Raw genomic sequence first — 72089 nt, 5'->3', positions numbered from 1 at the left:
ACTTACTATAAATAAAATAAAGTAGTACTCCCTCTGTAAAGAAATATAAGAGTCTTTAGATTACTACTTTAGTGATCTAAACGCTCTTATATTTGTTTACGGAGGGAGTACTTACTAAAAATAAACTACTTCTATATATAGTAAAATAAAGTAGTTTATTAATTAATCAACTAGTTCAACTAAAAATAAACTAACTTTAAATGCACTAACAGTAGAACTAATAACCTAAAATGCACTAAATCAAATAACCTTAAATGTAACTTTTGCAACACAATTTTTTCCTCTCCTCTTCTAACCATAAACATTGAACAAAAATAAAACTATACAGCCTAAAAATGCTATGAAAAAAACTATGAACACATACACATACATCCATCCATATACATGCATATCCATCCATCCATACATACATACATCCATATACATGCATACATACAAAAACAGGGGCGGCAGCGCGGCGCAGGGGGCGGCGGCAGCCGCGGCAGCGCACGGATCGGGATGGGAAGGGGCTCACTGGGGGCTCGAGGTAGGACGGCGACGAGGCCGGTGACGAGGACGACGACGAGGCCGGCGACGAGGACGGCGGGCTCATGGGGGAGGGGTTACGCGCGCGGCGAGGGCTCGGGGAGGAGCGGCGAGGGGACGGCGACGGCGACGGCGAGGACGACGTCGACGGCGGGTCAGGGGCGGGGCGACGGCATCGGGGCAGGGGCTCGGGGCGGCAACGGCGACGACGACGAGGAACGGCCTGGCGGCGTCGGGGGGAATGGGAGCAGTTGGCGAAATTTCACAAGTGCTACCTTATATAGCAAAACCAATGGTACCGGTTCGTGGCACCAACCGGTACCAATGCCCACCTATGGTCCCGGTTCGTGCCACCAACCAGGTCCAAAGGTCTCTTTTCGGCAGCCCAAAGGGTGGGAAACTGAGGCCTATGGTCCCGGTTGGTGGCACGAACCGGGACCATAGGTGGGCATTGGTACCGGTTGGTGCCACGAACCGGTACGAATGCCCACCTATGGTCCCGGTTGGTGGCATGAACCGGGACCATAGGCCTTGTGCTGGCACGGTGCGGTGGGAAGTTTAGTCCCACCTCGCTAGTTGGGAGGGGCTCGGAGTGGTTTATAAGCTTTGGTGCCGCCACCCTCTCGAGCTCCTCTCTATTGCAGGCTTACGGGCCTAATCTCTACTTTGCCATGCCTGTTCGGCCTATTGGGCCTACTGCGGGCCTGAATCCTGGCCCATTGTAGGGTTTCTAGTCGTATTCAGGCCGTGGAGGTCCAGTAGCTGGCATTTTTTCCTTTTTTCTTTTTATTTTTTATTTCTACTTAAAACTAAATACTTATAGTTTTTTAGTGATTTCTTTTTGCTTTTAGTGATTTCTTTTATGAATAAATTTACTATAAAAATAGATTTTTGAGTGATTCCATTTCCTGCTATTTAATATTAATATGTTTTATCATTATACTCAATTTGGTAATTTTTAGGTTATTTTTTTGCTATTAAATTCTTTTTGCTATTAATGTTTTGAACAAAAAATACTTTGTTAATATAAGTTGCATAAATTTTATATAATTTTATTTCAAAAATACTAGAGGTTTATATAAGCTTTTTAGTTGATTCCTTTTGCTATTATAGTTTTATAAAAGCTTTTTAGTTGATTCTTTTTGCTATTGAAGAATATTATAGTTTTATTTTAGTTCATCATAACAGAATATTTTAATTGATTTTAGTTTTTTAGTTGATCATAACAAATATTATAGTTTTATGCATTTTATTATTTTTCATGCATTTACTGCTTTTTTGAGCTATAAGACCCGGAAATTGGAAAGCATTTCAAATGAACTTCGAAAAGGTTGAAAATTGGCATGGTATCATCATTTCACCCACATAGCATGTGCAAGAAAGTTGAGAGGGTTACGGCAAAAACTAGGTGCACTTCATGTACAAAACGGACAATCTCTTTCGAAGTATCAGGGTTTCGGACGAAATCTCATCTGTTACAAAGGGATTTCATTTTTTTGAACTTATTTGAACTCCAGACTTCGTGTGTGTTCAAAATGCACCATTCAAAGCCACATCATCAATTTTCAACCCTTTCTGACTTCAGTTGTTATTTTCCATGCATTTATTGATTATTTTGAGCTATAAGACAATGAAATTGAAAAGCACTACAAATGAACTCTGAAAAGGTTGAAAGTTGGCATGGTATCATCATTTCACCCACATAGCATGTGCAAGAAAGTAGAGAGGGTTATGGCAAAAACTGGATGCACTTCGTGTACAAAACGGACAATCTGTTTTGAAGTATCAGGATTTCATACGGAAACTCGTCTGTTACAACAGGCATTTCAAATGAACTACGAAAAGGTTGAAAGTTGGCATGGTATCATCATAATAGTTGTGGAGAGAAAGTCTTCACTTTTTTTCGCTTGTGTGCTTTGCTTATTGCGCCGTAACCATGGATAATCTTCATCGTTTATCAGGATGCTTGGGTCAGCCTTGACTTTGAAGGGAGAAATTTCATGAAACTTTTCATAATCTTCAGACATGTCTGTCTTGCCCTCCACTCCCACGATGTCCCTTTTTCCTGAAAGAACTATGTGGCGCTTTGGCTCATCATGTATTCACTTCCTTACCTTATCTTTTTCTCGGTTTGGTAGACATGTCCTTCACATAGATAACCTGTGCCACATCATTGGCTAGGACGAACGGTTCATCAGTGTACCCAAGATTGTTCAGATCCACTGTTGTCATTCCGTACTGTGGGTCTACCTGTACCCCGCCTCCTGACGGATTGACCCATTTGCACTTAAACAAAGGGACCTTAAAATCATGTCCGTAGTCAAGTTCCCATATGTCCACTATGTAACCATAATATGTGTCTTTTCCCCTCTCGGTTGCTACATCAAAGCGGACACCGCTGTTTTGGTTGGTGCTCTTTTGATCTTGGGCGATCGTGTAAAATGTATTCCCATTTATTTCGTATCCTTTGTAAGTCAATACAGTCGAAGATGGTCCCCTGGACAACGAGTACAGCTCATCACAAACAGTGTTGTCACCTCCGAGACGTGTTTCCAACCAACTGCTGAAAGTCCTGATGTGTTCACATGTAATCCAGTCGTCACACTGCTCCGGGTGTTTGGAGCGCAGACTGTTCTTGTGTTCATCGACATACGGGGTCACCAAGGTAGAGTTCTGTAGAACTGTGTAGTGTGCTTGAGACCAAGAATGCCCGTCCCTGCATATTATTGAGTCCGCTCCTAGCGTGCCTTTTCCAGTGAGTCTCCCATCATACCGCGATTTAGGGAGGCCTATCTTCTTAAGGCCAGGAATGAAGTCAACACAAAACCCAATGACATCCTCTGTTTGATGGCCCATGGAGATGCTTCCTTCTGGCCTAGCACGGTTACGGACATATTTCTTTAGGACTCCCATGAACCTCTCAAAGGGGAACATATTGTGTAGAAATACGGGGCCCAGAATGACAATCTCGTCGACTAGATGAACTAGGACGTGCGTCATGATATTGAAGAAGGATGGTGGGAACACCAGCTAAAAACTGACAAGACATTGCGCCACATCACTCCTTAGCCTTGGTATGATATCTGGGTCGATCACCTTCTGAGAGATTGCATTGAGGAATGCACATAGCTTCACAATGGCTAATCGGACGTTTTCCGGTAGAAGCCCCCTCAATGCAACCGGAAGCAGTTGCGTCATAATCACGTGGCAGTCATGAGACTTTAGGTTCTGGAACTTTTTCTCTGGAATATTTATTACTCCCTTTATATTCGACGAGAAGCCAGTCGGGACCTTCATACTGAGCAGGCATTCAAAAAAGATTTCCTTCTCTTCTTTGGTAAGAGCGTAGCTGGCAGGACCTTCATACTGCTTTGGAGGCATGCCGTCTTTTTCGTGCAAACGTTGCAGGTCCTCCCGTGCCTCAGGTGTACCTTTTGTCTTCCCATACACGCCCAAGAAGCCTAACAGGTTCACGCAAAGGTTCTTCGTCACATGCATCACGTCGATTGAAGAGCGTACCTCTAGCTCTTTCCAGTAGGGTAGGTCCCAAAATATAGATTTCTTCTTCCACATGGGTGCGCGTCCCTCAGCGTCATTCGGAACAGCTAGTCCGCCGGGACCCTTTCCAAATATTATGTGTAAATCAGAGACCATAGCAAGTACGTGATCACCGGTACGCATGGCGGGCTTCTTCCGGTGATCTGCCTCGCCTTTGAAATGCTTGCCTTTCTTTCGACATTGATGGTTAGTCGGGAGAAATCGACGATGGCCTAGGTACACATTCTTCATGCATCTGTCCAGGTATATACTTTCGGTGTCAGCTAAGCAGTGCATGCATGCGTGGTATCCCTTGTTTGTCTGTCCTGAAAGGTTACTGAGAGCGGGCCAATCATTGATGGTCACGAACAGCAATGCCTTTTGGTCAAATTCTTCCCCCATGTGCTCATCCCACGCAAATACACCTGTTCCATTCCACAGCTGTAAGAGTTCTTCAACTAATGGCCTTAGGTACACATCAATGTCGTTGCCGGGTTGCTTAGGGCCTTGGATGAGAATTGGCATCATAATGAACTTCTGCTTCATGCACATCCAAGGAGGAAGGTTATACATACATAGAGTCATGGGCCAGGTGCTGTGATTGCTGCTCTGCTCCCCGAAAGGATTAATGCCATCCGCGCTTAAAGCAAACCATACGTTCCTTGGGTCACTTGCAAACTGAGCCCAGTACTTTCTCTCAATTTTTCTCCACTGCGACCCGTCAGCGAGTGCTCTCAACTTACCGTCTTTCTTACGGTCCTCACTGTGCCATCGCATCAACTTGGCATGCTCTTTGTTTCTGAACAGTCGTTTCAACCGTGGTATTATAGGAGCATACCACATCACCTTCACAGGAACCCTCTTCTTGTGGGGCTCGCCCTCAACATCACCAGGGTCATCTCGTCTGATCTTATACCGCAATGCACCGCATACCGGGCATGCGTTCAAATCCTTGTACGCACCGCGGTAGAGGATGCAGTCATTAGGGCATGCATGTATCTTCTCCACCTCCAATCCTAGAGGGCATACGACCTTCTTTGCTGCGTACGTACTGTCGGGCAATTCATTATCCTTTGGAAGCTTCTTCTTCAATATTTTCAGTAGCTTCTCAAATCCTTTGTCAGGCACCACATTCTTTGCCTTCCACTACAGCAATTCTAGTATGGTACCGAGCTTTGTGTTGCCATCTTCGCAATTGGGGTACAACCCTTTTTTGTGATCCTCTAACATGCGATCGAACTTTAGCTTCTCCTTTTCACTTTCGCACTTTTCCCTTGCATCAACAATGACCCGGCGGAGATCATCATCGGGCACATCGTCTGGTTCCACTTGATCTTCAGCTTCCTCTTGATCTTCAGCTTCCCCCGTTGCAGCATCACCGTATTCAGGGGGCACATAGTTGTCATCGTCCTCTTCTTCTTCGCTGTCTTCCATCATAACCCCTATTTCTCTGTGCTTCGTCCAAACATTATAGTGTGGCATGAAACCCTTATAAAGGAGGTGGGTGTGAAGGATTTTCTTGTCAGAGTAAGACCTCGTATTCCCACAATTAGGACATGGACAACACATAAAACCATTCTGCTTGTTTGCCTCAGCCACTTCGAGAAAATTATGCACGCCCTTAATGTACTCGGAGGTGTGTCTGTCACCGTACATCCATTGCCGGTTCATCTGCGTGGATTATATATAATTATGTGTGTCAAAAGTAAGAAAATTAGACAAGTATCTATCTAAATTAAGATTTTTTTTCTTTCACAAAGAAGATAAGAACAAGAGGCTCACCACGGTGGTGCCGGCGACGAGATAGGCGCGGGCGATCGACGGCGGTGAAGACGAGGACTGTTGGGGAACGTAGCAATAATTCAAAATTTTCCTATGTGTCACCAAGAACAATCTAGGAGATACGAGCAACAAGAGAGAGGGAGTGCATCTTCATACCCTTGAAGATTGCTAAGCGGAAGCATTACAAGAACGCGGTTGATGGAGTCATACTCGCGGCAATTCAAATTGCGGAAGATCCGATCTAGCGCCAAACGGACGGCGCCTCCGCGTTCAACACATGTACAGCCCGGGGACATCTCCTCCTTCTTGATCCAGCAAGGGGAGAGGAGAAGTTGAGGGAGAGCTCCGGCAGCACGACGGCGTGGTGGTGGAGCTTGTGGTATTTCTGCAGGGCTTCGCCAAGCACTACGGAGGAGGAGGAAGAGTTGGAGGAGGGAGGGGCTGCGCCAGGGAAGGCGTGTGGCTGCCCTCTCTCTCCCTCACTATATATAGGGGGAAGGGGGGTGGAGGAGGCGCCCTAGGGTTCCCTAGGGGAGGGGCGGCGGCCACAGGGGAAACCCTACATGGGTTTGGGCGCCCCCACCCCTAGGAAACTTGCCCCCCAAGCCGGGAGGGGAGGCTGCCCTAGGGTAGGCGCCCCCACCTCTCCAGGTTACGTGAGAGGGGTTGGGAGGGGCGCACAGCCCCTTAGTGGGCTGGTGTGCCCCCTCCCCTTGGCCCATAAGGCCCCCAACGCTTGCCGGTGCCTCCGAAACACCTTTCGGTCACGCTGGTCGTCACCCGGTACTCCCAGAACAATTCCGGACTCCAATACCCTTCGTCCAATATATCGATCTTCACCTCCGGACTACTCCGGAGTTCCTCGTCACGTCCGGGATCTCATCCGGGACTCCGAACAACCTTCGGTAACCACATACTATTTCCCATAACAACTCTAGCGTCACCGAACCTTAAGTGTGTAGACCCTACGGGTCGGGAACCATGTAGAGATGACCGAGAAGTTCTTCGGCCAATAACCAACAGCGGGATCTGGATACCCATGTTGGCTCCCACATGTTCCACAATGATCTCATCGGATGAACCACGATGTCGGGGATTCAATCAATCCCGTATACAATTCCCTTTGTCTACCGGTATGTTACTTGCCCGAGATTCGATCGTCGGTATCCCAATACCTCGTCCAATCTCGTTACCGGCAAGTCTCTTTACTCGTTCCGTAACGCATGATCCCGTGGCTAACTCATTAGTCACATTGAGCTCATTATGATGGTGCATTACCGAGTGGGCCCAGAGATACCTCTCCATCATACGGAGTGACAAATCCCAGTCTCGATTCGTGCCAACCCAACAGACACTTTCGGAGATACCTGTAGTGCACCTTTATAGCCACCCAGTTATGTTGTGACGTTTGGTACACCCAAAGCATTCCTACGGTATCCAGGAGTTGCACAATCTCATGGTCTAAGGAAATGATACTTGACATTAGAAAAGCTCTTAGCAAACGAACTACACGATCTTGTGCTATGCTTAGGATTGGGTCTTGTCCATCACATCATTCTCCTAATGATGTGATCCCGTTATCAATGACATCCAATGTCCATGGTCAGGAAACGATAACCATCTATTGATCAACGAGCTAGTCAACTAGAGGCTTACTAGGGACATGTTGTGGTCTATGTATTCACACATGTATTATGGTTTCCAGTTAATACAATTATAGCATGAACAATAGACAATTATCATGAACAAGGAAATACAATAATAACCATTTTATTATTGCCTCTAGGGCATATTTCCAATAGCCTCCCACTTGCACTAGAGTCAATAATCTAGTTCACATCACTATGTGATTGTAATGAATCCAACACCCATGGGGTTTGTTCATATCTTGCTTGTGAGAGAGGTTATTAGTCAACGGGCCTGAACCTTTCAGATCCGTGTGTGCTTTACAAATCTCTATGTCATCTTGTAGATGCAGCTACCACGCGCTACTTGGAGCTATTCCAAATAACTGATCTACTATACGAATCCGGTTTACTACTTAGAGTCATCTTGATTAGTGTCAAAGTTTGCATCGACGTAACCCTTTACGACGAACTCTTTTACCACCTCCATAATCGAGAAAATTCCTTAGTCCACTAGTTACTAAGGATAAGTTCGACCGCAGTCATGTGATCCATTCCTGGATCACTCTTGTACCCCTTGACTGACACATGGCAAGGCACACTTCAGGTGCAGTACACATCATAGCATACTGTAGAGCCTATGTCTAAAGCATAGGGGACGACCTTCGTCCTTTCTCTCTCTTCTGCCGTGGTCATGTTTTGAGTCTTACTCAATACTCACACCTTGTAACACAGCCAAGAACTCCTTCTTTGCTGATCTATTTTGAACTCCTTCAAAATCTTGTCACGGTATGTATTCATTTGAAAGTACTATTAAGCGTTTTTGATCTATCCTTATAGATCTTGATGCTCAATGTTCAAGTAGCTTAATCCAGGTTTTCCATTGAAAAACACTTTTCAAATAACCCTGTATGCTTTCCAGAAATTCTACATCATTTCTGATCAACAATATGTTAACAACATATACTCATCAAAAGTTCTATAGTGCTCCCACTCACTTCTCATAAACTTTGTAAAAACCCAAAATCTTTGATCATCTCATCAAAGCGTACATTCCAACTCCGAGATGCTTACTCCGGTCCTTAGAAGGATTGCTGGAGCTTTGCATACTTGTTAGCATCTTTCAGGATTGATAAAACCTTCTGGTTGTATTACATACAACCTTTCCTCAAGAAAATCGTCGAGGAAACAATGTTTTTGACATCCTATCTGCAAGATTTCATAAATAATGCAGTAACTGCTAATATAATTCCAACAGACTCTTAGCATCGCTACGAGTGAGAAAGTCTCATCGTAGTCAACTCCTTGAACTTGTCAGAAAACATATTAACGACAAGTCGAGCTTTCTTAATGGTGACACTTACCATCATTGTCTGTCTTTCTTTTAAAATCCATCTGCACCCAACAGCCTTACGACCATCCAGTAGTTCTTCCAAAGTCTATACTTTGTTTTTATACCTGGATCCTCTCTCGGATTTTATGGCCTCGAGCCATTCATCGGAATCCGGGCCCACCATCGCTTCTCCATAGCTCGTAGGTTCATTGTTGTCTAGCAACATGACTTCCAAGACAGGATTACGTACCACTCCGAAGTAGTACGCATCCTTGTCGACCTACGAGGTTTGGTAGTGACTTGATCCGAAGTTTCATGATCACTATCATAAGCTTCCACTTCAATTGGTGTAGGTGCCATAGGAACAACTTCCTATGCCCTGCTACACACTAGTTGAAGTGACGGTTCAGTAACCTCATCAAGTCTCCACCATCCTCCCACTCAATTCTTTCGAGAGAAACTTTTCCTCGAGAAAGGAACCGATTCTAGAAACAATCCCTTTTGCTTCCGGATCTGAGACAGGAGGTATACCTAGCTTTTTTTAGGTGTCCTATGAAGATGCATTTATCCGTTTTGGGTTCGAGCTTATCAACCTGAAACTTTTTTTACATAAGCGTCGCAGCCCCAAACTTTTAAGAAACGACAACTTAGGTTTCTCTAAACCATAGTTCATACGGTGTCTTCTCAACGGAATTGCGTGGTGCCCTATTTAAAGTGAATGTGGTTGTCTCTAATGCCTAACCCGTAAACGATAGTGGTAATTCGATAAGAGACATCATGGTATGCACCATATCCAATAGGGTGCAGTTATGATGTTCGGACACACCATCACACTATGGTGTTCCAGTCGGTATTAGTTGTGAAACAATTTCCACAATGTCTTAATTGTGTGCCAAACTCGTAACTCAGATATTCATCTCTATGATAATATGATAGATATTTTATCCTCTTGTCACGACGATCTTCAACTTCACTCTGAAATTACTTAAACCTTTCAATAATTCAGACTTGTGTTTCATCAAGTAAATATACTCAGCATCTACTCAAATCATCTGTGAAGTAAGAACATAACGATATCCACTGCGTGCCTCAGCACTCATTGGACTGCACACATCAAAATGTATTACTTCCAACGAGTTGCTTTCTTGTTCCATCTTACTGAAAATGAGGCCTTTCAGTCATCTTGCCCATGTGGTATGATTTGCATGTCTCAAGTGATTCAAAATCAAGTGAGCAAACGATCCATCTGTATGGAGTTTCTTTATGCATATCTACCAATAGACATGGTTCACATGTCTCAATCTTTTCAAAAACGAGTGAGTCCAAAGATCCATCACCATGGAGCTTGTTCATGCGTTTTATACCAATATGACTCAAATGGCAGTGCCACAAGTATGTGGTACTATCATTATTATCTTATACCTTTTGGCATGAACATGTGTATCACTACGATCGAGATTCAATAAACCATTCATTTTAGGTGCAAGACAATTGAAGGTATTATTCAAATAAACAGAGTAACCCTTATTCTCCTTAAATGAATAACCGTATTACGATAAACATAATCCAATCATGTCTATGCTCAACGCAAACACCAAATAACAATTATTTAGGTTTAACACCAATCCCGATGGTAGAGGGAGCGTGCGATGTTTCATCACATCAACTTTGGAAACACTTCCAACACATATCGTCATCTCACCTTTAGCTAGTTTCCGTAGCCTTTTATTTCGAGTTACTAACACTTAGCAACCGAACCGGTATTTATTTCCCTGGTGCTACTAGGAGTACTAGTAAAGTACACAATAATATAACGTATATTCAAAATACTTCTGTCGACCTTGCCAGCCTTCTCATCTACCAAGTATCTAGGGTAGTTCTGCTTCAGTGACCATTCCCCTCATTACAGAAGCACTTTGTCTCGGGTTTGGGTTCAACCTTGGGTTTCTTCACTAGAGCAGCAACTGATTTGTCGTTTCATGAAGTATCCCTTCTTTCCCTTGCCCTTCTTGAAACTAGTGGTTTTACTAACCATCAACAATTGATGCTCCTACTTGATTTCTACTTTCGCGGTGTCAAACATCGCGAGTTGCTCAAGGATCATCATGTCTATCCCTGATATTTATAGTTCATCACGAAGCTCTAATAGCTTGGTGGCAGTGACTATGGAGAACCATCACTATCTCATCTAGAGGATTAACTCACACTCGATTCAAGCGATTGTACTACTCAGACAATCTGAGCACATGCTCAACGATTGAGCTTTTCTCCCTTAGTTTGCAGGCTTAAGAAACTTGTCAGAGGTCTCATACCTCTTGACGTGGACACTAGTCTGAAATCCCAATTTCAGTCTTTGGAACATCTCATATGTTCTGCGACGTTTCAAAAAAACATCTTTGGCGCCTCAATTCTAAACCGTTAGCATTACGCACTGAACTATCACGTAGTCATCAAAACGTGTATGTCAGATGTTCGCAACATCCACAGACGATGCTCGAGGTTCAGCACACCGAGCGGTGCATTAAGGGCATAAGCCTTCTGCGTAGCAATGAGGATAATCCTCAGTTTACGGACCCAGTCCGCATAATTTCTACTATCAACTTTCAACTAAGTTTTCTCTAGGAACATATCTTAAACAGTAGAACCAAAGCCTAAGCTACGACATAATTTGCAAAGACCTTTTGACTATGTTCATGATAATTAAGTTCATCTAACCAAATTATTTAATGAACTCCCACTCAGATAGACATCCCTCTAGTCATCTAAGTGATACATGATCCGAGTCAACTAGGCCGTGTCCGATCATCACGTGAGACAGACTAGTCATCATCGGTGAACATCTCCATGTTGATCGTATCTACTATACGACTCATGTTCGACCTTTCGGTCTCTTGTGTTCCGAGGCCATGTCTGTACATGCTAGGCTCGTCAAGTCAACCTAAGTGTTTCGCATGTGTAAATCCGGCTTACACCCGTTGTATGCGAACGTTAGAATCTATCACACCCGATCATCACGTGGTGCTTCAAAACAACGAACCTTCGCAACGGTGCACAATTAGGGGGAACACATCTCTTGAAATTTTAGTGAGGGATCATCTTATTTATGCTACCGTCGTTCTAAGCAAATAAGATGTAAACATGACAAACATCACATGCAAATCATAAAGTGACATGATATGGCCAATATCATCTTGCGCCTTTGATCTCCATCTTCGAGGCGCGGCATGATCACCTTCGTCACCGGCATGACACCATGATCATCATGATCTCCATCATCGTGTCTTCATGAAGTTGTCTCGCCAACTATTACTTCTACTACTATGGCTAACGGTTAGCAATAAAGTAAAGTAATTACATGGTGTTTTTCATTGACACGCAGGTCAAACAATAAATTAAGACAACTCCTATGGTTCCTGCCGGTTGTCATACTCATCGACATGCAAGTGGTGATTCCTATTACAAGAACATGATTAATCTCATACATCACACATATATATATATATATAATTCATCACATCCTTTTGGCCATATCACATCACATAGCATACCCTGCAAAAACAAGTTAGACGTCCTCTAATTGTTGTTGCATGTTTTACGTGGCTGCTATGGGTTTCTAGCAAGAACGTTTCTTACCTACGCAAAAGCCACAACGGTGATATGCCAATTGCTATTTACCCTTCATAAGGACCCTCTTCATCGAATCCGATCCGACTAAAGTGGGAGAGACAGACACCCGCTAGCCACCTTATGCATCAAGTGCATGTCAGTCGGTGGAACCTGTCTCACGTAAGTGTACGTGTAAGGTCGGTCCGGGCCGCTTCATCCCACAATGCCACCGAATCAAGATAAGACTAGTAACGGCAAGCAAATTGAACAAATCATCGCCCACAACTACTTTGTGTTCTACTCGTGCATAAAATCTATGCATAGACCTAGCTCATGATGCCACTGTTGGGGAACGTAGCAATAATTCAAAAATTTCCTACGTGTCACCAAGATCAATCTAGGAGATACTAGAAACGAGAGAGAGGGAGTGCATCTTCATACCCTTGAAGATCGCTAAGCGGAAGCGTTACAAGAACGCGGTTGATGGAGTCGTACTCGCGGCGATTCAAATCGCGGAAGATCCGATCTAGCGCCGAACGGACGGCGCCTCCGCGTTCAACACATGTACAGCCCGGGGACATCTCCTCCTTCTTGATCCAGCAAGGGGAGAGGAGAAGTTGAGGGAGAGCTCCGGCAGCACGACGGCGTGGTGGTGGAGCTTGTGGTATTTCTGCAGGGCTTCGCCAAGCACTACGGAGGAGGAGGAAGAGTTGGAGGAGGGAGGAACTGCGCCAGGGAAGGGATGTGGCTGCCCTCTCTCTCCCTCACTATATATAGGGGAAGGGGGTGGAGGAGGCGCCCTAGGGTTCCCTAGGGGAGAGGCGGTGGCCACAGGGGAAACCCTAGATGGGTTTGGGCGCCCCCACCCCTAGGAAACTTGCCCCCCAAGCCGGGAGGGGAGGCTGCCCTAGGGGAGGCGCCCCACCTCTCCAGGTTACGTGAGAGGGGTTGAGAGGGGCGCACAGCCCCTTAGTGGGCTGGTGTGCCCCCTCCCCTTGGCCCATAAGGCCCCCCAATGCTTGTCGGGGCCTCCGAAACACCTTTCGGTCACGCTGGTCGTCACCCGGTACTCCCAGAACAATTCCGGACTCCAATACCCTTCGTCCAATATATCGATCTTCACCTCTGGACTACTCCGGAGTTCCTCGTCACGTCTGGGATCTCATCCGGGACTCCGAACAACCTTCGGTAACCACATACTATTTCCCATAACAACTCTAGCGTCACCGAACCTTCAGTGTGTAGACCCTACGGGTTCGGGAACCATGTAGACATGACCGAGACGTTCTCCGGCCAATAACCAACAGCGGGATCTGGATACCCATGTTGGCTCCCACATGTTCCATGATGATTTCATCGGATGAACCACGATGTCGGGGATTCAATCAATCCCGTATACAATTCCCTTTGTCTACCGGTATGTTACTTGCCGAGATTCGATCGTCGGTATCCCAATACCTCGTTCAATCTTGTTACCGGCAAGTCTCTTTACTCGTTCCGTAACGCATGATCCCGTGGCTAACTCATTAGTCACATTGAGCTCATTATGATGGTGCATTATCGAGTGGGCCCAGAGATACCTCTCCGTCATACGGAGTGACAAATCCCAGTCTCGATTCGTGCCAACCCAACAGACACTTTCGGAGATACCTGTAGTGCACCTTTATAGCCACCCAGTTACGTTGTGACATTTGGTACACCCAAAGCATTCCTACGGTATCCGGGAGTTTCACAATCTCATGGTCTAAGGAAATGATACTTGACATTAGAAAAGCTCTTAGCAAACGAGCTACACGATCTTGTGCTATGCTTAGGATTGGGTCTTGTCCATGACATCATTCTCCTAATGATGTGATCCCGTTATCAATGACATCCAATGTCCATGGTCAGGAAACCATAACCATCTATTGATCAACGAGCTAGTCAACTAGAGGCTTACTAGGGACATGTTGTGGTCTATGTATTCACACATGTATTACGGTTTCCAGTTAATACAATTATAGCATGAACAATAGACAATTATCATGAACAAGGAAATACAATAATAACCATTTTATTATTGCCTCTAGGGCATATTTCCAACAAGGACGGGGTGTGACGGACCGCTAAACCTAGACAAATCTCAGAAAAAATGGAGCTCGGAGGTCGAGCTTCGAGAGGAGAAAGCTTAACTAGTGTGGCTCGGGCATTTCATCGAACACCTCACATGCATAAGAGGTGAGCTAGAGCACCCAAATGGCCTTCCTCGCCGGCCAGCAAAAAACAGAGCACTGTGGAGTGCTCTGCTCGCCGGCGATGGGGTATATATAGGCAACTCATTTGTCCCGGTTCGTGGCTGGAACCGGGACTAAAGGCCATCCTTCTGTCCCGGTTCCTGCCATGAACTGGGACCAATGGTTGTGGGCCAGGAGCGAGGCCCATTGGTCCCGGTTCGTGCCAAGAGCCGGGACAAATGGGCCCAGACGAACCGGGACCAATGCCCATGAGGCCCCGGCCGGCCCCCTGGGCTCACGAACCGGGACAAATGCCTCCATTGGTCCCGGTTCGTGGCAGAACCGGGACTAATGAGCTGGCCAGGCCCGAACGAAAGCCCCTTTTTCTACTAGTGTTAACCTTATGTAATAAAATAATCTCACCGAAGTTTAAACGAAACATATCTAGTTGGCCGGCATGTAGTAGGTAGCTAAATAGAAGTAGAAGGTCCGGTTTGATGACTTCCCAGAAGTTTTGATAGAACTCTGCGGGAAAACCATCCGGACCCGGGGATTTGTCGTGCTCCATTAGGAAAACCGCCTTTCTAACTTCCTCCTCAGAGTATGGGGCTGTTAGAAGGTTGTTCTCCTCATCAGAGACCTGGGGGGTGTCATCTGTTCGGGACTCATCCATCGAGAAGTTTTCTTCCTCTGGTGCTCCGAACAGATTTTTATAATAATTAGTTATATAAGTTTTAAGTTGCTCATGCCCCTCAATCGTACCCTCATCCTATTGTAGGGAATGAATAAGTTTCTTTTGGTGTCTGCCATTGGCTCCATGGAAATATCTAGTATTCGAACCACCTTTCAGGATAAATTGATAGTTAGAATGTTGGTACCATTTGAGTTCCTCTTCACACAACATGGTAGCTATATGTGCATTCGATTGACTCTTGATCTCGATTTCATGCTCAGATAGTGGTATAACTTCCGCCAAAGCTTCTAATTAATCATTGATAGATGAAAGACGAAGCTTATCCTTTTCGAGGCTACCCACTGTATGCCTAGCCCAACCACCAAGGAATTTACGTAATGCACACATTTTGTTATTCCATTGGTGTATTGGGGTATGCCCGGCAACCAGTTTCTCCCATACCTTCTTGACCATATCATGGAAGCCATCCCGATGCAACCAACCAAGTTCGAACTTGAACTTGCGTCTATGTTGTGGTCAGGGCAAACCAGTAGTTAGGAGAATGGGTGCGTGGTCTGATATGGCCTCGGTATGAGGAAGAGCACGAACAGACACCATAGGAAATTTAATTATATTCCCAGCCGGTATCCATTAAAACGCGATCTAATTTCTCATATGTCGGTTCTGAAAGACTGTTCGCCCAAGTGAATTGTCTTCCAATCATGGAAACCTCTCGCAGATCTAGACTGTCGATGACAGCGTTGAAAAGGAAAGGCCAATGATTATCAAACCTACCACGGCTTTTCTCATTTGAAATTCAAAGAAAATTGAAATCCCCTCCTATAAGAATAGGGTAGGGATTATCTTTTGCCAGATTAAAAAATTCACAGAGGAAATCGGCCTTGAACTCATCCTGGGCTGCCCCATACACGGCGACGAGGGTCCATGTTAAATTGTCGGTCTTGTCGAATATGGAGTTTAACGTGAAACTCACCATCCGAACTAGCCAACACATCCATAGTCCCTGTGTTTACGCCAAGTAAAATGCCCCCAGAACGACCTCTAGGCGGTCATGAGACCCAAGTGAAGTCTATCCCACCAAAAAGACGGTTAAGCAGACTTACTGTGAAATCACGTCTCCCCGTTTCAGAGATACCCAAAAAATCTAAATTGTATTCCCTATTACATTCTGCAAAATGAATAAATGTTTAGCCAAGTCTCAAGACCTCTGATATTAAATAGAATTCCATTCATGGAAAACAATAGGAGATTTAGAAGATTTCGCCCTTTATGGGACTTACTATCTTTTTCGAATGCGCGGTCTTTGATTTAAGTCTGGAGGCTGTAAGCTCAATCAATGAACTAAGCTCGGGTTCATCTAGACCCACGTCTGAAACTGTTCCTACTAAATGAGAGAGTAGCTGACCATCTAATGTGGCATGCAGCTCCTTCTCATCAGTATGGGAGGCAAAAGACTTGCTAGAAACACGTGGAATAAGTTTTAATCGGTCATATTCCAAATGTTTCAAAGCGTTTGTCGAAATAGAAATATCCTTCTCATTCTTTCCTAGACTAACACCGACATTATACAACTTAGTAACGATGGTAGTATTGGAAAAAGATAAAAAAGATTTTGGTGATGACATAATACCTTGGTTGTCGAGGTTTTGTGCTGACTGTATATCTGTAACATTTTTGTTAAATAATACAACGTCGACTTGCAACCAAGGCACTCAGCTAGAGTTTCTCCAGCCGCTGTCGGTCCACCTTGTCTCCCATGGTCTTTGGAGTTTGGATCATGGAGGCATGATGCATCCCGGCTCTTGTTGAGGGTTTATGCCATGCTAAAGAAGACAAGGCGGCGACGGCTTCCTGGAGATAAGATAAGGTTTCCCCGACCTAGCCCTTATCCTGGCGATGCTTCTAGCATTGTCAGAGGGCGTGTGGAGGTGTGTCTCCGGCGGATATCATGGGATTTGGTCGGCGTTTGTCTTTGGTGGATCTGTTTGGATTTGATCTTCGGTCGTCTACTTCTGTGTGCCTGCAGGTTGGATCCTTCTGATATACGCTTCTCTTCATCAGCGGCGGTTGTTGTTCTGGTGCGCTGGTCCTATAGGGCCTTGGCACAATGACTTTCTGACTGTTTACTACAACAATCACTACTAGGGAAAAGCCTAGTAGTAGCACGGATTTATAGCCTACTAGTAGCGCGTGTGGCCGCGCTACTAGTAAGGCGCTACAGCTATTCCTTAGGAGTAGCGCGTGCGACACACGCTACTGCTAAGACAAATAGCCGCAACGTGTGTTGTTTCTAGTGCTACTACTAATCTAACTAATAGTATCGTGTTTCCGGTCCAGCGCTACTAGTATACTGTTTATTTTTTTTATTTTTAGTGTATTTATACGTCGTTCTACAAATTTTGGTACAGTACCAATTATAAGGTTGTTATAACAGTGTGTAAAATTTAGGTGGATTAGGTTCAAGTGGAGGCAGCATGTGGTGTATCTCGAAACTATACTACTAATCCAAACTTGATCTAGTTTGGATTAGTAGTACTTTCGATGTGCACCACATGTTGCCTCCACTTTAATCTAATCCGCCAACACAAGCTATTTAATCATCATCATAGTCATTACCACCAACATTAGCTATTTAATCATCAAGTCATAGTGTAGCACATTATCATCTTCAAACTCATTCTAGCTAGCTAATGACCACCAACACTAGCTACGGTAGCTATCTAATCACCACCAACACTAGCTAATAATAACCATCATAGTCATTACCACCAACAATAGCTATTTAATCATCATAGTCATAGTGTAGCACATCATTATCTTCAAACTCATTCTAGCTAGCTAATCACTCTTGCTGCTCTCTCTTAGGTAAAATAGCATAAAACATGTGTAGCACTCCTGCTTCATCATATTGGAGCATGCAGATGAACTTGTCTCCTAATTGTGGGTTGCGCTTCTGATTGCTGCCCCCTAGTACTTCTCTGCGATCCTTCACAATTTTGCTCCAGTCTTTGACTATTAAGCATTCCTCGGTGTTAGAAATTCTGAATGCACTAAAGTGCAATGTAGGATGTCTTGGCCGTAAGCTAACCATGGACATGCGACCTTTAGTCTCAATCCAGTGAGGCACAACTATCATCGGGAGTCCCTGTTGAAGAACATCGTAGTAACATACTTAGCAATGAAGTTTAGCTTAAAAATAATGTATGCAAAAGATGCACTGAGGACAAATAGTAAAAATCTTACCATCTTTCCTAAATAGATGTGACCGTAGTTCAATACAAACACTATTGGTCGCACGTTTTGAGTACTAAGATTTTTAAGTCCAGGAAAATAATTTCTCTTGACAGCATCAAGATCCTCAAGCCATGAAACATAATGACTTATCTCCTCGCAGTTTAGTTCAGCCCCGGGACAGTGGACTGTCCTGTCTACCAAGCGCCGGACATGTTTGCTTGAATGGAGATAAGCTGTCAATAGAAATTAGTTGTCAACTATTTTTGAATAAACAATATCGAAGACATAAATATGGTTGAGAAACTCACATAATGGTAGAACTGGAGGCGTCTGCACATCGACCCAGATGTCGATATTACCTTCAATATCATCTTCCGGACGAATATCAAAGGTGATAACCATATCAGGCTCAAATGCATAAGCCTTGCATAGTGCTTGCCAAGTTTTGCATTCAAAATAGGTGTAGGTGTCTGCATTGTATAATTTTGCGGCGAAAGTATAACCATGCTCGGTCTTCAAGTTAACTCTCTTTACCTCCATATTTTTCATAGGACTGAAACCAATCTTATCCAAGACAAAATTTCTTGCATGGCATGGGGTACGCTAGTAGAATAGTAAAAAATTAAAATTATAAGTTGAAGCAAAAGAAGAAGTCATGCTTAATTACGAAAAAGACTTGTCATTGTGACTTACTGTATCCACTTCGAAGGTCTCATCCAGCTTGATGATGAAGCGCCTACCATCAACTAGGAAATTTCTGTCGCACAGGCCGCGCTCGTCTTCGCAGTATTCGCATGTACCGAAATCCTATTCGTCGTCAGACATTTCCTATGTTCATAGTTGAAACATTAATTGAAAATCGATCATTTGATTCTCTTACTAGCAAATCCGGGGCACTCGATATTTCCTCCATATTCTAGCACAAGTCATGCTTAAATTCACGGAAAAATCCGGCATGACCTTTGCTAAAATAGGACATATCGAGCGCCTGAAATTTGCCGGAACGGAAATGAATCAACACTCCGGCAAAACATAGGCCACTCGGAGGCACATTGCAAACAAGAACACCAAGACATCCTCTATATTCAAAATGCATCATCATCGACATCAATGACATGGCAACTATATGGCACTAGCATTTTCATCATCGACATTTACAACACATTATCATTTGGCTATTCTCACCTAGAGGTCTTAAGGGGTCGACGATGGGACGACTGCGGGGATGAGGCAGGGACAAACTTGATTTCTACATAAACAAAATATAAACAAAATATATTAACCACTTACTATAAATAAACTAATTCTATTAACCACTTACTATAAATAAACTAATTCTATTAAGCACTTACTATATATAAACTAGTTCAATTAAGCACTTGTTATAAATAAACTAGTTGTATTAAGCACTTACTATAAATAACCTAGTTAGTTAACCTAGATAATTAACCTAATTAAACTAGTAAACCTAGCTAGCCAGCCTAGTTAACCTAGCTAGTTTGAATTTTTACTAATTTACTAAAAAAATCTACTCTCTGCAAGAACAGAGTTAGAAGAGATGAGGGAGGGAGGAGGGAGCAGGGGGTGGGGGAGGGAGGAGAGAGGAGGAGGGGGGAAGGAGGGAGGAGGAGGAGGGAGGAGAGAGGAGGAGGGGGAGGACGGCGGTGGGAGAAGGGGGCGGCTGGAGGAGGAGGTGGGAGGAGGGGGCGGCCGGAGGAGGAGGGAGGAGGGCGCGCTGGGAGGAGGAGGGAGAGGAGGGCATACCGAAGACGGCGGCGGCAATGCGGTGGCGGCGGAGGAGTGAGGCAGTGGGGAGTGAGGGGAGGAAGAAGATGGGGCGCGGGGGGTGGAGGGAAATTTGGGGATAAGTCCCGCATAGCAGCAGCGCGTTCCAAGGAAAAGCGCTACTGCTAAGACCAATAGCAGTAGCGCTATCTGTGTACCAGCGCTACTACTATACCTAGCCTGCCGGAAACGGTGTGGCAGTTATAGTAGTAGCGCTTTTCGCGTGGAACGCGCTACTGCTACTTACATAGTAGTAGCGGTCTTGCACGCAACGCGCTACTGGTACATAGCAGTAGCGCATGTTTTTAACCATCGATACTGGTAAGATTATGTGTATAAGGTTTTCCCTAGTAGTGAATGTTTGTCCAGCTCCAGTGAGGGAGGAGGGGGGTGATACGTCTCCAACGTATCTATAATTTTTTATTGTTCCATGCTATATTATATTCTGTTTTGGACATTATTGGGCTTTATTATACACTTTTATATTATTTTTGGGACTAACCTATTAACCGGAGGCCTAGCCCAGAATTGCTGTTTTTTGCCTATTTCAGAGTTTCGCAGAAAAAGAATATCAAACGAAGTCCAAACGGAATGAAACCTTCGGGAACGTGATTTTCGGAACGAACGTGATCCAGAGGACTTGGACCCTACGTCAAGACATCAACCAGGAGGGCACAAGGTAGGGGGCGCGCCCTCCACCCTCATGGGCCCCACGTTGCTCCACCGACGTACTTCTTCCTCCTATATATACCTACGTACCCCCAAACTACCAGATACGGAGCCAAAAAACTAATTCCACCGTCGCAACCTTCTGTACCCACGAGATCCCATCTTGGGGCCTTTTCTGGAGCTCCACCGGAGGGGGCATCGATCACGGATGGCTTCTACATCGACACCATAGCCTCTCTGATGATGTGTGAGTAGTTTACCTCAGACCTTCGGGTCCATATTTATTAGCTAGATGGCTTCTTCTCTCTTTTTGGATCTCAATACAATGTTCTCCCCCTCTCATGTGGAGATCTATTCGATGTAATCTTCTTTTGCGGTGTGTTTGTTGAGACCAATGAATTGTGGGTTTATGATCAAGTTTATCTATGAACAATATTTGAATCCTCTCTGAATTCTTTTATGTATGATTAGTTATCTTTGCAAGTCTCTTCAAATTATCAGTTTGGTTTGGCCTACTAGATTGATCTTTCTTGCAATGGGAGAAGTGCTTAGCTTTGGGGTCAATCTTGCAGTGTCCTTTCTCAATGACAGTAGGGGCAGCAAGGCACGTATTGTATTGTTGCCATCGAGGATAACATGATGGGGTTTATATCATATTGCATGAGTTTATCCCTCTACATCATGTCATCTTGCTTAAAGCGTTACTCTGTTCTTATGAACTTAATACTCTAGATGCATGCTGGATAGTGGTCGATGTGTGGAGTAATAGTAGTAGATGCAGGCAGGAGTCGGTCTACTTGTCTCGGACGTGATGCCTATATACATGATCATACCTAGTTATTCTCATAACTATGCTCAATTCTGTCAATTGCTCAACAGTAATTTGTTCACCCACCGTAATACTTATGCTCTCGAGAGAAGCCTCTAGTGAAACCTATGGCCCCGGGGTCTATTTTCTATAATATTAATCTTCCAACACTTAGTTATTTTTATTGCCTTTTATTTTACTTTGCATCTTTATCATAAAAATACCAAAAATATTATCCTATCATATCTATCAGATCTCACTCTCGTATGTGACCGTGAAGGGATTGACAACCCCTTTATTGCGTTGGTTGCAAGGATTTATTTGTTTGTGTAGGTGCGAGGGACTCGTGCGTGGCCTCCTACTGGATTGATACCTTGGTTCTCAAAAACTGAGGGAAATACTAACGCTACTTTACTGCATCACCCTTTCCTCTTCAAGGGAAAACCAACACAGTGCTCAAGAGGTAGCGGGGAGCGATGACGGGGACACGTCTTTGGCTCGCTCCAGTGCTTGTAATTGTAGATAGATAGTATACAAACCTGGATATAATTTCTACATTAGGTGTTATTTGTAATACTTTGACAGTCGATGAATAGATCAGAAGTTTTCTTGAAAAAAAATACAATGTTGACTTGTAGGCTATACAGAAAGAAACAAATTAGTACTTAGCTCTAATAAAAAGAATTGTTTCAATTTATCCAAGTCTTTTTCTTTGTTGACTTGTTGGGTACTCTACAAACAAAAGAGATATATTGATGAAAATCCACACATATATGCTACATATCTATAAGGTGTGTGTACATTTTTTGTTCGGAGTTGCTTTAGGTCTCAACATAATGTTTGTGTTCTTTAAGAAAATAAAAACCTCCCTGCAGCTGGAGATCCATTTCGCTTTTAAATAAAAATATAATGCTCATTACACTTTTTTTCTTGAAACGGCAACCTAAGTTGCCCAACATTTCCACTAGGATTGGTGGGCAAAGCAAGTCATTAGGGCTCATTTGATTGCAGGGTTTCCCCGGGGATCCCGACCCAATCCACAGAGCGGGCCTGCCTAAACCCTCCTCTTTCCCCAGGTAGAAGTTCAACACCCATGCACTCGTGAAAAATCTCCCCCTATCATCTCCCTCGCGACGCTGCGACTTGCAGCTCCTCCTCACGAAGCTGCGACTCCTCTCGCCTGGACCATACCCCACCCCCACCCTCCCTACTAGACCACCAAATGACCATCCAAAAGAGGAGAACTCCCCCGTGGAAGCCCATGTGTTGTTGAAATTTCCCTCTCGGGGTTTACTGCCCTGGGTTGTCTTCCCGTAGCCACAAAACAAAGCCTTACAAGCTGTTACAAGCTATCAATGGACGAAACTATCGGCAACCACAAGATCTGAACCTACTCCTTGCTATTGCCCGCCTTCTGCCTGACTTCCTCCCAAAAGGCAACCTCATCAGTAACTAAATTGGGCATGTGATTGAAAACCATCGAATTCTGCTTGAGCCGCAGCTTACGCATACCCTCCATTGCAACTGCCACCAACTCCTTTTTCTTTCTATGTGGTACTCTGCCAAAGAGGGAACACCACCATTCTCTTGCAATGTCATGGACGGAAATTCGCTGGGGCACGCATCTGCAAGTCCTGCTCGGTCGCTCTATTGCCTCGCGATTCATGAAGTAGTTGAATACCACATGAGGGCGGAGTAAGTTTTAAGTTTCAATCGTTGAAACTTACGATTTTGCATCTAAAAATTCTAACTTTCTCGCTTGCTTGTACCAAGTTTCAAAGATAAAAAATTTAAGCGATTTTTTATGTCGGACATACGCACAAAGTATGTGATTTTATTTGTCACTCGTAATAAGTTTCAACGGCTGAAACTTAACATAATTTTTTAAAAGTCATCAAAATATATTCAAAATGGACTGTAAAGCGGACACTCTTATATTATGGGACGGGGGGAGTATATGGGATCATGTCATCCTGGGGATGATTCCAAGGCTTGCAGGAAGTGGAAATATTACTGATCCATCACAACAACTTGTGTCAAGCAATGGTGCAGTGTTGGTAGGTGTATTTAATGTTTGTCTTGCGATGTGATGTAAATTAGGAATGATTTGAATGCCTTTTTATTTGCAGCCTATCACCAAGGAATTCTAACTTCTCGCAATAGGCACAACATACAACAGATTTCTTCAAACTTCATTGTAGACTATAAGTATCTTCTTTACACTAGTAGAAAACAGGGCTTTCGTTCGGGCATGGCCAGCCCATTAGTCCCGGTTCTGCAAGAACCGGGACCCATGGGGTGCATTAGTCCCAGTTCGTGAGCCCAGGGGGCCGGCCGGGGCCTCGTGGGCATCGGTCCCGGTTCGTTTCAACCCATTTGTCCCGGTTCTAGGCACGAACCGGGACCAATGAGCCTCGCTCCTGGCTCACCGCCATTGGTCCCGGTTCGTGGCTCGAACCGGGACGGAAGGGGGAGCTTTAGTCCCGGTTCCTGCCACGAACCGGGACAAATGAGTTGCTATATATACCCCATCGCCGCAGCAGAGCACTCCACAGTAGTGCTCTGTTTTTTGCTGGCCGGCGAGGGGGAGGGCATTGGGTGCTCTAGCTCACCTCCTATGCACATGAGGTGTTCGATGAAATGCCCGAGCCACACTAGTTAAGCTTTCTCCTCTCGAAGCTCGACCCCGAGCTCCATTTTTCCCGAGATTTGTCTAGGTTTATATTAGCGGTCCGTCACGTCCCATCCCCGTCTTCATCGTCGTCGATCGCCCACGCCGATCTCGTCGCCGGCACCACCGTGGTGAGCCTCTTGTTCTTATCTTCTTTCTGAAAGAAAAAAATTCTTACTTCAGATAGATACTTGTCTAATTTTCTTACTTTTATTATTCCTTGTTATTATATAGTGTGATGGTTTTGGTATCCGCCCCCGTCGGCCCTCATCCTGTCTATGATTCGGATGTGGTATATATTATCTTTTTATAACTATTTGGTTCATTTATTGTTTATGACAATTATGCCGACCAACGTGACATAGATTTTATTTGTCTAGGAGGTGGTTGAACCGGAAATTCCAACCGACCCTCTTGTCGAGAGGTTAAATTTAGTTGAAGAAGAAAACAATTACTTGAAGGAAAAAATAAAAAAATTGAGGAGGAGAAGATGATATTGGAGTTGCATGTTGTGGATGTCGTCGATGATCACAAGATCAAGATGGATGCAATGCGGTTGAAGATTAGAAAGATTAAAAAATATGCCATTCATACCGAGGCTTGGTATCATTATGCAGTTGGATCAATTGTTACCTTGGTTGCGATTATGATCGCATTTGTTGTTGCATTGAATTGTTTTACATAATTTCAATGTATGGTTCACTACTGGAATTAGCTTATTTGCCGTCTGCCTGTTCTTTGCCGTCCGCTGGCAGACGGCAAAGAAGGTCTTTGCCATCCGCTTACAGAAAGCGGACGACAAAGAACAGGCTGATGGCAAAGAAGGTCTTTGCCATCAGCCTGTTCTTTGCCGTCCGCTGGCTGACGGCAAAGAGAGAGCTGGCCCCACTAAACGAGCTAATTCGAAAAAACTTAATGGCCCCCCTCTTTGCCGTCTGCTAGCAGCAGACGGCAAAGAGGAAACAAAGCGGACAGCAAAGGGTGGGCGGACAGCAAAGATGTGACCTAACTAACGGCAGAGCCCCACCCCGCCGTTGCCCCACCTCCTCTATCCCTATCCCCTCTCTCTCCCCCCACCCCTCTCTCTCCCGCTCGTCTCTCCCTCTCCCTCCCGCGAGAAGCTACGCCGGCCGATTCCGGCGAGCTCCGGCGGGATTCGACGACGCCCGCCCCATAGTCGAGAGCCTCCTGACCCCGCACCGCTGCGCCACCTCGCCTCCGCCCGCCGGTGCGCGCTGCCACCTCACCATTTCCCCTCACCCTTGTCTCCCTCGCTCAGATCCGCCCGCACCCGCTGCCCTGTCGCCATGGCCTCGTCGATCCCGCGGCCACCAGCTCCCTCTCGCCGCGCCAAGCCGTCTAGGAGCTCCTCCATCGTCGTCTTCTTTGCCCTCGCAGGGTCGGATGGGCGCGCGCGGCGGAGGTCGGGTGCGGGGCGTCACTGTCGTCGTGGGTGAGGCGGTTCAGGATCGTCGCGTGCTTCAACGCCACGTCGTCGGCCGTCTCGGAGGCCGCCGCCGCCAACGCCGCGTCGGGCGTCGTCCACGCGGTGCCGCAGACCAAGCCTGTTGTGTCCGCTGAGTGGCTGCACGCCAACCTCAGGGACCCCAATATGAAGGTATAGCACTTGCCGTTCTGTTGCGCCCGCCCTCTGAAATCTCAATGTCAGTTGCACAATTGGTATAGTCTAGATTTAAGACATGGTACTCATATGACTGGGGTTCTGCTGCTGTGGCAATTTGGTCGGCGCTGCTACAAGTGATAAATCTGTTTGCTTAACTAGTGATGCTAGCTAGTACGTGAATTGGTATTTTAGCTGAAAGAGGATTTTGGTGGGCTTTGTTTTAGCACCAGCACTAATCTCAAGTTTCTTAAAAACAAATGAAGTGCCTCTATTACAGTATGTGACGAAGGTCAACGCTCCTCGGATAAACCTATTTCCAAAAATAAAATCTTGCTACTGAAATAATGCTACATTTTGGAGACCTTTTCTTTCTGGACATTATTGGCATAGTCTCGGGCTCTCATCACTATGAATAATAGAACACATACTACTAGGAGGAATCACATTTAACTATGCTATTCATAGGGTAGTTTTCTTGCTGTTAAACATGTCCACCGGCATACATTGTATCTTATTGTGCTCTTACTTTTTTGTCTAGGTACTTGATGCCTCTTGGTCAGAAGATGATGGCGAGTTCCTCATTCCAATTGAGTTTATATTGGGTAGGTTTCTTTGTCATGATCTGGATTGCCGCAGTCATGTTCAAGTCCAATGATATCTTGCGCAAGCAGACCGCTCTCAAGGTTGGTTCTTCATAATAACTTGTCTATCAACGTGCTTCTTCTGCTTCTAGAGGTTAATTAATTGTTCTGCCAAGCAGACTGCTCTCAAGGGCTTGTGCTTATCTTGTGTATCAACGTTCTTGTTCTGCTTCTAGCACTGGGTCTGTCCCTTCTATTGAGGAAGCCGGCTGGCAGACTGCTGCCGTCACTAAATCCCTAACGTTGGGGCCGTGTTAACTCCATTTGATTGTCAAATTGCTTAGATACCTCAATTTGATTGTGCTCATAGTGTTCTCACATGCTTTGAAGAGTTGGAAACACTATAAATGTTTTGGTACGGTTATGTGCTCTAGAATAGTGATTCGGGCATGCTATATTTTTCATTGCGGTGAATGGTATTCTCTTTTCCCACACAGCATGATTTCCCCTTTTGGGGCCTCTCTGCTTCAAATTATTCCATATGATTGTAATATGCGGCCTTGAAAAACTCCTATGGTTTTCTATGATGCACTCAAACATCCTGTCGATCATATTGTATCAAGAGAGGGCATGACATTGCAACCCAGTGATTTTCCTATTTATGAGTTTTTAGGTCCTGTGAACCAATTAGGCCCTTGGTCATTTCTTGAACTCAATCAGTAACTCATTTGTGGAAAAAACTTGACGATGTGTGTACCTGTGTGTTCTGTTCTGTTTTGAAGTGGATAACATTGCCCCGTGTTTCACTTGGAAATAACTTATGTTTGTTGAATAATAGGAATTTATGCACCATTTCTATTTGTTCATAACTCTTAAACTAGCACTGCTCTCCTTAAAATTTCAAATCAGGCTGACTGTTGTTTTGTGCTCCACGGATACAACGATCCAGCAAGCTGCTATGGTGGTCAAGTGTGTGCTGCCTAGGAAAATAGATATTTAGTTTTAGGTCATTTCTTGTAATTTCAGATATGGAGTGCTTGTCTTTAGTTTTTGTTTTTACTTTGTGAAACTTGCTACCTATGGATGAAACTGTGTAATATTGATGAAACTATGTATATGTATGGATGAAACTTGCTACTATTGGTAACATGTGTTGGATATCCTATATTGGTCATATATATATATGTGTGTGTGTGTGTGTGTGTGTGTGTGTGTGTGTTTGATTTTCTGTGAAAATGAATTGATATAAGAAGAAACAGAATTAATGCCTATTCGGTCTCTTTGCCATCTGCCAGCAGATGGCAAAGAGCCTGCAGTCTTTGCCGTCAACGGCTGACGGCAAAGGCTGTTGTTAGCCGCCTAACGGACTAATAGCGTATTTATTGCCGTCGGCTTTCTTTGTCGTCCGCCGCTGATGGCAAAGGCCCCTTTGCCGTCCGCTTCAGAAAGCAGACGCCAAAGAAGCTCTTTACCGTAGCCTACTTTGCCGGAGCCTTTTGCCGTCCGCCATCCTTGCCTTTGCCGTCTGCCGTGGCAGACGGCAAAGTAGCTGATTCCAGTAGTGGTTTAATTAGATGCTCTGGAGAGCTATATGTTGTTCAATGAGAACTATGTATGTACTTTGGTTTTAATGTGATGATGAACTTCTATTAATTTGGTCACTTATCAATTTCAAGGTCTTATAGCTCAAAATAATCAGTAAATGCATGAAAATAACAAATGAAGTCAGAATGGGATGAAAATTGATGATGTGGCTTTGAATGGTGCATTTGGAACACAGAAAAACTCTGGAGTTCAAATAAGTTCAAAAAAATGAAATCCCTTTGTAACAGACGAGTTTCCGTATGAAACCCTGATACTTCAAAAGAGATTGTCCGTTTTGTACACGAAGTGCATCCAGTTTTTGCCGTAACCCTCTCTACTTTCTTGCACATGCTATGTGGGTGAAATGATGATACCATGCCAACTTTCAACCTTTTCAGAGTTCATTTGAAATGCTTATCAATTTCAGGGTCTTATAGCTCAAAATAATCAGTAAATGCATGAAAAATAACAAATGAAGTCAGAAAGGGTTGAAAATTGATGATGTGGCTTTGAATGGTGCATTTTGAACACAGAAAAACTCTGGAGTTCAAATAAGTTCAAAAAAAATGAAATCCCTTTGTAACAGACGAGTTTCCGTATGAAACCCTGATACATCGAAAGAGATTGTCCGTTTTGTACACGAAGTGCATCCAGTTTTTGCCGTAACCCTCTCTACTTTATTGCACATGCTATGTGGGTGAAATGATGATACCATGCCAACTTTCAACCTTTTCAGAGTTCATTTGAAATGCTTATCAATTTCAGGGTCTTATAGCTCAAAATAATTAGTAAATGCATGAAAATAACAAATGAAGTCAAAAAGGGTTGAAAATTGATGATGTGGCTTTGAATGGTGCATTTTGAACACAGAAAAACTATGGAGTTCAAATAAGTTCAAAAAAATGAAATCTCTTTGTAACAGACGAGTTTCCGTATGAAACCCTCATACTTCGAAAGAGATTGTCCGTTTTGTACACGAAGTGCATCAAGTTTTTTCTGTAACCCTCTCTACTTTCTTGCACATGCTATGTGGGTGAAATGATGATACCATGCCAACTTTCAACTTTTTCAGAGTTCATTTGAAATGCTTATCAATTTCAGGGTCTTATAGCTCAAAATAATCAGTAAATGCATGAAAAATAACAAATGAAGTCAGAAAGGGTTGAAAATTGATGATGTGGCTTTGAATGGTGCATTTTGAACACAGAAAAACTATGGAGTTCAAATGAGTTAAAAAAATGAAATCCCTTTGTAACAGACGAGTTTCCATATGAAACCCTCATACTTCGAAAGAGATTGTCCGTTTTGTACACGAAGTGCATCCAGTTTTTGATGTAACCCTCTCTACTTTCTTACACATGCTATGTGGATGAAATGATGATACCATGCCAACTTTCAACCTTTTCAGAGTTTATTTGAAATGCTTATCAATTTCAGGGTCTTATAGCTCAAAATAATCAATAAATGCATGAAAAATAACAAATGAAGTCAGAAAGGGTTGAAAATTGATGATGTGGCTTTGAATGGTGCATTTTGAACACAGAAAAACTCTGGAGTTCAAATAAGTTTAAAAAATGAAATCCCTTTGTAACACACGAATTTCAGGGTCTTATAGCTCAAAATAATCATAAAATAAAATAAATAATATAAGCAAAAAGAATTTTCATAAACAACTTTTTTGTTACAAACTTTAATAGCAAAAAGAATTATCATAAAATAAAATAAATAAGTAATTAGAAACAAAATAATATAAACTTTAATAAAATATATAAGTAGAAACAAAATAAAATAAAATAAACTTTAATAACATAAATAAAATTTATGAAACTAAAATTATCAAAGTATTTTCTGTTCAAAACATTATAAGAAACCTCTAGTATTATTGAAACTAAAATTATATAAAATTGATGCAACTAAAATTATCAAAGTATTTTCTGTTCAAAATCATTAAAAGCAAAAAGAATTTTCATAAAGAACTTTTTTTGTTAGAAACTTTAATAGCAAAAAGAACTATCATAAAATAAAATAAATAAGTAATTAGAAACAAAATAAAATAAAACAAATAAGTATTTTGTTGTAAGTAGAAACAAAACAAAATAAATAAAGAAAACAAAAAAACTGGGGAAAAATAAAAAAATTGCCACCTACTGGGCCACCACGGCCTGAATACGACTTGAAACCCATCCATGGGCCAGGATTCAGGCCCGCAGAAGGCCCAGTAGGCCCATCGGGCATAGCAGTCACAATTAGGCCCGTAAGCCTGCAATGGAGAGGAGCTCGAGAGGGGTGCGACAGTGGGGCATATAAACCACTGCGCGCCCCTCTCAACTAGCGAGGTGGGACTAAACTCCCACCACCATGACGTTGTGCAAGGCCTTTGGTCCCGGTTGGTGGCACCAACCGGGACTAAAGGGGGGCATTGGTTCCCGGTTGGTGGCACCAACCGGGACTAAAGGGGGGGCATTGGTTCCAACCGGGACCAATGCCCCCCTTTAGTCCCGGTTGGTGCCACCAACCGGGACCAAAGGCCTCTGCTTCCCGAGGGCGGGACCAAAGGGCGGGAAGGACCAATTTCTGCTTCCCGAGTGCACAATTTTTATGAACAAATTACAACATCTAAATTAACTACACATCTAAATAGATGTGTAGTTATATTTATATAGATGTGTAGTTAATTTAGATGTTGTAATTTGTTCATAAAAATTGTGCACTTTTGTATAGAAACTTTATTTTTTTCATATGTACGAAAATGTAGAGTGAAAACGAAAACAAACATATAAGGAAAAAATGAAGAAGGAAAAGAAAACCGCTTGGCCCGGCCACCATCGCATTTTCATAAAGTGTTTCCACCGAGTCCACGTCGCACCGATCGAGCACGCGCGGCGAAGCAAGTCTTTTTTTAAGGTAGTTCTTTGTTAAAGTGAGGGGGGACGTCGAACATTACATGAGGCGGGGGGGCGTCGGACATGACATGAGGGGGGACGTCGGAAAAAATAAGAAGAGGAAGAAGAAGAAAAAAAAGGAGAAGAAGAAGGAATAGAGGAGTGGAAGATTTCCACTCCTCTATTCCTTCTTCTTCTCCTCTTTTCTTTTCTTCTTCTTTTTTATCGGGAATGAGGGTGTCGAAGATCGCCGAGCGGTCGAGGGGCGAGGGTCGATGAACGCCGAGGGGTTTTGTTGAATCCTTTGACACTAGCTAGACAAACGTGAAGCGTTGCTTCATGTTTAGAAAAGTGTATATATGTATGTATGTTCTCTGTGTATATATGTTCATATATGCAAAAGTTAGATTTTTAGAAAAGTAGCACCCCCTCTCGACCGTGATAACTTATACCACGGGAGCACCCGCCCGGCCCTCTCGCTCGACCAAAACTCTCGAGGACACCCAAACCCTAGAAAAAAACGATGTCGGTCTCCTACCCCCTCCCGCCGCGCCCCTACCCGACAAACTCTCTCGAGGCCACCCAAATTTACCAAGTTAAAAGAGCATTGTCGTCGAGGCCACCCCAAACCCTTGAAGCGTTGTCGAGGCCACCCCAAACCCTTGAAGCGTTGCCGAGGCCACCCCAAACCCTAGAGAAGCAGCGTCGAGGCCACTAATATGATTCCTTATTGTGATTAGCTAGCTTGTTCTACGTTTGCCACTAATATATCCATCTGTCATGTTTGAATAATAATTGCCATGTTGTAAATATTCGCAGAAACTATGGAGCACCCCCGAGACGAAGCAACAGAAGCGGTGTTGGGGGGCATAATCGCACAAGGAAGTGATGTCGTCTTGTCGTTTCTCAATGACACCGATGGTCTGGAAGGACAGGGTGAAGAAGCAGGCTATGATTATGATGGCTCTGGTGACCCAATGCCGGTGCAAGAAGGAGACCGTGATGACGGCTCCGGTGACCCAATGCCAGTGCAAGAAGGAGACTGTGATGACGGCTCCGGTGACCGAACCGAGTCCGGCCAGGTATATATATTAGTTAAGCCTGTGCTGACTAGCTAATTGATGCATTCAATGTTTTGGTATATGTACACATATTAATTAACTCCCGTCTTTCTTCTTTTTTCTAGCCCTCTGGATCGAGCACAACTTCGGTAAAGAGACAAGGCCCGAAGAAAAAGTTGCGCTCAGATGAAAGGTTTGAGATCACAGCAATCGCGCGCGATGGCATGCCGATTGAACCCATCCGGACAAAGGAAGCATTTGCTGCTCAGTGCGGGGTTCTTGTTAGGGACAAGATCCCGATCAGTATCCACCAATGGTTAAAGCCTAAGAATGAAGACCCTGAGGTGTCTTATGTCGACGATATGCAGAAAGATGATCTTTGGACCGCGCTGAAGGCAAATTTCACCCTACCGCCAGAGGAGGATCCGGAGAAGCCAGTTATAGAGCAATTGATCAAGTATCATGCTCTTAAGAAGATGGCAGAACTATTCAGGAGGTGGAAGAATGAGCTGAAAACATCGTTTATCAACAAAGAAAAGACACCAGAATTCACCGGCCGGTATGAGAAGATCAGAGATCACTGGCCCGCATTTGTGGCCCACAAGACATCGGACAAGAGTAAGAAGATGTCACCGACAAACAAGAAAAATGCTGCGAAGAAGAAGCGTCACCATCGCACGGGGTCAGGTGGCTACCTCAAAGCCCGACCGTTGTGGGCCAAGGCTGAGAATGACCTGATTGATAAAGGGGTCGAACCAGAGACATTGAACTGGCCAGACCGTTGCCGGACTTGGTTCTTCAGGGTTGGCGGAACCTTGGACCCTTTATTAGGGAAGTGCGTTTGGACGAACGAGCAACTGCGAATACCCGTCAGGAGGCTTCAGGAGTATATCGAGGCAGCGCAGCAAGGGACGTTCGTTCCAGACAGAGAGAATGATGAGCTCACAATGGCCCTCGGGAATCCTGAGCACCCTGGACGGACACGAGGCACGCCAGGCTTCGTTCCATGGAAGGCTGGGTTTCCGGACGCAGGCGGTTACAAATGCCAGGAGAGGAGGAAGAAAGTGGAGCATACCCAACTGCAGGCACTGCACGCAAGGGTACAAGCGATAGAGGAACGAGAAGCAAATCGCAGCAAACGACCTGTCGAAGCTTCCCCTGAAGCTACCCCGCCATCTCAGTGGAGAAGCAGTGTGGCTTCCACCGAGCAGCTTCAGCTGGAGCCTGTCTTCACGGATCCTGCTAGCTACCCCGTGGATGCTATCACGGAGTCTCAACATTGCCACCTTATGACGCAATGGATGAAATTGAAAGTCAAGGCGGTTGTTGGCTCTGTTTTACCTCCTGAGCCTGGCGCAACCTACCACTGCCGGCCGACTCTAGAAGGATATGCTAGGGTGATGGTGGATGAAATAACAGACGGATTTGAGGACCTCGAGCTTGACCACCCTACGGGTGATGGGGAGACTCGGCTGGGTTCTTCTCTGAAGACTCCATGCCTATGGCGGAAGAAGCTCATCAACCTTCCGAACTGGACGCCTCCGCCTCCTCCTCCTCCTCCGGCAAGTCAGGGCACTCCGCCTCCTCCTCCGGCGAGTGATCAGGGCACTCAGCCTCCTTCTCCGCCCGCGCCGGCGCGCCCGAGCAGCCAGCCTCCTCCTTCTCCGCCTCGTCAGCAAGGGCGGAAGAGACCCACCGCCGCTCCGGCTGCTCCGGCGTGTCGTAGTCCTTCTCCTCCGCCTCGTAAGAAAGGAAAGAAGACAGCCGCAGCCGCTCCGTCTGCTCCGGCATCTAGCAGTACAGCCAGAGGCGGGAGGCAATACAGATTCGATCCTTCTCTGAAGACTCCAGAGAAGTTACCATACGAGAGGACCCTGGAGGAAAACGCGAAGATCGTGCGAGTCGAAGTGATGAACTTCTTTGAAGTGGTGAAAGCAAAGAAACATCCACCTCCGGAGGAGAAGATAGATCCGGTGAAAGCGAAGCGCACTCTGGCTGCCCTGAAGAAACCACCAAAGTCTCCGCCGAAAGGCAACTATGAGCGCATTATTGAAAAGTCATTTATCAAAGCGGAGCGGTCGGGAAGTACTATCAGTGATCAAAGGTTAAAAGAACGACGAGCTGGGAAAAAATTGCCCAGCTCGAAGAACAAGCGAACCAATCGTGCCCCCCGCTCAAGGTGTCTAGCGATATCGTCGCTAATGATCCGAGGATGGTGCCCGGGTATACCAATCTTGGAGATTACCTGCCCGACGATGTACATTATGATTTCTTGGAGGTGGACGAACACAGATACGAGTACGGGAAGCCTCTCGTCAAAGATGAAAGCTCTCTAACAACGATGATGCGAAGATTCCATGATTGGTACATGAAAACCTGTAGAGAGTCTGGGGGAGGAATATTTTGACGTTGGGAGTTAAAAAGGAGCATGACCTCGTTGGAATTGATCTGCTGAATGTTCCATTTGAGGAGTTCTTCCAGTTTTTCAATCAACATGCCCTCGATAAATTAACGGTCACTTGCTACTGTCTGTAAGTACTACTTTTGTCATTAAGTCTCTATATATAAGTCAGCTCTTTCATTGCATGTATTTATAATTATCCTCACTATATTATGCAGATTGAAGATCGCCGAATTGAAGAAAAGACAAATCGGTGATATTGGGTTCATTAACACAAATCTCATAGATGCATATACGGTTGAATTTAAGGCCAGAGAGACCGAGGACAACTTGCTACGATCGTTGGTAATAAATGAAAACAAAGATATAATACTCTTTCCTTACAACTTCAAGTGAGTGTATATTCGGTTTCCCTTATTAGTCCAGGTTATAGCTAGTAATGTAATTGATGAGTTATGCATGCGTGCGCAGCTTCCACTATATTCTCCTAGAAATTAAGTTTGAGAAGGGACTAGTAACCGTCTTAGACTCGAGACGAAAAGATCCCAAGGAGTATGCGGAGATGACTGAAATGCTCGAGAAGTAAGTTAAATCGATCATTATCGCACCATATCGGCAACTTTGTTCATTTCCTGATATCAAGTAATTGTTTTCTTTGTCTAGCAGGGTTTGGACAAAATTCACCTCAAAAGCTCCGGGACTGCCGAAGAAGCTGCAATTTAAACACCCGAAAGTAAGTACTACTAGCATGTTCCGCGCATCTCCTAGTGATTCAAGCACGCGCTAGTTTCATCAATACCATTTAGCATGCTTGCTTATCAGTTTGATTGACCTCTATTTCTTGTAAAGTGGTTGTGGCAGGAAGCCGGGAATAATTACTGTGGATACTACGTTTGCGAGTCCATCCGCCACGATCTGTGAGCGGGCCTACTCTGACAAACAATATGAAGTGCGTAAATAATAATATTCACAATTTTATTTTATTACCATCATTTGTGTTGAGTTTCATTTATTCGTATATATGTATTGACCCCCTTCTTCAAATTAGATATTTCGGATGTGGGATGAACTCCTACCACCAGATCGTATGCGAGCAATTCAAGAGGAATTGGCGGCATTCTTTCTTGACCACGTGATCGATAAAGACGGAGAATACCATGTGGACCCTGACTTCATATATAATTAGGAGATTATATTGTAAGAGATCTTATATTGTATATATGTAGCCAATAGCGTCGGATAGATATACGAGAACTTGTTGTTCGACCAATCTCTTGGAGAAGGAGAGGTGGTCGATATCACTTCTCTCTGTATGCATATGTTCATGACGATCTTTTGTTTCCTTCATTTGCTTATTAGCTAGCGTGTCGAGTTCTCTCTATACGTATAGTACGTAGCGTCGACCAAGCACGGAGATAAGAGAGGACACTTCTCTCTATTAATTAGCTAGCTAACACAATATATGAAACACCTAAATTAAACCCCCAAAACCCCTAAACCACCCCCTTTCAGAAAAAAAACAAAAACCTCAGCTCCTGCCAGCTGCTGACGCGTGGATGCCTTTTGGTCCCGGTTGGTGCCACCAACCGGGACTAAAGGCCCTCCTGCCTGGGCTCGCCGCAGCAGCCACGTGGAGGCCCATCTGTCCCGGTTCGTGTAAGAACCGGGACTAAAGGCCTAGGGCATTAGTAACGACATTTTAGTCCCGGTTCCAAAATCGGGACAGAAGGCCCTTACGAACCGGGACAAATGGCCCTTTTTCTACTAGTGTTAGTCCAGACAACTTATTCATACGGTGTGCTATAAATTGGGAATGATTTGGAATGCCTTCTTATTGGTAGCCTATCACTGAGTAATTCCAATTTCTAGCAATAGGCACAACTTTTTTTTCCTTTGAGAAGGAGGATAAACCCGGCCTCTGCATCGGTCCATGACGTAATCATATATTATTAAGAATGCATAATCCAGCAACCGAACAACATCGAGCCAAAAAAACGAAAAGAAAACCGCCGCATGCCTCACAACAGTAACTCCACCAGATAGCCACTAACCCTATGATACAAGACAACATCAAAACGAGAATTACACAACTCATAGGCTACGCCTTCAAGAAGAAATCGATGTACATGCGCCGATGATGATGAGTCCAACACAAGGTTAAACTCCGGATTCTCATCCCCGAAGCCAAGCTTTAATTCATCACCTTCAGCAAGAATACGACGCACGCGTGCATCGACATAGCCTTTGATCGGAGATCTTGTCACTAGTAGAAAAAACTCCTTATAGGATTTTCCTATGTGTACAGCGTCTAGAGAAAACTGAACGCCGCAGCTAACTTGGACAAGTAGCAGCAGCGTCCGCTTTGCAGCCGCATGCCACAGAAAGAATATTTTTGGCAGCGTTCAGACTTCAGACATGACAAATGCTGTCAGTTTTGCACATCTAGGCCAACCATCAACCAAGAAGTTCTAGCTGCGTTCAAGCGAGTCAAACGTCGCTGGTAGGAGGTGTTTCCACCGGAGTGCATAAGTCGTCGTTGAAGCCATATGTACCATCAGATTTCTTCAAACTTCATTCTAGACTGTATACATCGGATTTCTTGAAACTTCGTTCTAGGCTGTAAGTGTTTTTTTTCCAGTCCAAACTCCAAGCAATCGTTTTTTGTGTTTTTTTGGCTGGGAGGAGGTCTAGAGTACAACTACTTCAGTTTTATGTGTGATGGACATGATGGTAGCAAAAGTTGTTCTTGGCGTGTATAAGTATCAGATTACTACAGTAACCTCCACCATTGGGTTGTATAAGTATCAGAGTACTCAGTATAACCTCCACCATTGGCTACCAGTTTCGCAATAGTTGCTATCTTGCAATGTACTTGGCTTGAAGCACACAAGGTTGAGTCCAATGTACTCAGTATAACCTCAAAGAAGAAAGCAATGATGGTAGTCTATTTTGCAAATTTGTTCCTTTGCCATTTACACGATCATGATTTCAGTCCAGTGTGCATGCTATACGAGAATGAGATATTATAATGTTTAGAAAAATGGAGACTACGGTGTTTCTATGCAAAATCAGTCTTCCCCCTTAATCATTCTTTGCTTTTATTTTCCTGTAGCAGTTTCTATATATGTATGTAGTGTAATTCCAATGTGCACATAATTAGCATCTGTCTTTCTCCGCCATCTTTATCGTTAAGAATCGCATTTATTGGGTTTACCTTGGGCACAACCGGATTACAGAAAAGGCATTCCCTGTGTTCTCGGTACTGTTTTGTTTCTGCTACAAACAGTCGGCTTTGTGATCCCAAGTAGTAATGATAAAACCTCCACAGATTACTACAGTATACAATACTCCAGTGTCTTTTTATTAACTTTTCTGTTCGATCACTGCATCTTTCATCTTTTTTAATGTACCCCCCAGATATGCGGGATCATCAGTGGCATGCTCTTCTCTCTATGTATTGTGGTTGAAAGTGGTATGCAAGTTGCACACATATTCTACTTGCACTTCCTGTACCCGGATATGTTGACTTGGCATGGCCAAGTCAGCGGGCGTCTGAGGGCTCGAGGTAGCGCCGACTTAGCCAACCTCAAGCCGTCAGATTCCCAGGATGCGTCACTACAGTGCAGCGCTACAATAACAGATTCCCCATTTCGAGCACAGAGCACACTGGTCAACATAAGCGCACTGATCGTCCACATAAACACAGAGCCCAGCCCACTTGTCAGACGATCGGGTTCACTGATTGTGCAACTAGGCAAGTACTCCGTAGATGCCAGCAATTGGCAGCTCCCTAATGCCGCACACACACAAAACATTCTAAGCAACAGGAAACAACAAATTCGTCTAGGAATTAGGAAACATTGATTAATTAGATTAGTAGAAGAAGAAAAGGAGAACTAAATTAAGGTCGCACCAGTATCCACCAGAATCAAATTGGCCGACTAGGCGCATGGCTCTGGGTGCTGGTAGCCAACGTACGTGGCCATGGCGTTCTCGCACTTCGACGAGGAGCCTCCCTCTCCCATGTACTTCAGGTCGACGTCCTGCAGCACGACGCCCTGGCACGGCACGCCGCACCGGAGCAGCACGGCCACCGGCATCGACGACGTCCCCTTGATGTTCTTGAACGTGATGTCCTTGAGGATGACCCCGGAGACGTGCTTGTGCTCGCAGTCGTAGTAAGGGCAGTACTTCTGGTCGATGATGATGGGGTTCTGCACGTCCTTCATGATCATGTTCTCGAACAGCATGTGCGCGGCAAGGCTCTTGGTAGGGGAGTTCTCCCACGTCTTGATCCGGACGCCGTTCATGGTGCCCTCGAAGGTCATGTCCCTGACGTGGACGCGGGTGACGTCGCCCTCGCCCACGTACCGTCCAAGGCTGCCGATGCTCATGCCGTGCCCCGGGCCGCAGTGGACGCGGGCGATGTCGATGTTGTCGCTCCCCTGGCCGATGGAGATGCAGTCGTCTCCTGTGCTGATATGGGTGTCGGAGATCACCACACCCGTGCTTCGCTCGATGTGGATGCCATCTGTGTTTGGGCTGTTCACGGGCGCGTTGATCTGGATGTTGATCAACTTCATATTCTTACTCTGCAGCAGTGCGATGTGGAAGAACTTGCTGTTTACCGACTTGATGTCGCGCACCACCGTGTTCTGGTTGTTCACGAACAGCACGCTCTGCACTCCAGCAATTTAGACATGTGGATCGTCACATACTTAGTGACTGCCAGTGAAGTGATCGAGTGCAAGATGATATTCGGCTTATGTGTAACAAAATCGGAAGGATACTCACAGTGGGGAGGACTTTGCAGTCCTTTCGGATGGGGCACTTGTTGAAGGGCCAGGAGGCGGCGCCCTGGCCATTGATGATCGCATTGTTCTGTCCGGCCACGGTGAGGTCTTTCACCCACCCGAACTCGATCCAGTCGTTGCCAAAACGCCTCAGATCCGTCGCCGCCTTGAGCGTCCCCTGCACAAGCATATAAAATGACTCCCCTTTTTCCCTGTCGTGTCGTGCTTGCACTGCAATATTATAACTGCACAACTGCTTGCCTGGAGCAAGAAGGTGATGGCGGAGGCTTTGCAGGGACCATGGAACTTCGTCGGCCCGATGTAGTACGTCCCCGGCGGGATCAACAGCGTCACCGTGCCAGATGCCCCACACGCTGCCTTCCATGCTGCCATCAACGCCTGCACACCAACACCAAGGTAGCGATCGATTTCAACATAGTTCGAGCGTGACAACAAAGAAAGAAACAAATTAGAACACCAACCAAGCAATCTATTGAGGAACTGGATACGTACTTTGGTATCGTCGTTGGTGCCGTTGCCTTCAGCGCCGAAGTTCTTGGCATTGTAGGTAGCCAAACCCCCATGGTACGACGACATCGGGAGTAGTTGTGCCACAGTCACATTCTTGGCCACGGCCTCAAGGCCGCAGCAGGGAGAGACAACACAGAGTGTGAGGATGACAACCAGCGGCGACGGCCACACCTCCATGATCGACTTAGCTAGCTAGTTAGCTCCTCACCCGTGACCTCAACAATGCAGTGATGGAGCCAGGATGTCTGACATGGGTATGCGGAGTTAATTTTTTTCTCTAGTGCAACAATTTAACACATAAAAGTTCACGACACCGACAATGAAATTGTAAATTGTTATTTATAGTGATATCATCTCAATTGCGAAATTGCTCCTTAAAATTCAATCAATTGATCAAACCTATACAATAAATAAATTAATAAATTAAGGATCATACTCTATTCTCAATTGGATGAAAATCTCAAAAATTGTAAGAAATTGAGAAGACCAGTTGAATGTCCATGAGTTGCCTTAGAATACAAACCTGTTGTGAAAGATAACTAAAGTCATAATCCGAATTTGTGGAGATTATATTTAACTTCTACCCCTCTTATGATCAACATACACCGTGACAACAAACCAAACTGTAAGATAAATAATCCAAATTTTTGGAAACATACTGTGCAAGTAATTTAATCAACAGAGTAATACTACTCTTTATAACCACACGTTGGAAACATACTATTCGGATGCAACCACACTTTACTACGTTTTTCCGCTCCTATCCAAGCTGCATGCTTCCTAGTTCCTATCTCAGCCAAAGCAACAAAGTCAGGTCAATTCTACTTTGATATTCCTAGCTGCATGTGAGTCTGAAGCCCAATATTCGATTGCCTTGTATGATAGTTTTTCAAGAGAAGCTTCATCATCACTTGTGCAGAAAGTAGAAACATAATATGTTAGTCAACATCCCTTGTAGCAGTGTAGCGTAATTTCACGTAGTGATACGCTACTACTTACTGCATAGTCAGCAAGAGAAACATAATAGGGAACTGATGCCTTGAACCCTCGTTTGATTATCTATATAGCACTCCATGACCAGGGAATAAATTGGTAGATTACTTGATTATAAGTTGTTGCAAAATTTCTTGAGTGTGCTAACTGTGTTAGCCATTTTATTCTCACTAATTATGATATAGCAGTGGTTGAGGATCATGCACATATATTTTGTTTTCCATGACTGGCAACAAAAACCACAAGAGATCTTGCACTCACCTTTTTGGAGGACTGGTTCATGCAGAATAGGATGAATATGACCATGCACACCTCAACCTTCCCCTGCTACCCAAAGAGAATTAGGAAGATCAGAACATCATTTAGGCAAAGTCCTCAAATAGACATTTACAAGCCCATGCTAATAATATTATTAACATATCGATCTGAATCACTCAAGTTTAAAGCATACTCTGCTTTATCATTTCGGCATATCGATCTGAGTACGATTTATATCTATTATTAGTGGATTGTGTTTTAACCTCACTGTTCTGGCATTTATATGTGGCAGCTATTTTACGAACATAGAAACATACCTTAATTAACATATGTGACCCGACGTAATGCATTTAATATAAAAGATACAGATGTACTTTGCCTTTTAGCACCCCTCACCAATTCATGCTTTTAAAGACAAGCTTTATTTGATATATATTTTCTGAAACATATGACACCTTCCTTTACAAATAGGAGCAGATGATACTCCTACATTAGGTATGATAATCGATTCCTTGACTTATATAGGTACTGCACCCCGTGGAGATCCTAATGGCACTGAGATATGTCTAAAAAGATAGGAAGGGTAAGCGAATGTGAAATTAATGGCAGCATGGATAAAGTAGGACCAAAGGTTTAGAGCTGGAAGAGTGCCGGCCAGCTGCTGAGTTTCTAGCTGCTAATGATTATAACACTGACCAAGTTCATGTTATTGTGGCATCTCTGTATCGAAAGGATGCAGAAGAGGTGAGTCTCACAGTACAGTACGCCCTTTAGCTCTTATGCAAACTTTATTTGCAAAATATTATATTACTTCCTCCGTGCACAAATATAAGATTTTTTAACTTTTTTATGAATCGGGTGTATATAGACACGTTTTAGTGTGTTTGTTCACTTATCTCAGTCCGTTATAGTCTATATTGAAATATCCAAAACATCTTATATTTGTGCATGGAGAGAGTAATAAGCTGTGGCAAATTCCTTATGCAGTTATGCTGTCATTGTGGCCAACCTGAGTATGAAATTTGTAGGACTCGACCATTAGTCTCTTACTTTTCTCATGCGTTTGCCTCTCTGCATTCAGACAATTGACAGAGTAAAGAATGCAACAGCAGCTCAGCTCGATGTTCAGATATTGGAAGTCTTTAAAATCTTGTTTCACAGGTATTTTGACTGATGTTTAGCTCTCTAGTGAACCACTACTACTACTTTTCATCATGATTCATACAGTGAGCACGAGAGGCCAGACTTGTGCCAAAAATAAAGCCATACTATGTTTCATTCTTATGGTTAATACTGTACTGAATGTTTGCAGTTCAAGATATACATTTCTGCTCTTTCTTGTGAAGAGAATGTATTGGTTGCTGCAGATCAAGAAATTAAAATGATCGGAGCTCCACTTACCACGCGGCACCGTGCGGAACCGGGAGCAGCACGGCGCTGGATCAGCTCAGCTCGGAGTCCGGCGGCGGCAATGGAGTTGGCCTCGGGCGCCGCGAGTATTGTGCGAATCCAATCCAGAGAGCTACGCGTGCCTCGCCCACGCCAAGAGTAAGGCAGGTCGGCGGGCTCCGGCCGGCGGACTCGAGGAAGGTACGGGAGGCGAGATGAGAAGAGAAAAAAAGGAGGCAAGTGAGGGGGACGTGAGGCAGGAGTTCGCAGTACCTCTTTGTAGTGGTGGAGGAGATAACCACCATGACTTGCTGCACGTTCGGCGGTTGCCATGATCGAGCTGACCGGCGGTTACCTGCGAGGTACGGCTCGACGACTGAAATCTGAGCAAGCGGATGGGGGAGGCGGCACTGGGTACGGGGAGGCATCGCGCCCGTGGTCGTGGGTAGCGGCGTGCTGGGAGCTGCGGGAGGCGGCGCGGCGGCCGGCGGCCGGCGGGGAAGGGATCGCGGGAGGAGACACGGGGAGGAGGCGGAGGGGAGACGAGCTTGGTGGGATTTTTTTTTTAAGGAATTCGTGGGATTGTCTTCGTTGTACACTATCCACTCGGTTTTTTTCCGGCAGAATGACTGTTCCACGAGTTTCTTTCTTGTTCAGAAAACGGACTTCAGCCAATAATGGCTGCTCCACAAAATATGTACTCCACTGTAAAGAAATACTTCCTCCGTCCCATAGTTCCCTCCATTCAAAATATAGTGCTTCCTCTATTCCTCCCACTGCAGTCGGTCTCGTTGATTAAATTTATGCTCAAAGTTGAACCTCGGAAAGCGCGGGCGCACTATATTTTAGAATGGGGGGAGTATAAGAGTGTAGACACTCTTGTATTATAGGACGGAAGAAGTATAACATAGGAAAATTTCTATGTCAATTTCACGTGCTTTCTGGAGCAAACAACATTTTTCAAGACACTCCATATGGGACTTGAAGCAACAGGCGACACGCGAGCTGTGGGAGGCCGCCAAGGCCCTTGCCATGAGTAACACAACCGACTAGGACACGCTGCACCGGCGCTTGCACTACCTTCCTCAAACTCGTCACGGTATGCATCCCATCCTCCCCGGTCTAATGCGGGCTGATTCTTTCTTAAAAGTAGATTGTGTTCGCTCTCAAAACAAAATCATGGTTATTTTTTATCCGGAAAAAACATGGTTGTTTTAATCTATGTTTCTCTTTGGTCCTACGTTGTGCATGCATGTGCGGGATGAGTGTGCATAGAATCTGAATTTTGCATGATCTCAATGAGATTATTGTGGTATGTTCATGTCAGGAACTTGATGTTTTTTTATTGGTTCGGCATGATTTGTTTTTATGCTTGGTGCATGAAATAGCTGGATACTGCTAAAGGAAATAATTTTCATGCACTTTTTAGGAGTTAGCAGAGCCTGTATGATATGTACCATAATTTTTTGATATGCCACATATGCTCGTGCCTAACAATCTTATCCACTTGAAACCATGTCATCTCTAAGCCCAAAAGTGTTCAGCCGAAGCTACAACATTACTACATAGGTAAGGTGAGGAGTATGTAATTAAATAGGTCTATTTTTATCAGGGGCTAAATTAAAATTGGTTGCTTCTTAACTATGCAGGGCAATGTATTGATATATCCATAGGGCATTTCTTCGGGGCTTTAAATGTATCCCTACACCGCATATTTTTCAGGTTGAGGAACTACTTAATATTTTTTTTCTTCTAAATTTAAGTCTACGATGGTTAGGCTGATATAACTGATTCATACTTCACTGCAACTTTAGACAGAGACTTGCACCTACAATTGTAAACGAGTTATGTAAATGCAAACTCTTGCATGATTAATTTTGTGCATAAGGCTGGTTCTGCATGCTTTATGTTTGGTAATAGTTGCTAATAATTATTTGCTCTTTTTTGCGGTAATTTGAATCCATGTTGTGTTACTTAGTGCACTTGCCCTTGTAATTTTTCAAACAGATCATGGCAATACAACTTCTTTGCACACTTACATATACTTGGTTCAAGCTTAAATTGAACTTTCATTAGTTCATGTTGTGACAGTTGATTCAACTTCTCTTTTGCCTTTGGTCTCTCATTGTTGGCATTGTGCTATCTTTTCTTCCGTTGCATCCCATACGCCCGTACCTAAAGATGCAATAGAAGCTTACTTTTTGGTGGTTGTAAGATTCGTTTTTGCATGCCACATTGTTAATTTAGTTAGAGCTTTTGAAAATGGCAATGAAAGGTAGTGATATGGACATCCAGGTGACGCATTGAACTACGAAATAAGCAAAAAAAAAGCTTTAAACGAATTACAGAGCAACCAACAAAAAAGGGCGTAGTGAGCATGTTTTCCCTTTTTTTACACAGTATAGACGCTGGCGCTCATACATACGCACATAGGCTCACCTTTATAAACACACACGCGCACACCCTACCCCTATAAACACCTTCGAGAGACTGAGTCGACATATTATTTTGAGATTGACAAAGTCACCACAGGTGCCTCCGTAGTCAACGGGAACATCTCCTCCCACTGAATGAATATCGCCGAAAAGTCTGAAATAAATGTAAAAAAATGCGAGTACCAATGCCAAGTTTTATGACTTAAACCCTGATGGGTTGATTCCACCACAAAGAACCTAACCATCTGAGGTAGGCTCATTTTACGTATTCTTTCACTTCTAGTGGACTACATAAGTAACATGGGGAAATGATCATGTGGAAAACAAAACATTGTTAGCCAATCCCATTAGCCAGGGGTTGTGTCAAAGGAATGATTATCTGAATCCAATAAGCATCTTTATAATCAATACCTTCTTTGTTATAGCAACACGAACATTTTTGTGTGAATATGCCATAGCATTGAACAAAATATGCAAGACTGATGAACATTTTTTTGCTGCTAAACACCATAAATCCTTGATTTTGTTTTTATAGCTCACAACTTGATGTATTTCATCACACACATTTATAAACATATACACATACTTCTCTATATGCACGTGTATTTTTTTCTAAACCTTTTTTTCTAAACCTTTAAAATTGATTTATGAAAATTTTAAAATATTGGGCTGCATGGAACCTGAGCCCCGAAAACCGCACACCGAGAAGCCGCGCAAACAAGCCACCTTTAATAACAAGACAATTCAATATGGTTTTCCCTAAAAAAATGTGCCACAACACAAAACAAACTCTCAATGTTCCAAGTTAGAGGTTTACACACAAAGAGAAGGAGGAGTTGGTCAACCCCGGAGGTTGCTTTCCTTTGCAAATTCGAATTGAAACAAAGAGATCGATGGCCACCGGCGCACGGTAGTTGGTTTCCGCTTCCGTGGGGGAAACGGAGGCGTACTCTTCCATTTTATAAAAATCAAGTTATCTATTTCGTTACGTTTCCTGCGGGTCTCGCCTCCTCCCTTTACTTAACCAACCCCCAATCCCCCACTCTTTCCCCAACCCACGCCCTCCCGTCCCGTCTCCCCGCCGCCTCCTCCTCCTCCGCGTCGCAAACCCTCGCCCAAATCCGCCGAATCCCGCGACCCAGGTGAGCATCCGCCCTGGTTCCCGATCGATTCCGCGTCGGTTTCCGTCGAATCAGGGATTCGACCCGATCGATTTGGCGTTCCGACCCGAATCATCGTGGGGATTTTCTAGGGTTCTTATCCGTCCCGATTCGGTTGGATCGATCGGTCGATCGGTGCGTGTTTTCGTGGCTGTGGTCTGTTGTTGATCTGGTGGCTCGGTGCTTGCAGGAACCAAGGTAGATCGATGGCGAAGAGCTCGTTCAAGCTGGAGCACCCGCTCGGTTCGTCTTGTCTTCTCATGCCCCCCCCCCCCCCCCCCCCCCCCCCCCCCCCTCTTTTCTTATGGAAGTTCCTCGAATTAGGGATGTTCGTCTTATGGAGGCTGTGCTATCTGCTGTATTATGCGGTTTTTTTTTTCGGTAGATGGCGAAATAGTATGTGGGTTGGGTGGTTGACCTTACGAACTATTGGAATAACTGCAAGTATTCATAGGATTTGGGTAGATGAGCAGTTATCTGCGTAATAGCATGCTAATTTGCTTCGAGGGGAGCTAAAACGAAAGCACGCTGAGCTTAACACAAAAATGTGCTTGTGATTGTTTTTGTAGCTGTGTGGCTGGATTGAGTTGATGGTCGCAATACATATCTCTGATAGTTGGATAAGCAATCCTAATCATGATTCTGATCATCATGCTGCATCCTTTAAATTAATCTGGGGGTTGATAAACTGGAAACGATTCTTTGGTGTAACAATTAATTTTTTTAACAATTTTGTTGGCCCTTCTGTTGCATTGTGTAAGAATAGGAACTTACAGTTCTATCCTCGAACACTGGTTGAGAGGAAGTTCTACGAGTTTTGGTAGCCTAATATCCTCCTTCTCGCTGGATATGTGTGAAAGGGTCCTGCAGTGAAATTGAGAGGAAATACTTCTGAGTTCTCTCTAAACGTAGACTTTTACCATCGGTTATTGAATCATTAGCTATTGACATGTATGTTTTACTCTAATTTTATGCCTTTACTTTAGCAGTTTTACAATTTCCATCACTTGTGATGATCTGCTAGTTACAGTTCTATTTGAACATTATTGATTCTATATCATAATATTTACTCTTGTTCTATCTGCTGCAACCTTGATCTTTAACTTATTCTGAGGATACATTTTCCTTTTAGTCAGTTCAGAAGTCAGTTCAGAATAAGATTTTGCTGTTTACTGCATTGCAGAGAGGAGGCAGGCCGAGGCTAACCGCATAAGGGAGAAGTACTCTGACAGAATTCCTGTAAGCTTATCCTTGTTATTACTGTTTAGTATAGGTTGTTTCCTTGCCCATGATTTGTTTGATCTAATATGTAAAACAATCTATGTAATGTAGGTGATCGTTGAGAAGGCTGGGAAGAGTGATATTCCTGACATTGACAAGAAAAAGTTAGTTCCGCTCAAACATTTCATACTATTTAACCTTTCTGTAGATTAGAATAACTCCATCTTCATTTCATGCTATTTAAACAGCTAGCAGTTGGTGTTGTTAAGGTTGTCCTCTAGGCTTGTATGAATCATTACCACTGTACGCTGTTACTCTCGCGTGTTCTTTAATTAGCATAGTTGCGTCACGGGTTCCTGCTGATAACTCATGGTACTTGATGCCATTAATTTCTAACTATTTCAGCAATAGTATTGCGTGTGGCCCATGGGTACTTTGTGGACACAATTTATTCCAGATGTTTCAAGGGCTGTAGTGATGGGGTTAGTACGGTCACTGGAAATTGGGTTGGTTCTTGCCGGTGTGGTACACCATTTGCACAGGCTTTTACTTAAACATCTACTATTGGAATACACATCTCTATGGTTCAAAAGCAGGGGATCTTTTGATGCATCAAAACTTTGTCTCATGTCACAGCAAAGCACAAGATTGGCCATTATTGACCGTCAGCTGTTCTATATTCTAATAGCCGTCACCCAACCATACAGGTACCTTGTCCCTGCCGACCTTACAGTTGGACAGTTCGTGTACGTTGTCCGGAAGCGGATCAAGCTCAGTGCTGAGAAGGCGATCTTCATCTTTGTGAAGAACACTCTTCCACCGACAGGTAGGGAGCAGCAAATATGTCTACCTTGTGTATTTTACCGCATGGTCCGATGTTCTAACCCAAAGTTCCTATTCGTCCTTTGTTTGCAGCTGCCCTGATGTCTGCCATTTACGAGGAGAACAAGGACGAGGATGGCTTCCTCTACATGACCTACAGCGGTGAGAACACCTTCGGATTGCTCTAGATGGCGCTGGCTGCCACGGCAATCGCTCTGAATGCCTCCTGTAAATAAGGCGTGCCAATCAACTGTGTATATATTCCGGTTTGCCTCGTCGTAGGATCTTTAAATTGCACAACCAAGAAAAACCTATTCGTATCCTGACTTATCCTATTTGAATGTTCTGACTTATATATATATATCAAGTAATCGACTCTGAAATTTGGTAAAATCTACTGCTCCTGCGTTAATGCATGCCGCTGTGGTTACTTGTTCACTGCTATTGATGTGATGTTTCATAGATCCGTGTAGATCTCAGCGTTGCCAGTAATAAATCTGGGCGCTGTTTTGGTGTAATTCCTTGACTAAGGTCGCCGACAGCATGCAGGCCTTTCGTCGCCGTTTAGGTTCTGTTGACTGGTGGTGTTGCAATGCAGCGCGAGAGGGTGTCAGGACGCCGCAGTGGTGATCCTTGTTCTTCTCAGCACCATTTTTCTAGCCTATGGGCAAGAAGTGAATTGCATGTACTCCATATGGTCCTGGGTACCTATGGTTATCCAAAGACAAAAGATTGCAAACAGAATCGTGCAATTCATTTTCCAAAACTTCAGTTGGCGGATTTGTTGCTGTGCGTTGATGACCTTTGGCCCGACCAGTCTTGTGGCTGTTTGCTAGGCTGTGTTCACTGTTTTGCTAACCTTAAACACCTCCCAACTAGGCGTCCGTTTCCAGCAAATCGCAAAAAGATGATTGGCGGATTTGGCTATGTTGAGCGCATTTATGACAGATGGAGCATGTTTTCTGCTTACGTGGCGTAACTTTTTGTGCCAGATGGGTTTCAATCTAAAGTTACAAACTAGTCCCTAAAATTTTATATAAACACCCCTGAATCAAAAAAATGTAAAATGCAATTAGCTTCGGATGTGCACAAAACATGTAGCACATTGCCCCTGGGCTCTGTTCGCTGGCTTCCCATGGAGGCTTGGAGTGGCAGTGGACCTCGCCGGCGGAAGGAGGCAATGGGAGAAGGGGGATGACAATAGGGGCGAGCCCAATTTGGATCTCGGCGATGACCAGAGTGAGCCGCTGCAAGCGCATGCTGTCCCGCTGCATTGGCGGCTGCTGAACCGTCAAGGAACGACAGCTCGCCCCTGTTGCTCCGGTCATCGTCCTCCCTATATCTTCTTCCCCAGGATGGCCCTACTGCTCCGGTTGCCGCCCCGACTGCCCCAGTCGCAGAGCACTTGTAGAGAACGACAACGACGACTCCCTATGGCGGCCTTCCTGCCGGTGCCGGGCTCTGGCACTGACCCTAGCCTTCTTTTCATCATTCCTGTGCCGTCCCATGGTCAACGGGGCCATGGACGTTGTAGCCCCGAACGCTCACCACGCCGAGCTGGCCGGGGCATTCCCGCCAGATCTGGTGCTGGGCGGGGATGGTGGAGGCCGATGTGGCCGTATCCGGCGTGGGGCATGACGGCGACGACCCGGGAGGGAGCAGCGGCGCCGAGATCTTGGGCATGCTTGCCTGTTGCGGTGGGAGGGAGGGTTGGGATCGAGGGGAAGTACGGTGGTGTGGTTCGATGGCCTGGGAAGTAAGGGGATAAAGTTGGGGGCATTTTTGCATTAAATCTAAATTGTTATGCCACGTAAGCAGAAAACAGAGCCCATCTGTCATAAACGGTTTTTGCAAAAAGATATGCTATATATGGTGTCTTCTGCAACAAAAATGTAGCATAATGTTTACTGCAAACCTAGCCTTCAAAGTGATGGTTTCCTGCAATTTACTCGGTTGCAGGTGATTTGTTCATTTAACCCCTAATCTCGTTCACTTATTAGTCCCTTCTAATCTACACAACATTGCTTCGATTCGAGATAAGGTCTACTACACTAAAAAGAAGCATATCGATGTTGTGGTTCCATTCACATGATTGGTTCATAGTTTTGTTCGTTGTATATGTTCAATGTCTTGTTCATGTTTCACGTTATTTTGGATGAATTTGTCAAATACAGCACGCATGGTTGATCGTCTGAAATTTCTTTTGATCAGTAGCTTCATCTCGCAGTTCCACACTACTTTCATGTTGCATGTGTTCTGTTTAGATAGTCGTAGACGAGTAGATCTACATCTTCCTCGTGACGGTACATATGCATATGTGAGGTCTATTTTAATGACACTCCTTAACCTCATGTCCCGCGTGTAATTGCCGGCGTCGTTCCCCTCGGCCTCCTTTCCTGCGTCCTGCTACACTGGCGTAACCATCAGCGTTGTTCCTCTCGGCCTCCTCTCCCATGTCCTACTACACCGACGTGGCCGTCGACGTCGTTCCTCTCTGCCTCCTCTCCTGTGTCCTGCTGCACTGACGTCACCATCTCGGCATGCGCACTGCATTTGTCCTCTGGCTCAGTGCCCTTCTATTCGTCCCTCCGCACGGACTTTCTCTGCGACGATGACACTAGCAATTGGGATCACTCGCCCGCGACTCCATACTCGTCATGTCGGACCCGTCGCCGTGACCACCATCCACAGTAGTCGCCGAGGCACTCTAGTGTAACCCTGTGTGTTATGTGTAGTTGTTAACTCTTAATCATGTCCAGTGCATGCAACCAAACACCGTATAGTTGCATCAGCCCAGCCAATGCAGGCACCATGCAAAAACTGCTCCCCTAATGCAGTCAGCCTACATGCAGCAACCAAACGATGTATAGATGATGGTTTTTTGCCTGCATTTGCTCAACTAGACCCAACCGGGACAAGTATGCAAAGGGCTAAAAACATGCAGATAACCAAACACGTCCTTAGAGCAGTTATAATAAGGTGACGTGGGCGGGCTGTAAGACTTAAAATAATATATTGTTGCTGAGTTGGCAGAGAGAAACGGGCTACTAATTAACAGCCGGCTGTAGCACATGCTTCTAGACACTTTGTGAGAGAGAAAGATGGGCCATGTATCAATGAAGCAGTACTTATTTGCATCTGATTATTAAACTTGCCGGCTATAAGCTTGGTTATAAATGACGTGGCAACATCTTATAGCCAGCGGTCGGCTATAACTATTAACCATGCTCTTACACTGCCCTAAAAAAAGTCATTGAATTACACTAGGTCACTAGCTACAACTATTAACCATGCTCTTACACTGCCCTAAAAAAAGTCATTGAATCACACTAGGTCACTAGCTACAGGAGTAGACGAGCAGTACGTAGTTGTACCAGTGTCGCACGATGCACGCATGGCCGCGTACCGTATGTATACCTACATGTCTACCAGCCGGCAGCTGCTGCAACGCTTTAACCTATAACTGAGCTCCAGTTGATGCAGCGGAGGCGCAGAAGTAGTACTTTTTTTTTTCTTTCGACATGAGCCGAAGTAGAGCTGCTGCAACGCTGAACCTATAATCGAGCTCCAGTTGATGCAGCGTACGTTCGTACTTACGTATAGTGCTGCCCTATGTGTCTATACATACGGAGTACGTGCCAACCCGATGCGCCATGCGTGTATGTACGATCTGTACAAACGTATACCGCCCTAGCTGGGGAGAGTAGCTGAGGTTGTGGTTCGAGCCGTACCATGTACCATGGGTACGTTGTCTTGCGTGACGCTAGCTCACCGGAGCGACGAGCACGTCAAGCTAGCTAGGCTTTTGTCTGGATGGGCGACGATTGGTGTCGTGTCCGATGACTCCAGATAGACTCCCGTTCTTCTTTCTCACAAGTCGGCTAATTTTGTGTGGTGTGCATGCGGTTGTATTTATTTTAAGCGTACCTCACCAATAAAAGAACTGAGTACACGCACCATTTATGCACATTTATATAGTGTTGCCAGTAATAAATCTGGGCGCTGTTGCCGCGTTATTGCTTGGTTATGCCGACAGGGTAGCAATACTGGAGAAGTGCTTATAGATGGGGTCAAATCACATGCCCATGTACACGCCACCGGTAATCTGGCCAGATATTAATTACAGGTGCGAATCAATTTGTGGTTGGATTGTTAGAAGTACAGTCACTACCAGAATAAGCTATGTTGCCGACGGCCAGGGCCGTCGGCCGTCGCCCAAAACCGTCGACATAGGGCTATGCCGACGGCAGCCGTCGGCATAGCCCGTCGGCAACTCGGACGTCAGCATATCCCAGGGCGGCCGTCGGCATATAAAAACCATCGGCATAGGTAGCTAAGCCGACGGTGTCCGTACCACCGTCGGCATACATCCATCGTCCGCAACATTCTCCACCCGACGGCCGTCGACGGAGCGTTAAAACTGTGCCAATCATACGCGAACACGTGGCAGCACCTGGGCAGCCGCGGCCCAAAACTCCGTCGGCGTAGCTCCGTGCCAGACTTCCCAGCTGCTGCCACGTGTCGGCTCCTAGTAACACGATGGGCACAGTTTACACCTATGCTGATGGCTTGCCGCAAATGTGTCCAACTTGGAATGAGCTGGGAGCTCTGGAGGCATGTCTACGCCAACAGCAAAGCCGTTGGCATAGTCGAGCTATGCCAAGAGCAATGCTAGTTTTTTAAAATAATATTTTTTTATTAAATTTCAGAAATATTACGGCATAATTATATTTTTCAAAAATAATACCCAGTCGGTCTAATGCTGGCGGATTGGATCCAGTCGGCCTACTGCCGGCCGATTGGACCCTAGTCAGCCCACTGTCGGCCGATTGGCACCCATTTATCTATTGAATAAATATTTGAAAAATGTTGAAGAAGAATTTTAAAAAATGTTGATCATGCATATAAAAATGTTAATCAAGCATTTAAAAAAATATTGAACAAGTATTTGAAAAATGTTGAAAAAATATTTGAAACTGTTGAATAGGTATTTGTAAAATAGATAAATGATCAACATTTTTATATTGATCAATATTTTTATATACATGATCAACATTTTTCCAAATACTTGTTCAATATTTCTATATACATGATCAATATTCTTTTAAATACGTGTTCAACATTTTTTCAAATACTCGTTCAATATTTTTTGCAAATGCTTGATTAACATTTTTATATACATGATCAACATTTTTTAAAATACTTCTTTAACATTTTTCAAATACATATTCAACAGTTTTTAAATATTTTTTCAACATTTTTCAAATACTTGTTCAACATTTTTTTCAAATGCTTGATTAATATTTTTTATATGCATGATCAACATTTTTTAAAATACTTCTTCAACATTTTCAAATACCTATTCAACAGATAAATGGGTGCATGCACCTGTCGGCCTAGAGGAAGCAGACTAGGCGCCAATCGGCCAGCAGTGGTGAAAGATCGTGGATGTTGCCTAGAGGGGGGGGGGGGGTGAATAGGCGCTTTAAAATAATTACGGTTTAGGCTTGAACAAATGCGGAATAAACCTAGCGGTTAATTTGACAAGCACAAAACCTACAACAACTAGGCCCACCTATGTGCACCAACAACTTATGCTAAGCAAGATAAACAACTAAGTGATAGCAAGATATATGACAAGAAACAATAAGGCTATCACAAAGTAAAGTGCGTAAGTAAAGGGTTCGGTTAAGAGATAACCGAGGCACGTGGAGACGACGATGTATCCCGAAGTTCACACCTTTGCGGATGCTAATCTCCGTTTGGAGCGGTGTGGAGGCACAATGCTCCCCAAGAAGCCACTAGGGCCACCGTAATCTCCTCACGCCCTCGCACAATGCAAGAGCCGTGATTCCACTAAGGGACCCTTGAGGGCGGTCACCGAACCCGTACAAATGGCAACCCTTGGGCGCGGTCACCGAACCCGTACACTTTGGCAACCCTTGGGGGCGGTCACCGGTACCCGTCAAATTGCTCGGGGCGATCTCCACAACCTAATTGGAGACCCCGACGCTTGCCCGGAGCTTTACACCACAATGATTGAGCTCCGAACACCACCAACCGTCTAGGGTGCCCAAGCACCCAAGAGGAACAAGCTCAAGGGCACCAAGCACCCAAGAGTAATAAGCTTCTCAACTTGTAACTTCCACGTATCACCGTTGAGAACTCAAACCGATGCACCAAATGCAATGGCAAGGGCACACGGAGTGCCCAAGTCCTTCTCTCTCAAATCCCACCGAAGCAACTAATGCTAGGGAAGAAAATGAGAGGAAGAATAAGAAGGAGAACACCAAGAACTCCAAGATCTAGATCCAAGGGGTTCCCCTCACATAGAGGAGAAAGTGATTGGTGGAAATGTGGATCTAGATCTCCTCTCTCTTTTCCCTAAAAAACTAGCAAGGATCCATGGAGGGATTGAGAGTTAGCAAGCTCGAAGAAGGTCAACAATGGGGGAAGAACACGAGCTCAAAGGATAAGGTTCATTGGGGAAGAAGACCCCCTTTTATAAAAGGGGAAAAATCCAACCGTTATGTGCTCAGCCCGCACACGAGCGGTACTACCGCTCCACGAGCGGTACTACCGCTCCACGAGCGGTACTACCGCTCTGGCGGAAGAAGCAGGGAAAAGGAGCAACCAAACATGAACCTTGGGGCGGTAGTACCGCTTATAAGCGGTACTACCGCGCACCCCAGCGGTACTACCGCTGGAGGAGCAGAACACGGGACCAAAAATGCAGTAGTGGTACTACCGCCCGACCGGAGCGGTACTACCGCTTATAGGCGGTACTACCGCCCCCATCAGGGCGGTACTACCGCTTATAGGTGGAACTGCCGTGCCTTACTGCCGTGCAACTACTGCAAAACTCGACACGAAAAATGCAAGACCCAAAATCGAGGCGGTACCAGCGCGGAACCGTAGCCGTACTACCGCTTATGGCCATAGGCGGTACTACCGCTTTGGACAGCGGTACTACCGCTTGGGGCGATAAGCGGTACTGCCGCTCTGGCCGCGGTACTACCGCTAGGAAACCAAAACTGCCATAACTTCTGCATATGAGCTTCGAATTGAGCAAACTCAAGCTTGTTGGATTGAGAAAGACGAGTAGCATCAAAACAGCGACTGGTCATAGTAAGAAGAGGCAGGGGAGGTATGCCAAAAAATAGAGGAGTGAAACCTCCAACCGAGAAGAACCGGCATAACCTCCAACATCGAAAACATCATAGAAGATGCGAGTGAACTCCGTTTTCGATGAACTCGAGCTTGTCATCAAGATGACCATAAGCTCCAAAACTCACAAAGAGAAGAACCAAACAAGAACCAACAAAGATGATGCAAGGATGCAATGGTTTGAGCTCTCTATGAACGATACGATCAAGCTACTCATCGAGAGCCCCCCTTGATAGTACGGCAATCGATCCTATAACCCGGTCTCCCAACTACCATCATGAGACCGGTAAAATAGAAAACCTATCAAGAGCAAACCTTTGCCTTGCACATGGTCCACTTGAGCTAGATGATGACGATCTTGACTCCCTCAAGTTGGACCACCTTTCTTGGTTGTGTTGGCTCGATGAAGACTAGTTGATTGCTCCCCCATACTCCACTATGGGTGAGCCACTCTTCCGCACATCTTCACCAGTCCATTGTCACCACAATGGACGGCAAGCTTCAAGCATTTGATCTCGTCATGATGCTTCACTTGAACTTGCGCACCGCAACATCTTCACAAGTCCATTGTCGCCACAATGGACGGCAAGCTTCAAGCATTTGATCTCTTCATGATGCTTCACTTGAACTTGCACACCGCAACCTAACCCCACAAAGAACTCTCACGAAGATCATGGGTTAGTACACAAAGCGTAATTGACAATGCTTACCACACCATGGGATCGCTTGATCCCTCTAGGTACATCTTGTGCGCTTTGTGTCTTGATCAACTTGATTCACTCTTGACTTAGTCTTGATCAACCTTGACTCTTTCCAACTCTCTTCATTTGGATGATGTCTTGAAGGTAAACATGAATGATCACACAATCTTCTTCTTCAAGACATGCTTGCAATAAGTTCTACTCTCACATGACCAATCTTTGGATAATTCCTTAATAACACCTTGGTCACCACATAAACTCCTTGAAACCAACACATGGACTTCAAGAAATGCCTATGGACAAATCCTTCAAATATAACTCAAGGCAACCATTAGTCCATAGAGATTGTCATCAATTACCAAAACCAAACATGGGGGCACCGCATGTTCTTTCAAGTGGGCCGACTGGATCCAATCGGCCGGCAGAGGGCCGACTGGGGTCCAATCGGTCATCAGTAGGCCGACTGGATCCAATCGGCCAGCAGTAGGCCGACTGGGTATTTAAAAAGAATTATAATTACGGCATAATATTTCTGAAATTTAGTAAAAAAATTGTATTATTTAAAAAAAATTAGGGAGAGCAATGCCATCTAGCCCTTTGACTTTCGCCAGGCGGGCTTTGACCAGTGGACTCTTCCACCTGGTTGCGATAGGTCAGCCCATACGAACATCCCCGAACACAGTCTGGACCCAACCCACCACTAGATTCACTCCGGCTCGACCCGACCCACACGTTTCCTCTCCTCCAAGTGACGGCGATACTGTCATCCGTGGATGGGAGCACACCCCGGAGCCCAAGAAGGGAGTCTACACATGCCACAACACTTTCACACATGCATGAGGACCTGGTGTGAGATTGTGATAAAAAATCATTTTAAAGTTGTCCAAATCTGTGGAAGTATCAATTACTTGTGATTTTTACTAAGTACAAGGACCTATATGCAAAAGTACATGAGATTACATTTTAACATACTCAAAAGTAAAAACAAAGGAGATATTCATAATCTATGGAAAATTCTGCCCCAAATCCATATATAATTTATGTATGTTTAAGTTTATATAAATTAGATTTAAATTAATCAAATCTAATGTTAAAAAAATGTAAAATGAGAAATAAAAAACATATAATAGGTATGCCGACGGCATGCCCGTCAGCATATATAGGTGCCACCTGGTTTTTTGCTGAATAGAAAAAATTTATTTTACATAGATATGCCTATGGCATAGATAGGCCACGTGGCATTTCCTGAATTTAAAAACGTTTAATAGCTATGCCGACGGCCGCCGTTAGGGCCGTCGGCATAGTTTTGACGGCGTCAACCCGCCGTCTGAGCCGGGGCCGGTTGGCCCATGTATGTGCCGACGGTCTTTCTACGCCGACGGCGCCCGTCGGCATAGTGGAAGATACGCCGACGTCCTTTCTGCGCCGACGACCCACGTTGGCATAGATGGAGGTATGTCGACGGCTTTTCTACGCCTACGGTCTTCCTGCGGCCGTCGGCATACCGTCATCTATGCCGACGGGGCCGTCGGCAGCAACAGTTATTCTGGTAGTGGTGGTAACCATAGTCCATTAGAATTTAAATCCTGGTGCTCAATCATATATATGAGCGTCTGCGTACTGTTAAATTGGGACTGATTTGACCTAGAGTTACCCGTGGGGCAGCCTGCTTCTAGTTTGGGCCTGATTTGACCCAGAGTTAGCAGTGGGGCAGGTATTACCAGCGGCTGGCCCGCCACAGCTATAATGGAACACAGGTATTTTCTGCATCTTTTAAATGTTTTTGTGTACTCCCTCCATCAATATATACAAGGCCTAATACGATTTTTGAGGTTACCTTTGACCAGATATTAGAGTAATATAATATATGACATGCATATTACATAGAGCATACTATCAAATTCGTGAGAAAAGAGAGTTTCTAATGACATTATTTTCATATTATACATCTTTTTTTACCGATTGTCAAACATACGTATTAGGCCCTATATATATGGATGGAGGGAGTACTCTTTTGGTTTTAGTGTTCCATTATAACTATAGATGCATTAGATGCCCTAAATATACCATATTAACCCAGAATAGTCTTAAATTTGATCATGAAACTTGCAATGATGTATATTTAACCTAAAAAAGTTTAAACGGGAAATGATTAAAAAAATTGAGTTCCCCTTCAAACCTGACAATTTCCCTTTGAAACCCTGATTCTTCCCCGGAGAGACTTCATTTTCTACTCGAAGTGCATCAAAAAATTTCCATAACTCTCTCAAAATTTTATCACACCCTCTAGAGGTCATATCATGATACCATGTCAAGTTTCATCTTTTACAGATTTCATTTACATCTTTTGTAATAAAAGGCATTTACCACCTTTTAATAGTTAGAAATCATTTAGTGCCACGAAAATAGCAAATCAAGCCAACCAAAGTGCCAAAGATTCACGTGACTCTTGTTATGGTGTGCCATCAATCCTATTAATGAATTAGACAACCACTCTTATCCTAAAATACGACTGTTTCACAAAAACACAAAAAAACCTAAATAAATTACAAGTGGCAAGCGTCCAGAAACACTTGCCACTGATAACTTGGGTTACTAGTGGCGGGCGAGCACGGGCGCCCAGTACTGCTAATCTCTCCACTTACACACCGTTTTGCCCCCGCACGGTACTTAAGCCAAATTCCCCATTCCCCCAAATCTCTAGTCCCTAGCCGCACCTTCATCCCCATCGAGCGTCACTATCGCCCCCATCGTCACCCTCACCCCGATGCCATCTCTCCCTTGCAGACGTCAGCGCGCCCCTCATCCCCGACCATGTCCCCTCTATGATGTTGCCACCCTCGACCTCGATGCCTTGGACCTCTTCCATGACACCCTCCCAGTGAGCCACCGTCGCCCCACAACCAGTAGCTATTAGGAAGATTTTTTTTACCGTTTATGTACCTAATTTTTCTTACTATGATCGAGCCATTGTTTTAATAAGCATAAGGAGACTGGCCGTGGGCTTTGTTAGCCAAGACTTCTTTGGTTTTAATAAGCATAAGGAGTCATATATGCATTTAATGTTTTTGGTTAGAATTCGATTTTAATCTACGATAACATTTTTATTTAATCTTCCCTTATGCCATGGGCTTGTTAGCCAAGACACGAGGCAATTTGCATTTTGTCAAGAAGAAATTAGTAAGTTATTTTGCTTGGAATAACCCAAATCATGGGTTTTGGTACTGGCCATCGAGCCGAGGGGAATTTCATGGGTTTTGGCACAAGCCATTGAGCTCGGAAGGGGGTATTTCTTCTGGTCGTCGTTCGTCTACGTTCGTGTGTCTTCAGGTTGAACCATTCCGATCTACGCTATTCTTCATCGGCGGCGGTTAATATTCTGGTGCACTGGTCCTATGGGGTCTTAGCACGACAATTTTCGAATGTCTACTACAGCAAGTTTTGCTTGGCTCAGCGAGGAGGGGTGATGACGGCGGCGCGCCTTTGGCTCGCTTCAGTGCTTGTAATCATCGTTAGGTGGTCTACGGATCTGCATGTAATTTTTTATTATTTGTATCGTTCATTGTACTACCATAAATAATTGATGATGAATAGATCAAAAGTTTTTCTGAAATTTTTTTAGTGTTGTGCGGTGATGACCTTTTATTTGAATGACCGTTGGCCCGACCAATCTTTATTGCTACTACTACAGTCTTTGCAGCCGTTCGATGCGGCATTTTCATGTCCGGCACGTGCATCGTCGCTAGCTCCCGGAGAGCAAAATTATTGAACGCCGTATACGCATGTCGTATGCCAATAACACCACGCATAAAAAAAAGCTGACCGTCTGGGTTATCAAAAATTCGAAGCGTAGGTAGGTTCCAACATGCACAGTAGAGATGATTAGGCCCTGCAGCCAGTCACAGGATGCCCATGAAAGCCATTCATTACTACCTACTAGTGGTACTCATGCATGCATGGACAACGTATACGTCGTACTCCTACTCCTACTAGCTAGTAGTAGACGAGCACTGGTTGCACTAGCACTACAGTGTCGCACGAACGCACGATGCATGCATGGCCACCGGATACTACATATTACTATGAGCATATGTTTACTGGCAGCTGCTGCAACGCTGAACCACAGATATGATGCAGCGGAGGCACCGAACCAGAAGCACAGTAGGTACGTATAGTGCTGCACTACATATACTCCCTCCGTTTTTATTTACTCTGCATATTAGAGTTGACTGAAGTCAAACTTCATAAAGTTTGACCAAGTTTATAGAAGAGAATATAAATATTTACACTAACAAATTTATATGATGTGAAAGTACGTTCAATAATGAATCTAATGGTGTTGATTTGTTATTATACATGTCAATATGTTTTACTATAAACTTCGACAAAGTTTATAAAGCTTGACTTTGACCAAAGCTAATATGCAGAGTAAATAAAAACGGAGGAACTATGTGCCAACCGATGCGCACGTGTATGTATAGCTTGCAAGAACGTTTTATATTATGAGACGGAGGGAGGCCTAGTTGGGCAGAGGAGCTGATCGAGGGTGTGGTTCGAGTCGTACCATGGGTTCGTTGCCTTGCGTGACGCTAGCTCACCGGTACGTACGACAAGTGCAAGCCATGTACGTCAAGCTAGCTAGGCTTTTGTCTGGACGGACGAGCCCGGGATGGTGTCGTGTCCGATCACTCCAGATGGATGAGAGAGACCCTGTTCTTCTTTCTTACAAGTCAGCTAATTTTTGTGTGCTGCGGATGTGGTCTTATTGCAATAAAGAAATTGAATGCACACCGCATTATGCACGTTTCTAGAGTGCTTCCTATATTTTTCGTGGGGTATTGAATTAGTTTTTTGACTTGTTTTACTAGTAGTACTTTTTAACGGTCACATGTTCATACGCACACTCATTCTATGAACCCATGCATGCACATACTCATGAGATACTAAGAGCCTGTTTGGAAGCTCTCCCGACTCTCAACTCCGCTCCGCGCAAGGAGCTGGGTTCGAGCCGCTCCGCGCGATTGTGCTGGCGCTCCGTCCGCTCCGGGAGAACAGGGCCTAAGTTGGTAAATTTTGAATATACGTCTTGTAGTTGACGGGGTCATACAGATGAAAAAATAGCATAGGAGAATCTGAAATAACTGCATACGTGGGAAGTCTAAGACTCAAACCTGGGTAAGTGGTTCCACCACAAGAAACCTAATAACCATAGATATAAGTAATACGTCGAAATGACGTATAAAGTATTAGCCAAAGTCATGCACCGAGTTCGTGCAAAATCAAGCGGCCCTACATTTTACGCATTGCTGGATGCAACTACGTACGGAAACTATTGTTCTCTTATCTTCCAGCTCACGATCGGTAAAATCCAGCCAGACAGCCGGCACGGCGAGCGAGCGGCGTCAGAAGGAAGCGCGCGTACGCACGCGATCGCAAGAAGCCAACGGTTGCGGCTATCGCGCGCCGGCCACAAACGCGAACCGGTTCCTTGGAAGGCAGCCTCACCGCCAGGCAAGGACGCCGGCCGGATCGAGCGAGATCACACGCGGTCACGCCACTCTTCCCGTCAAGCCACAGCTCCCCTACGGATCGTAGCGCCCAACACGACACGAGAGAGAGAGGCAGGCATGCACAGATCTAGAGGGACGGAGAAATGGACAAGCGGTGGCGGTGGAGGGAGAGGGGAGGGCAACGGCAACGGCAAACATGCCATGCCTGCGGCTGCAGCGTGCAGGCGGCAGGGGATGGCGATGGAGCTACGATACACCACGCTGCACTGCAGTGCATTCAAGCCCAGGACACGCACAGTGCCCTCCGTCCCTGCCCTGCCCTGCCCTGTCTACGATCTATCTATCGCCTATAGTGGCCAGGATCAATCGGATCGTACGTCACCAGTAGCGTAGTAGTACGTTCGTCGTTACACCTGCTGGCGCTCGAGGCATGTCGGAGCGTGAGCTAGAGTCGCCTAGCCCTAGCTCCGTCGCCATCGCTCCATCGGCCTCCTAGTGATCTGATCCACGGATCCTTCAATGCGGCCCATAAATGCCCCAACCTCCCCTTTGTTTCTCCGGTTGGTTGGCGAATTCATTGCATGCCCCCGCGAGAGCGCGTGCTGCCAATTCCTTGTATATGTACCCACGCCATGCCATGCCATGGGCGCCGCATACCACCAACGCGCTTTGCACCCCCAACCGGCCTCCCTCCTCGTCCTCTTCTTCTCTCTACGCCTCTCTTTCCCGCACTGCCTCCATGAAGGGAAAGCCGGCCTCTTCCTCATTCTCTCCGGCCACTCTCTTCCCCCATCTCCTTCCGGCCGGCGGCGCGCGTGAAACAAACAAATCGGTGCTTTCCCTCCAGGTCGATCGTCGTCAACCATGCTTTTCTGTGTGTCAATTCTTGGGTAAATCCTGCGAACCTGGTGAGTTGTGCTCCTCGGCTAGCTCCTGTAATTTCGTAGTGAGTTAATCCTGCGAGGGGAGTGAACGCGGTATTGGTGCGGTTCAATCAGAGAGCTGGCGCCCCAGGAGGCAAGGGGTTCCTCCCTTCGATTGAGCCGTGCCAATATCACGCGGTTTCTCATGAATCGCATCCTCCTTCCATGCGCATGCTTGCCAATTCCATGGTTTCAGTTAAGGTAGCATGCACTGAACGCTACTGAGCCACTAGCTAGTACTATTGATTGATTGGTTTGTTGTAGCATGGAGGAAAATTTTCTTTTGAAAGAACAGCATGAAGGTTTCAAATTTGCAATAGTATGTCTGAACGTGTGAGATACGTATATAGTTTCCTGACTCACAATGTAATTAAGCTACTGATTCTCTTCCCAGTATGTTAATTTCTGGCGTATTTGCTTAAAAATGTCTAGTGCTGCCGTGTTGGTAGCACAGACTAGTACTGATCCTTGCCGAAAACACAAACATCGTATAATTACCGGATCTCTGTGGCATGTCATATTTCAAGTCCTGTTAATTATGATCATTTTTCTTGACCGTCTTGTGACACAAGTTTGCGTACGCTGTCCTTGATTTCATGCGGGCAAAAACTGCAACACACACTTCGATCCCAATCTCCCATCCGGAAGTGGTCTACTCTAATTAATTAACGCGATCAGTAGGAGTAGGTACATATAAGTTGATAGGCTAGGAAATCCATTCTAAAAAGTTCTCGCTGCTTAATTCCCCCCTGTTTGTCTGATATCTGTATGCAGTAGTGAACCTGGTCAGGTTTCGCTCACTATAGCAACTGGCTCCTGAAGAACAGCACAATTAAAGACTATTTAGTGGTACTTAGTTAAGATCGAAGGACCAAAAGATCCTAGTACAGATGCAGACTACAGATACAGACAGTGCCAAGCTATACCCACTGTGTCTGAAAACATGGAAATGAAGTGGCCATTAAGGAACACCAGTCCACCCACATTCAGTTGAGTCTTTAATTACCTATAATGGCCTTAGTTGGAAACACTGTGTTAATTACAGTAGTTGGAAACACTGTGTTCTGTAAAATTGCCTTCTCTTGTATGTGAAACCAGCTTTCACGTCTCTCCTTCAGTTTCCTGGCTTTATTTGTAAGAGAATCCAGCTGCTCAGTACTCTAATTTGGCTGTGTAGTGATGAGTGGGCAATGCAAAGACGACTATATGCGTACTACTCCAGCTGATGAATTAGATGGTTCTTGGTTGTCTTTGCCCGGTACTACAGTAGTAGTAGATTAACGCTCATTACTTACTGCTGTCTATATATTTCCGGATTCTGGGGATCAAGGCAGGGGGATGTGGTGGTCAAGACTTTATTAAGAGTATACAGGCAAGTACATTACAGGGTATTTCCATATAGCATGCGGATTCTGGCGATCATTTGATGATTTGAATGAAAGCTTCCTCACGCTGCCACAGGTATCCGATGCATGTTTTTGCAGAACAATCAATGCATGAACCGAGAAATTATTTGGAGTAGGTAGAAAATGGTCTATAAAAAGGAATTAGTCAGAGGAGCAGCTAGCAAAACGTCGTTGTGATTCGTACGAAACTAGTTGCAAGAGCATTGCACCTGTAAAAACATCCCTCTGAATTCTAAACAAGTTGTACAATACGTATCACACTGGCCTGTGGATATTAATTGTAATCGTTCTTGTATTTCCTATTACTTGTAGCCTACTAATTCTTGGGAAAAAGAACGCGTATGTGAGAATACTACCACACATGTTTAGGGAACCCTCGTGATGACGCGAATCTTGACTTGTTCTATGCATCCACCATCATCACCATCGACAACGGGGAGCGGGCTCCTTTTTGGGACTCCCCTTGGATCAATGGTGTGCGGCCTAGAGAGATCGCACTGTTGATTTATGAAGTTGCCGATGGAAAGAATTGGAAGGTGGTTGCGGCCATGAAAGATGGAGCTTGGCTCTCCAAAATCAAGCTATTCACCAAATCGTCTCCCTTTGGGTTAATTTGTGTGAGGTCCATCTCAATATTTGCATGAATGATGACATCATGTGTGAAAGCATACGACTAGCAGGCACTACTCGGCAACCTCTGCTTACAAGGTGCAATTTCTCGGCCTCACTAGCTCGAGTGCGGAGTTTGCGGTTTGGAAGGTTTGTGTCCCTCCCAAAGTCTAATTCTTCACTTAGTTGGTCATCCAAATAGAATTTGGATCACCGATAGGTTGACAAAGCGGGTGGCCAAATTATGGGATGTGCCCTCTTTGCAAGAGGGAGAACGAATCCATTAGTCATCTTTTCTTCAAGTGTCACTACACCGTTAAGCAAGCTTCCCTCATCATGCTTTCTTGTTGGGTCATTTGGAACAAGCGCAACACACTGGTCTTCCGACAAAAGTCTTCGCCCTCCCCCCCTCCTCCCCAAAAAATTCTATTCGCTAACCGCAAAAAAAATAAAATCTATTCGCCAACATCAAGGAAGAGGCCACTCTTTGGTTTATTGCAGTTGCCAAGCATTTGGGTAAATTAATACCGGGAGAGTGAGTGTTATGTGTGACCATGCCATTTGTCGCACCCTCTAAACTTATTCTTAGTTAATGGACGAGACAAACCTTATGCCTCCATTCGAAACAAAAACACACACACGCGCGCGCGCACACACACACACATGCATGAGCTGGTACAGTATGCTATGATCAAGCAGCATGCATGTCTGGCATGGGACTGTATATACTCTCAGGGGGTGTTTGGTTCCAGGGACTTTTTTGTGTTGGGACTAAAAAAAGTCTCTAGCAAACCAAACAGGAAGGGACTTTTTGCTAAAAATCCTTAAAAGCACCTTCTTAAGAGTCTTTTTCAAAAAGTTCTAGGGACTAGAAAAAGTCCTAAGACTAGAGAACCAAACACCACCTCAGTAATTAGCGATGGGCCGCGCGGGACGGCATACATAAATGTTGCCGCAGAGTACGCAGCTAGCAGTAGCATCCGACACGTTGGGGAAAACTTTGACAACGCTCGCATGGGCTCGATACCGCACGTTCAGCTAGCGAAAACCGTAGATTTTACTCGGGGCCAAAGCCAATGGGCAATCGCTGCATGCATGCGCGTCTGCTAGTACTGTACTCTACCGGCCGTCTTCAGTGGTTGTACGCATGATTGGGTGAGTGAGTGCATGCATACAACGTGCAGAGCTCCCTGCTGGTTGGATCCTACGACGGCCTGTGATTGATTAGGGGTGATATAGGATGTATGTCTTGCTGGAATTAATTGGAGTAGTTGGAGTTTGAGCTGGTGGGGTTTGCCCAGCCCCAGCCTAGGCCGAGGCAGGCCCGACACGAAGCCAGGGGCCCGTGGACAAGATGCGTCATGCATGTTGCATGTAACCGTGCGTGGGCGATCCTGCATCGCTCCCTTCCGTTAAATTCTCTCCATTGGCAGGTTCCACGGATGCTTGATCCACCACCCGATCGAAGCTAGAGCTGCCGCCGGCGGGCGGCGGCGGCCTCGGTGCTCGGCAGCATTGGCATGGCGCGGCCAGTTTTACAGAAATCAGTGGGCGTGGCTTCTTCCTGGAGGCGCCGTGGAGCTTCTACTTGCCGATCCACGTTCGGATCCTGACCTTCGGACGGAAGCCTAAGACTTGGATGTGGGTCGGACGACGGCGTTGTTATCACATCGCTTTCCCCTTTGGGACGTCGCCTTGAAGGTCATCGATCTCTATCGTGCCCTTTCGGGGAATGGACACACATGACATCAAGGTCGGTAGGTGGCTCATCAGTGGTGCGGGTGTGGATGTGATTCTCTCGCATCAAGTGGTGTTGCGACCTGTGTGGCAATGATGGTGGTGGCAAGCGGAGTAGGGTCGTGATATGTCCTTCATCGTTGACCGTTTTACACATGCTATGATGAACATGTCAAGATATGTTGGTGAATTATGTGTGGTGAATGTTGTGTAGTTAGATGTATGCATTCATAAGATTTTTTGGCATGATTTTTACTTGATGATGTGCAGTCAAATGACTACCCAGTTCAAGTGTGGCTTCGCCACTGGCGTAGGCGTGCTTTTTTCTCCTGCGAGGCTTGCAAAGTTCGAGTTGTTTGTTCTTAACACATTTAGCCAACTGTTTGACATAGGCCGACAAGGCTCCCTTGTGTAGCCTTGATGGATCATTTACAGTGAAGCAAAAGTCGCTTGCTCAGGGAAATGTGATGAAGATGAGCAACCTCGGTCGATGGTGTTGTCAACTTAGCGGTATGTGTGGGTGAGGGAGTCCTGGATTATAGCCACAGAAAATAGCCTGAAGAAAAAGCAACAACAGCTTCGAGCTGACCAATATCTGCTAGCGGATAGATGGACTGAGGTCCTGGCGACCGAGGAATACGAACTCGAACGCCCTACCAAGAATTACCTAAAGCGCAGGTTGCTACCCCAACTCAAGGAGGAAGCATTGAAACCTACATTACCAGCGTATGACGCGGCTGATCGACCACCTCGTGGCCGAGACACAGTGGCATATCAGCCCGAAGTCCAGCCCGCACCCCGTCGCCATCCAAACAAAAACACCAAGGCCCGGGGCAACACGCATGACCCGCGAGACGTATTGGAAAATAAAACAGGACATAAAAGATCGATCTACGGGTCACGAGGGCGCCCCCCCAACGCGTGACGATGACCATCGCGCCGGATATATTAACAAATTCGGCCGGGCCGAATACAACAGACAAGACTCGTATGAACTGCGTCGTGATATAGCCCGGCACAGAGGCGCCGCACACCCCCTATGCTTCACTGATGAAGTAATGGATCATGAATTCCCAAAAGGGTTTAAACCCGTGAACATTGAATCATATGATGGCACTACAGACCCCGCGGTATGGATAGATGATTTCTTCCTCCACATTCATATGGCCTGCGGAGATGATCTACACGCCATCAAGTATCTCCCGCTAAAACTCAAAGGGCCGGCTCGGCATTGGCTAAACAGCTTGTCGGCAAATTCCATCGGAAGTTGGGAGAACCTGGCAGACGCATTCCTGGACAACTTCCAGTGCACTTATGTGTGACCACTGGATGCTGATGATTTAAGTCACATAACACAACAGCCCGGAGAGTCAGCTAGGAAATTCTAGACTCGGTTCCTAACTAAAAAGAACCAAATTGTCGACTGTCCGGATGCCGAAGCCCTAGCGGCCCTTAAACATAACATCCGTGACGAGTGGCTCGCCCGACATCTCGGCCAAGAGAAGCCAAAATCCATGGCAGCCCTAACGACACTTATGACCCGCTTTTGTGCGGGCGAAGATAGCTGGTTGGCCCGTATCAACAACACAGCAAGCAACCCTGGCACATCAGAAGCTAGAGATAGCAATGGCAAACCCCGGCGCAACAAACACAAGTGCCGTAAACATGGTGAGAACGCCGAAGATACGACAGTTAATGCTGGATTTAGTGGCTCTAAGTCCAGTCAGCGGAAAGGGCCTCTCAAAAATAATAGTTCGGGTTCGTCCAGTCTGGACCGCATACTCGACCGCAATGCCAAATTCATGGCACCCCAGGAACGCCAGTCACCCATACCAACAGAGAATGCTGGGTCTTCAAACAAGCCGGCAGGACAGGCGCCAAAAACAAAGACGGGGGGGGGGGGTCTCTCAAAGCGATGATGGCGACGAAGAGCCCAGATCACTGAACACAGGAGGGCAAAAGAAATCCCCCCCGCAAATCCAAACGGTGAACGTGGTAAACACCACCCAAATTCCCAACCCGGACCGGATACGCACCCATAGGGATGCCGACTTAACGGAACTAGTCGTCCCACAATATAAACTAGGATCGTCCGGTTAACGCCAATCAGGGCAATCGAGCCGCACTAGTCCTCGACCCAATAATTGACGGGTTCCACCTCACACGAGTCCTTATGGATGGAGGCAGCAGTCTAAACCTGCTTTACCAGGACACAGTGCGCAAGATGGGCATCGATCATTCGGTGATCAAACCCACTAAAGCCACTTTCAAAGGCATTTTACCAGGTGTGGAAGCCAGCTGTACAGGCTCCATTGCCCTTGAGGTAGTCTTCGGATCACCAGACAATTACCGTACCAAAGAGTTAATCTTCGAAATCGTCCCTTTCTGCAGTGATTATAAGGCACTGCTCGGACGAATTGCGTTCGCTCGATTCAACATGGTGCCACATTATGCCTACCGTAAGCTCAAGATGCCCGGTCCACGCGGCGTCATCACGGTTAATGGCAAGGCCGAACTTTCCTTCGGCACCACCGAGTACACCGCTGCCCTAACAGCAGAAGCAACGAACAGTACCTTGCAGCCGAACCTCGAGTCGACGGCCAAGCTCCCGGACACCGCCAAAGGACTCCGAACTACTTCGCGGTAGGATAGCCCGGCTCATCCGGAGCTCAATTAAACACTCCGGCGAAAGCCAGGACAGGCCGCAACAGCGGCTCAACCGCAATCCGGCACACAAACATTTCTTACATTTCCTTTGCAGGTTCACCTCTGCGCCGACCAGGATGGGCGATATGGAGGCAGCTCGAACGCGCAGGGGAATCCTTCGATATTCCCCGCGATGACCATCCGACTATACTCCGGATCTGCACACAACTTCTTCTCCCTTGGTCTCAGCAGGTTCCACAGTCATATTTCCTTTTTACCTGTACTCATACGCATCGACGTACTATTCAAATACAACACGTGGATTCATATGACGCTTATCTGCTGTTATTTCTTATTAAAATTCTTTTGTCAAGTGGCATCCGTACGCCGTGATATACTTTCAAATATGCCAGGGGCTTTATTTTACCCATAATACGGCAATAAAGTCCGAACACCTTCACGGAAGTTCGGCACCGCGAACCTATAGCATTATATGCATCAGCTCCGAATCATGTCTTGGGTCAATAGTTGGGTTTGCCCGGCTCCCACGTTTTGGTACCTTACGTTCCGCTATATCGGCTAAGGTAGCACTGGGAGAACTACTGCGATTGTGTCCCGGTTCTTCCGGACGAGCACCTCAGTAGAGAAAGCCGAAAACTGACTGTCATGATACGGCGAGAGCTGGTCAGCTGTTCGAGAGGTTGTAAAATCTTTAAGGATTTCTCCTGCATAATGCCATAACCAATGCAGCGTGCGATGGATCGGTTTTTCTTCCGATCAGGTGCTTATAGAGCCCCTCGTGCGGTCTTCCGAACACCAGGGGCTGCGCCTACCTTCCTAAAGCTCCTATGGCTAAGTGAGAGCGATAAAGCCCTATAGTCCGATTGCCTGATTCGTTGTGTTGAACACCTCCTTCGAAGGACCCAAAACTGGGATAAAGAGTGATCAGGTTTATCCCGAACACCCCCGTACTTCTTACGTGGGGGCAGAAGCCGACGACTGGCCAACTCTCAGGATTAATATATAAAACGGCCGCGCAGGAGGATAAACTTTTATATGACAGGCAATAAATAATATAAATGACCTTGTTCACACATTACAAAGGACATCATGATTTGCATTCATGGAAATATAATGTCCTTGGTACATAGCTCCGCTGCAAGGTAGGATCCTTCAGGACACTCTCATAATATAATTCGGGCTTGCGGTGCTCCTTCCCCTCTGGCGGTCCTTCGGTCATCAGCTTTTCAGCATCCATCTTCCCCCAGTGCACCTTTGCGCGGGCGAAGGCCATTTGCGCACCCTCTATACAGACCAACCGCTTTATGACATCAAGTCGAGGGCAGGCACTCACAAGCCGCTTCACGAGCCTGAAGTAGCTGCTTGGAATCGGCTCGGCAGGCCATAGCCGGATAATCAGATCCTTCATGGCTAGTTCCGCCGCCTTATGCAGTTCGATTAGCTGTTTCAGTTGATCGACAAAAGGCACCGGATAATTCGGTGCCAAATACTGCGACCAGAAGAGCTTATCCGCAGTGTTCCTTTCTTCGGCTCGGTAGAATTGGGCGGCATCCGATATGCTGCGGGGCAGCTCGGCAAAGACCCCTGAGAAATCCGAATTCAAAATTAGAAACATTATTTTCTCCTCAAATACTTGCTTCATATGGAAAAATCCTTACCCGCCGTGATCTTCCTCGCTTCTTGGATCCCCTGCAGGGCGCTTTGGGTTTCCCCCCGGGCATCGCTCGTGGCCTGATGAGCCTTGGTGAGTTCTGATTCTTTCTCCGTCAAACTCTACTCCAAAAGTCTCACATTTCTTCACGACCTCTTGAAGCTCCTGCTCAGCTTCAATAACCCTGGCCTCGTGCTTCTCACGAAGAGCCTGCTCTACGGCTGCCCTTTTCTCGGCCTCGGCCACAGCCTTCTTAAGAGCCTCGACTTCGGTCATCGTCCCTAGCGCAAATCATGAAACATATTTTATCATACTGAAAATTCATTCGCAATAAACGCGAACAAGACTTGCGCATACCTTGTTTACCTCCCAACTGCATTTTCAACTGGCCAAGTTCTTCTTTGGCCTGCTCCAGACTTTGATTCAGTCCGGAGACCTCCGCAGTATGAGAGGCAGCAACCGCTACAGACGCCTGCTTATAACAGAAGGGAGATAGATGTCATCAAATGAGTTTTCCTGCGAACATAAATTTGATCCTCTGTCTGGTTCTTTCTTTCACCGAACAGTGTATCAGGGGCTACTATCCATACCATGACACTCTTCGAAACCTCATAAAACATACCTCAAAACCTTTTATAAGGCTGATACATGCTTCATTCAGTCCACTCTCAGCAGACTGAATCTTCTCAATTACCGCACCCATAAGGGCACGGTGTTCATCGACGATGGAGGCGCTCTTCAGCGCCACCAACAAAGCATCCGACATCTCTGGGTGGACAGAGGTTGCCGGTGGAACAAGCACGCCCCCCAGCTGAGAGAGGCTGCCTGCTTGATTCTGGAGCCGTATTAGTCTCCGGAATTGCATCCGGCTGGGAGCCGAATTCAAGATGGCCCCCGCCGTCAGCTCCCATGGGAATTCTCTCCCCCATGTGTCCGGCCCCTGAAGTTTGACCTCCAGGCGCCGCCTTCACGGTCTTTTCCTCTCCTCCTTGGCCGGGGTCCTTCCGGGACGAAGCCTCGGTGTTATTCACCTGTTTGGAGGAAGGGGCCTTCGGGGGCGTCCCGCTCTCCATAGCATCCGAGCTCAGCGAATCCTCTGATGAGGATTGTTTGGTACGGGACCTCGCCGGACTACAAAAAATATGGCTCAGGTTAAAATACTATGCCATGATGAGTCTGGACGCATAAACGTACTCGGATTTGATATGCTCACGAGTTCACCAGGGGCTGGGCCCTGGGATCCCATGCCGGGCCGCTGTCGGCGGCGGCAGTGGACTCCTCCGGAAGAGGAGCTTTTCCCCTTTTAGGCGACTCGGCCTCCAAGTGTGCGGAGGCTGTCCTCTTCTTTCTTCCCCCCGCGGGGGATTCATCTTCCTCCTCCTCGTCCTCTTTGGAGGCAGAACGGGCATTAGAGCCTTCGGATATTGTGTCTGAAGTGCCGCGGCGAGGAAGGCCGCCCCAGGTCTTTTTGGCCTCCCTCTCGGCCGTCTTCTTCGGCACC

At 45.5% G+C, this 72089-nt stretch overlaps 2 protein-coding genes across 4 annotated transcripts; one reads left to right on the top strand and one right to left on the bottom strand.

Annotated features, from left to right (window-relative positions):
• Positions 1–38354: 38354 nt before the first annotated feature.
• On the bottom strand, positions 38355–43155 carry LOC123054639 (exopolygalacturonase). 3 transcript variants are annotated; one of them, XM_044478445.1, is made up of 7 exons: positions 42853–43155; positions 42592–42770; positions 41194–41259; positions 39922–40184; positions 39670–39807; positions 39410–39586; positions 38355–39294 (listed from the first exon to the last, which is right to left on the bottom strand). In XM_044478445.1, exons 4-7 carry the CDS (start codon positions 40114–40116, stop codon positions 38557–38559), a joined length of 1248 nt encoding a protein of 415 aa, XP_044334380.1. In that variant the 5' UTR covers positions 40117–40184; positions 41194–41259; positions 42592–42770; positions 42853–43155; the 3' UTR covers positions 38355–38556. The 3 variants fall into 3 exon arrangements, with proteins under 3 accessions (XP_044334380.1, XP_044334379.1, XP_044334381.1); XM_044478444.1 differs by having other exon boundaries at positions 41194–41256; XM_044478446.1 differs by lacking the exons at positions 41194–41259; positions 42592–42770; positions 42853–43155 and having other exon boundaries at positions 38355–39299.
• A 2765-nt stretch (positions 43156–45920) lies between these two features.
• LOC123054638 (autophagy-related protein 8C) lies at positions 45921–48610 on the top strand. Its single transcript, XM_044478442.1, has 6 exons — positions 45921–46156; positions 46365–46417; positions 47358–47413; positions 47507–47559; positions 48103–48221; positions 48311–48610. Exons 2-6 carry the CDS (start codon positions 46381–46383, stop codon positions 48403–48405), a joined length of 360 nt encoding a protein of 119 aa, XP_044334377.1. The 5' UTR covers positions 45921–46156; positions 46365–46380; the 3' UTR covers positions 48406–48610.
• Positions 48611–72089: the final 23479 nt, after the last annotated feature.

Source organism: Triticum aestivum, chromosome 2D (assembly GCF_018294505.1).
Source record: "Triticum aestivum cultivar Chinese Spring chromosome 2D, IWGSC CS RefSeq v2.1, whole genome shotgun sequence".
NCBI lineage: Eukaryota > Viridiplantae > Streptophyta > Magnoliopsida > Poales > Poaceae > Triticum > Triticum aestivum.
This window is presented reverse-complemented; position numbering and strand designations above follow the sequence as displayed.

Excerpts from the sequence above, each read along its gene's own strand:
- LOC123054639 (XM_044478445.1), bottom strand. The coding sequence starts at position 40,116 with ATGGAGGTGTGGCCGTCGCCGCTGGTTGTCATCCTCACACTCTGTGTT. Across the intron at positions 39,808-39,921 it reads GCACCAACGACGATACCAAA|GCGTTGATGGCAGCATGGAA; the intron begins GTACGTATCCAG and ends GTTGGTGTGCAG. Across the intron at positions 39,295-39,409 it reads ACTGCAAAGTCCTCCCCACT|AGCGTGCTGTTCGTGAACAA; the intron begins GTGAGTATCCTT and ends GCTGGAGTGCAG.
- LOC123054638 (XM_044478442.1), top strand. The coding sequence starts at position 46,381 with ATGGCGAAGAGCTCGTTCAAGCTGGAGCACCCGCTCG. Across the intron at positions 46,418-47,357 it reads CAAGCTGGAGCACCCGCTCG|AGAGGAGGCAGGCCGAGGCT; the intron begins GTTCGTCTTGTC and ends ACTGCATTGCAG. Across the intron at positions 47,414-47,506 it reads AGTACTCTGACAGAATTCCT|GTGATCGTTGAGAAGGCTGG; the intron begins GTAAGCTTATCC and ends TATGTAATGTAG.